Source organism: Oncorhynchus mykiss, chromosome 25 (genome assembly GCF_057628025.1).
Source record: "Oncorhynchus mykiss isolate SJ-2025 chromosome 25, ASM5762802v1, whole genome shotgun sequence".
In the NCBI taxonomy this organism is placed as follows: Eukaryota; Metazoa; Chordata; class Actinopteri; order Salmoniformes; family Salmonidae; genus Oncorhynchus; species Oncorhynchus mykiss.
In genome coordinates, this window is record NC_143046.1 from 82978324 (window position 1) to 83049664 (window position 71341).

A 71341-nucleotide genomic window follows, 5' to 3' on the forward strand; every position below is an offset into this window, starting at 1 on the left:
AAAAATAAAAAAAACATTATTTTGCAAACAATGTATAAAATAACTATGTAAAAACAAATATATAACAATCGTTGAGCCCTGAATGACGGGTTGCCACTAAGAACATAAAAAATGTAATAAAAACTTTTGTAATTTCAGGGGTCTTGTAGAGAATTTCACATACTTTTCAGCAGTGGTTATGTTGGAAGTAGCCTGCCTTTTGAAAGTAAACAAAGGGTTTATTTATCCTATGAACAGCCAAAGACACTCCCACCCAGTACATAGTAGGAATGTTGTCATTGCTCCTGCTATGTGGATTAATGGCAATATTGTTGGAAATAGGAGAGTACAATAAAAATATATATAAACTATGATCTGTAAACAAAAAAAAGTAAGCACAAATATAATCCACACACAAAAACATATCGCTTTGTATTCGTAAACCATAATTTTAATAAATGTAAACGTTTTTGTAAACATGAATAAAGATTTGTGAATTAATGCCCTGACATTTAGAAATCATTAAGTATAAATCATAGTGTGTGAATAAAAACAGAAGCATTGACAAATATCCTTTCAGTATCCTTCCAAAGTTGTAAATAAAAGCATTACATTTTGTAGTTAACATTTTTCTCCATATATATTTTTTTTTTTAAATGAAAAATAAATTGAAGTATACAAGGTTTGGCCTCTGGTTCATAAGCATCTTAATAGCACAGTTTTTTTTCACTTTACTTTACTGTGTTACAAGGACCCATTCACTGTGTGAAGCAAGCGGGGGTGGGTGGCCAATACAAGGGCTCTTGTCTCATCATGCTGTCTTTGACGATTGAATTGCTCTTTCTTATATTAGTTGGTTGGCACGGAGCCCAAATTACTAGCTGGTAATTGGATGGCCTCACATGGAGATAAATGGTCTCTATGGCCTCACATTTGTTCGTTGCTTAATTGATAAAGCCAGTGTGTTCGGGTCTGTGGTGTGCTATTGTATAGTTCAGTTCTATTTGACAGTTAATGAGGTCTTACCTACAATATGTTTCAGTGGTGCAGTTTTAATTTGTTGGTTGATAAAGGAAGCCTAAAGTGGGTTTCAGTTTCTGGTGCTGCTGTTTGTTTTGTTTTCCAGTTGGTTTCTTTGGTTTAGTCTTCCAGTTGGTCTATTTAGTTTAGTTGGCTAGTTGTCTGCAATGATGTCTTATACACACTTATAGATCCTATGACTTACAGTAATGCCATCACACAGCACCATGACGATAGAGGAGCTGCTCAAGTCCCTGCAGAAGAAATGTTGAGTGGAATGTAAAGAGGCTCACAGACAAATTGGTGTACGCCCTCAACGGTCTGGCAGGCGTCCACATCATCAGAGGTAGACAATGAAACACCACCTCGCCTTCTCTCCTCACCTCTCCAGTTGTTCTGTCTTTCCCATGGGAAACCGACCTGACAGACTGTGACATCATTGATCTGCGATTGTCCCTATAATGAGGATCCTTAATCCTTGTGCTGTGTGCAGGGGCAGACTGGCCATCTGTAATTTCGGGCAATGCCAGATGTGCTGGTCCATTTTTAGCTTAATGGGCCTGTCTAACTTCCTTTTTTTTGTGCAAGTTGATAATGATCAGGCTAATAATTGGAGCCTCAAGGGAAAAAATGGTCTGGTGAGGGGGCCTCGAGGAAAAAAAGGGCCAATGTGGGGGCCTCAAAGAAAATGGGCCTGTGTGTTAGAAATGCCATGGCCAAATTCTGGTCCCAATCTGCCCCTGGCATGACGATTGAAACTGCTAAAAAACTAATTGAGTAGTGTGGCTTTAATGAGGAGTGTTTTTGTTGTCATGCCCACCTGTAGATTAGTTTGTGGAGGCAGTGGAGGTGTACAAAGAAACCCTGACGTCTTCCGAGGAACACAAAGGACGACTGAAGATCGATTCACTGCAGGTATATGCTACAATCCGCAGCCATCATCTTAAAGATGCGTTATAAAGGTTTTGTATAATTTCATCCAGTAGTTTTGAAAGTAGTGGTCATGAGTCCCGGAAAATTGTGCACAATTGTGTACTGTGTCATCCATTTCGTATGATATGTTACGTCCTGCAAAAAAATAGAAAAAAATAGAAAAAAGCCTGCAATTAGTATGATATGTTACGAATTTGTAAGTGCTTAAGATCCTGTTCAATCTCTTTAAGGCCCTTGTTAGACTATCAAAACCTATTCAACATTTGCAACTTTTCCATTTTGATTAACTCTCTCTTTCTATTGAATCTTTCTGTCTATTTGAACAATGACCTCATGCCAGGGCCATCAGTTGGGTATGGAAGTTGCCATACCATACCTAGCTCAAGACGAACAATTTTAAGTAGGCTAAAATCTTTCCAATCCTGAATAAAATGCAACGGCTGTTTAGGGTAATGCTGTCTGGCTTTAGGACCAGCAGCTGCCAGCCTGCAACCCTTTACTTTCCCTTTCAGAAAGCAGACAGTGCCAGTTTGCTCTGCCGATTGCTTTGAATTTGATATCGGCATTTGAACCCGGCCTTGTAAACCTTGTTGTAATCTGATAGGCAGGGGTTAATTTAATTGGGAACTGGGAGGTGGGGGAGCCCTCCTTTTTTGGTGAACATTCAACACCAAAACTATTGTATTGCTATTAAAATACAGTCCATGTTGTAATAGCTGTAGCCTACTTGATATTTAAATTAATTCACCCAGTAGTGCAATTTTGATTTCATGTATTGGAATGAAAAACGGAACCACTTGCTATTTAGAGCAGGTGTTCCCAAACTGGGGTACACGTAGCCCCAGGGGTACACGTAGCCCCAGGGGTACACGTAGCCCCAGGGGTACACGTAGCCCCAGGGGTACGCAAAACGCCTTTGGGTGTGCGCCAAAGAAAAAGGTGATTCACGTAAAAAAAATATATATATATTATATATATATATATATTTAGTTTCCTTTTTTTCCAAACAGTCCATTTATATTTTTCAACGGGGCTATTCATTTGGGTGAGGTTTTTTTCCTCACCTGAGTAGCCTCGTTTCACTGCCCAATGTCACAATTGTTGTTTGAAGGATGGTCGGACCAAGGCGCAACGTGCATAGAGTTCCACATGTTCATTTGATGAAACTCACAGAAAACAATAAGGCAGAAAAATTAACCGTGAAGCCAATGTAGCACTCGCAGGCAACTGTACATAGATAAGATCCCACAAAAAAACTGTGGGAAAAGGCTCCACCATCAGGGGCTACAGATGTCCACCATGAGGGGCTACAGATGTCCACCATGCTTCCCCAGTAGGGGCTACAGATGTCCACCATGCTTCCCCAGCAGGGGCTACAGATGTCCACCATGCTTCCCCAGTAGGGGCTACAGATGTCCACCATGCTTCCCCAGCAGGGGCTACAGATGTCCACCATGCTTGCCCATCAGGGCTACAGATGTCCACCATGCTTCCCCAGCAGGGGCTACAGATGTCCACCATGAGGGGCTACAGATGTCCACCATGCTTCCCCATCAGGGGCTACAGATGTCCACCATGAGGGGCTACAGATGTCCACCATGCTTCCCCATCAGGGGCTACAGATGTCCACCATGAGGGGCTACAGATGTCCACCATGCTTCCCCATCAGGGGCTACAGATGTCCACCATGCTTCCCCATCAGGGGCTACAGATGTCCACCATGAGGGGCTACAGATGTCCACCATGCTGCCCCATCAGGGGCTACAGATGTCCACCATGCTTCCCCATCAGGGGCTACAGATGTCCACCATGCTTCCCCATCAGGGCTACAGATGTCGTCCATGCTTCCCCATCAGGGCTACAAATGTCCACCATGCTGCCCCATCAGGGCTACAGATGTCCACCATGCTGCCCCATCAGGGGCTACAGATGTTCACCATGCTGCCCCATCAGGGCTACAGATGTCCACCATGCTTCCCCATCAGGGCTACAGATGTCGCCCATGCTTCCCCATCAGGGCTACAGATGTCCACCATGCTGCCCCATCAGGGCTACAGATGTCCACCATGCTGCCCCATCAGGGCTACAGATGTCCACCATGCTGCCCCATCAGGTGCTACAGATGTCCACCATGCTTCCCCAGTAGGTGCTACAGATTTCCACCATGCTTCCCCAGTAGGGGCTACAGATGTCCACCATGCTTCCCCAGTAGGGGCTACAGATGTCCACCATGCTGCCCCAGTAGGGGCTACAGATGTCCACCATGCTTCCCCAGTAGGGGCTACCACCACAGTGGATGGACACCACCACAGACGAGGCTGTTGTGCCGATAAGCATGCTCAAAGCTCAGTTCACAGTGCATCCAGCTCGTAGACCAAGTTCTTCATTGATAGTAAACATTCCCCTTTTTATGTAGCTATTCCAATTAAAAATAACAAAAATAGAAATAGCAAAGCAAGCAAAGTATCACTTTGTAAGTAAAGTATCACTTTGTAAGCAAAGTATCACTTTGTAAGTAAAGTATCACTTTGTGTCTTTTAAACTACTTGAAGCAAAATTGTATTCGGTCCCGTTAGATCTGTCTGTCTGGTACAGAATAGGGGAGGTTTTTAAATGGGTTTATATGCTGTGTGTTGCTCTTCCTTCGACACTCAGCTTCCATCTCATTCCGGTGAGGAACTGCTTGTATGATTCCATTTAATAAATTGCATTGAACTATTGTGATGTTTTACCTCTCTGTATTCCCCACTGCTCAAAATACACCTTACAGTAGATCATGTAATATCAATTTGATTTCAGAAAATGCCTACAGAACAAGCATCATTATCAGCATCATGGATCTGAATCAACTCCAACCGAAGAAAAAAACATAAACCAGAAAAAAAAGACTGCTCATGACCTATCCAGATATGAGATAACATGACATCATGACCTATCCAGATATGAGATAACATGACATCATGACCTATCCAGATATGAGATAACATGACATCATGACCTATCCAGATATGAGATAACATGACATCATGACCTATCCAGATATGAGATAACATGACATCATGACCTATCCAGATATGAGATAACATGACATCATGACCTATCCAGATATGAGATAACATGACATCATGACCTATCCAGATATGAGATAACATGACATCATGACCTATCCAGATATGAGATAACATGACATCATGACCTATCCAGATATGAGATAACATGACATCATGACCTATCCAGATATGAGATAACATGACATCATGACCTATCCAGATATGACATAACATGACATCATGACCTATCCAGATATGAGATGACATGACATCATGACCTATCCAGATATGAGATAACATGACATCATGACCAATCCAGATATGAGATAACATGACATCATGACCTATCCAGATATGAGATAACATGACATCATGACCTATCCAGATATGAGATAACATGACATCATGACCTATCCAGATATGAGATAACATGACATCATGACCTATCCAGATATGAGATAACATGACATCATGACCTATCCAGATATGAGATAACATGACATCATGACCAATCCAGATATGACATAACATGACATCATGACCTATCCAGATATGAGATAACATGACATCATGACATCCTTCATCAAATGTTGATATTCTGATGAGGGAAAACATTCCAGAGGATGTAATCACTGTGTTGATTGGTTGAGGTATTCCATCCCTTTTTAAAGAATAAAAGGCTGTCATAGGAGAGTTGTTTGTTAATCTGTTTTGAACCTGCTACTTTTGTATTATTACATGACATTCACGTCAAACTCAGTTGTTAATGGCCTCGTTGAGGGCGTTGTAAAAGTTTGCAGGAAGGAAGCTGTTGTCCTTTACATCACACAGTAAGTGGATTTTGTGAGTTTTGGGGGAATCTCATCCGTTGAGAGGATCCATTGAAGCTGGTTGTCTGGTGGTATAATGACAGACAATCACAGTCTAACTGTTCAGCTAGTCTTATTTGCAAAAAAACAACAACATGTTTCTATGTCCGTAAAATGTAGGCTGAAAAATCAACTCGTAAAAAGTTAAATTCCCAACGAAAAAAAATGGTACAATTGTCTTAAAATGTTCCTCATGTTCTAGCTTGCTTTCCAGTGCTCCTTGTCTGTTACAGCCAGCACACACACGCACGCACGCACGCACACACACACACACACACACACACACACACACACACACACACACACACACACACACACACACACACACACACACACACACACACACACACACAGTTAGAGCATTGGCAGTGTCAGTGAACTGCCCTTGACTCGTTGGCAGGCCTTCTTTTCATCTCACTTCGTGTGTCCCAAATGGCACCTTATTCCCTATATAGTGGATTACGTATTACTGGAGCCCTATGTGTGCCCTGGTCGAAAGTAGTGCACTATATAGGGAATAAGGTGCCCTTTGGGTCGTAGCCATTGACTGGGGTTCCCGCACCAGTAAAGATTTCACAATGGCCTTTAAAAGTGTATGTAGAAAAGACGGCAGACAAAAGAGCAGTACCACCCATGCACTATTGCCCCTGTTCACATGTTAATGAGTCTGCTTGTTGATGTGTGTAGTAAGACGACGTAGTTACGTAGTTGTAAGATGTTTACTAAGAGTGCAACTCCGGCAATGGCCTAGTTGTATGGGTGCAGCCCAAGTGGCACATTTTTTCCTACGTAGTAGTGTGCTACTTTTGACAAATAGTAGTGCACTATATTGGGGTGAGGGTGCCATTTGCGATGCAGACTTATGTGTGTTACCTCGGACTACTACCTACAGCCTCGGTTTCCCCCTATGTATATGTGTAACCTCGTTGTTGGTGGGGACATCGTTCAGGCTGGGTTTTTAAAAAGATCCATTGCAGCTGTTTTTAATCTCAATATCAGACAATTAAGTATCCTACTCTGATTGTTTTTCAATTCAAATTGGCAAAAAGAAACAAAAATGATCTGTTATTGGCAGAGAGGTTTAGAACTCTTTCTTATTGGTCTATTAAATATTACCACGTGGTGATGTCACCGTGGAAGGCCAAAACTCCCTCCCACCAAAAGTGGCTGAAATTTCAGGCAGCCTTTTCAAACAGCTCTTACACTAAATGTGCATTATCATAATTTTCAAAATGTCACAGCGTTATTCCAATCGCAAAGTGTGGAAATATATATAAAATACAGGGAAATCTTGTTTTTGACTGCACTAGGCCTTTAAGGTCTGAAGAGAGGGAAGAAAGGAGGGAGGCTGGGTCCCAGTCCTTGTTCATTAGAGCTGTGTTTGGAGGGCTGCACTGAGAGGGCGGACTTACATCTGAACCTGACAGCTACACTGTGGTGAATAGCTCAAAAGATTCAAAAATCTGGGAGAAAGTGCCAAGAAGACAGGAGTCTAAGGTTGCGAGTGTCTGACAGTAGATAAGCCAAAGAGCGAGAGAGAGAGAAACTTTGAAGATGACACCTGCCAGTTTGGTGTTAGGCTGGTTCCTGCTCGCTGTGAGGACAGTCAACTCTGCTGTGTATCTGGACCCTGAGGAAGAGGGTGAGTTCAGTTCACTTCAACACCACTGGGATCCAACTACTTCAGGGTTGCTATAATCCCGTTCTTTCCCCCAGAAAATTCAGTTGCAGGATTTCTGGAATAAGCAGGGAATACGCCGAGAGAATCCTCCAAGTTGGAATTCTCTTCAACCAAGCTTTTTGATAAACAAATTAATTTTGGGGACGTTTTCAGGAATTTTGCAACCCTATTCGTGAACAAATGTCAAGTTGAACATCTGTTTTTGGAACTGTTTGTTGATGTGGGCTTAATGTTTGATGGGTCTTTTTCAACAATAAGAACCTGTTAAAATCTAGAGATCACATGTATTACAGAAGTATACCAGAAGCAGCATGTTGTCACAGGGGAAACTGTTTGGAGTTTGTGATGGAACATGTAGGAGAATGGAATCTATAGATTTAACCTTGCTGTAACAATACTGATATTGTCACATACTGTGTAGCATAGAACATTCTTATAATAATGGTATAGGTGCACATACTGATGTACAATGTAATACCTTTAAAACTCCATTTACCAGATTTAATGCCATCTCATTTTAAGTTATGATATTTCACATGTGATTTCAGGTTCTGTGATTTCATGTGATGTGATTTAATTTGATCTAATTTCTTGTTCTGTGATTTCGTGTTATCTGATTTTCATGTCAGGGTCAGGGGGACAGGATGTATTTGTAGTACCTCTGACTCCTTCCTCTCGCCTCGAGCTGAATGAAACTGTCCTCTGCACCAATGACCTGATGAAGGTGGTCATTCCCAGTGCCTTCTTCCTCAACAAAGAGCCACCTGTTTATGTAAGTTCTGTTTCACCTAGAATTAATATTTCTTTATAATACCATTTACTTACCATTAATCTACTGTTAAATGTGGTATTATAGATTACTGCCTGTGTGCTGTGATGTGCTGTGTCATATTGTGCAACATCTTGCTCTAGTAATCTCAGCACCCAAAACCAAATCACCTTTTTAATATTAGGCTGTCACGTGGGTCTACTGCAACTCTCTAGTAATCCCCTCTCTTAGGTCTGGGATTTGCACCTAAATGACCCGGAATGCCGTGGTGTTGAGGTTGGAGATGACTATGTCTTCAGCATCAAGACTAATCTATCTGACTGTGGGACGATCATGGTGAGACTGTGTTTTTCCCTTTGGACATGCCCTTTCATTCCAGGGGCATTGCAATTCTGTAACGATTGCTTTGGAAGATTTACTTGTGCACGCCAACTATTAAGGATTTAAATCCGTAAAGTAAACAAAGTAGTAACCTTTGTCATTCAGAGCTACCCAGATAAAGTAGAAAGACATTAGTGCCAGGAACATAGAGATAAACTACAGTTGGGATTCCTTTCACCAATCACATAAAATCCCCATCACAGTAAATTACCTAATTTTACGATGCACTTCTGTTTTACTGCGCTCTGGCCTCCTGTCTGGTGTAGTTTTGTAGATCCTCCCAGCACTAGTTCGTGTGAGCTAAATAGGAGTTTGGATAGACGCAATGCTCAAAATGACTAGCATTAATAACACCTCTTGTTTTCCTTTATAAGTTACATATACACTCACTGGCCAGTTCATTAGGTACACCCATCTAGTACCAGATCAGTTCCCCCTTTGTCTCCAGAACAGCCTGAATTTTTCAAGGCATGGATTCTACAAGGTCTCGGAAATATTACACAGGGATGATGGTCCATGCTGACGTGATGGCATCATGCAGTTGCTGCAGATTGGACTGAGGTACATTCATGCTGCAAACAGCCCGTTCCATCTCATCCCGAAGGTGCTCTATTGGGTTCGGTTAGCAACAATGTTCAGATAACAACAATGTTCAGATATGCTGTGGTGTTCAATCGTTGCTCAATTGGTATCAAGGGACCTAACGTGTTCCAGGAAACATTCCCCACACCAGTACACCACTGCCACCAGCCTCTTCTGTTGTCACCAGGCAGGATGAGTCCATGGTCTCATGCTGCTTATGCCAAATCCTGACTCTGCCATCAGCATGACGCAACAGGAACTGGGATCCAGTGTTGGAGATTGCTTGCCCACTGGAGCGGCGTCTTCCTGTTTCAGCTGTTTGAGGGAAACTGGCCGTCTGCTACAATAGCCCTTCCTTTATAAGGACCGACGAGTTGTGCGTTCCAAGATGCCGTTCTGCACACCACTGTTGTACTACACCATTATTTGTCTGTTTGTGGCCAGCCTGTTAGCTTGCATAATTCTTGCCATTTTCCTTCGACCTCTCGTCAACGAGTTGCTGCTGACTGGATGTTTTGTGTTTGTCTCACCATTTTCTGTAAACCATAGACACTGTCGTGCGTGAAAAGCCCAGAAGGCCGGCCGTTTCTGAGATACTGGATCCTGCACGCCTGTCACCAACGATCATATCACGCTCAAAGTCGTTTAGGTCACTCGTTTTGCCCTCTCTAATGTTCAGTTGAACAATAGCTTAATGACTCGATGCCTTTCTGGCTGCTTTATATAACAAGTCGCCTGACTCACTGTCTGTAAGAGCAGACCATTTTTGTAAATGGGCTGGTGTACCTAATAAACAGGCCGGTGAGTGTAGACCTCAGCTTCCTGCACTGTAATAATCTTGTAATCTGTAGAACGAGAGAGGGAGAGACACAGAGAGAGAGAGAGAGAGAGAGAGAGTAAGAGAGTGAGACAGAGAAAGGAAAGAAAGAGATAAGTAGCCTATATGAAAATAGGGAGTGTTGTTCCTCCCAAGAGCTTCTAGACTTTATTCAAAGCAGCAAGGAGGGGTGGGAGCTTAAAGCTCTAAATTATCAGGGTTGACACAGAAATGAGGAGTGTGTTTTCAGACCTGCTGAATAGCCAGACAATAAATCTTTTTTTTTTTTTGTGTAAGATTTTATTTAGGTTTTTAGACAATAGACAAGGACAATAGACAATTTAACAATTCACAGACACGGATCCACTAAACTAGACATGACGTTGGCTGGGATTTAACGCCTTCAACCTTCAACAGGAAGAAAAAAAGACAAATACATTTCAACAAACATTAATGACATCATCTTTGCTCAGACCTGTTCCCACAGTGTCGACAGCTATGTTGTTTGTTCTCATAATAACACACTGTTTTCCCTTTTCACCCGTTGGTTATTTCTAGTGCTTTAATTGCATGGCACACCTCTTCAAATTGTTCTATTTAGTTTATTTCTGTAGCCCGCATTTTTTTTCCAATAATACTGCATTTGATTCATCCAATGGCTTAACGATGGAGGATCTGATCATTCCATTTACATCTGATCATTCCATTTACATCTGATCATTCCATTTACATCTGATCATTCCATTTACATCTGATCATTCCATTTACATCTGATCATTCCATTTACATCTGATCATTCCATTTACATCTGATCATTCCATTTACATCTGATCAATCCATTTGAAAATGTCACTCCAAATTGCTTTTTAAATAAAATAATTTTATATCACCCAAGAAGTAATTTATGGTTTCTATACCTTTAGTTTTCCATGTGGGCCAATTTATTGGTGAATTCTGAAAAGCTATCCAAGGATTTTTCCATAGGGGTGTGTTTTTAGGGAGTGATATTGGTTCTTGTAGAATTCATTGAATTCTTAACTATGTTATTAGCTCCATCCTTTCAAAATAGACACATTAAAAGATTCTGGGGATGAAAATGAGCATCTTCAATATGTAGGCTCCCCATTGTTCCTCTTTTGTGCATTTAACAATATGTCGCAAGTACTGTATACAATTCCAAAGTTAAAATCACCCTCCGAGATTTCCTTTTCCATTGGCCCACTTTGTATTCCCGCCACTTATAATCCCTCCCAGCCCGGTCTCATACAGTGGCAGCAGTACCACAGCTCTTTTAACTTTGGTGTGCTTTAAATCTGTACTTAAGACCATGAGTGTCAATGTGATGCTTGCTTAGAATGCACAGAGGCATTTCTTGTAAAGCGAACGGAATGTCAACACAGTTTTGTAGGGGGGGGGGCTCGCCCTCTCTCCCTCTCGCTACCCTCGCAGTTGTTTTACAAGGCTCCAGCCCTAGTGAAATTAGTAAGCCTGCTTTGCATTTGGGATTAGAAGTTGTTTGGGAAACGAAGGGATGACCCTGAGGTACAGACAGAATGGGAGAGGTACAGACAGGATGGGAGAGGTACAGACAGGACCGGAGAGGTACAGACAGGACCAGAGAGGTACAGACAGGACGGAAGAGATACAGACAGGACGGGAGAGGTACAGAAAGGACCAGAGAGGTACAGACAGGACCAGAGAGGTACAGACAGGACCAGAGAGGTACAGACAGGAGGGGAGAGGTACAGATAGGAGGGGAGAGGTACAGACAGGACCGGAGAGGTACAGACAGGACCAGAGAGGTACAGACAGGAGAGGAGAGGTACAGACAGGAGGGGAGAGGTACAGACAGGACCGGAGAGGTACAGACAGGAGGGGAGAGGTACAGACAGGAGGGGAGAGGTACAGACAGGACCAGAGAGGTACAGACAGGACCGGAGAGGTACAGACAGGAGGGGAGAGGTACAGACAGGAGGGGAGAGGTACAGACAGGACCGGAGAGGTACAGACAGGAGGGGAGTGGTACAGACAGGAGGGGAGAGGTACAGACAGGATGGAGTGGTACAGACAGGAGGGGAGAGGTACAGACAGGAGGGGAGAGGTACAGACAGGAGGGGAGAGGTACAGACAGGAGGGGAGAGGTACAGACAGGAGGGGAGTGGTACAGACAGGAGGGGAGAGGTACAGACAGGAGGGGAGCGGTACAGACAGGATGGGAGTGGTACAGACAGGAGGGGAGAGGTACAGACAGGACCGGAGAGGTACAGACAGGAGGGGAGAGGTACAGACAGGCCCAGAGAGGTACAGACAGGAGGGGAGAGGTACAGACAGGACCGGAGAGGTACAGACAGGAGGGGAGAGGTACAGACAGGACCGGAGAGGTACAGACAGGAGGGGAGAGGTACAGACAGGAGGGGAGAGGTACAGACAGGAGGGGAGAGGTACAGACAGGAGGGGAGAGGTACAGACAGGAGGGGAGAGGTACAGTGGGGGCTATATTAATACCCTGGTGTTGTTAAGTCTGGACAGTAAGGCCAAGGGTCAATTCATCCTTCCCAATGGCCGTGGGACCAGTACTCCTTTTGCCCACAACACGGATCTGAGCACAACCCTGTCACACCTTATCATCCAACCCCTCTTTATAGTTTCAGTAGCCGGCTACTAAACATTTCCACTGTAATAATCACACATTCTTCAGTCACAGAAAACCACAGGGTTGCTGCCTACTGGACATAGTTAGAGACTCTGTTTGGGGAAAATGTCATCTTGGAACCCAGAACCAAATCTCTGTTTGGGGAAAGTGTCATCTTGGAACCCAGAACCAAATCTTACGTTGACTGGCCAGCTACTCAATTTGACATTTATGTTAACAGTCTTGTCACACAAGACGAAGGAAAGAGTTTGCTAAAGAAGAATGGCTTTTAATAATGTAATAATATATACCATTTAGCAGATGCTTTTATCCTAAGTGACTTACAGCATACGTGCATACAGGCATTTGGTGAATGTAGCAGGGTTTGTGATGAGAATGATGTTCATTGGCTACAGCTCAGTGTTCAACACCATAGTCCACTCCAAGCTCATCACCCTGCTTGGGACCCTGGGACTGACACCCTCCTTCTGCAACTGGATCCTGAACTTCCTGACGGACAGACCCCAGGTGGTTAGGGTAGGCAACAACACCTCCGCCACGCTGACCCTCAGGGGTGTGTGCGTAGTCCCCTCCTGTACTCCCTGTTCACCAACAACTGAGTGGCCGCGCACGACACCAACACTGATGACACGATGTTGGTAGACCTGATCACTGACGGCAATAAGAAGGCCTACAGGGAGGTCAGAGACATCGTGTGGTTCTAGGACAACGACCTCTCCCTCAATGTCAGTAAGACCAAGGAGTTGATCATGGACTACAGGTGAAAGAGGGGAGAGCACGCCCTCATCCACATCGACAGGGTTGTAGTGGAGCGGGTTGAGAGCTTCAAGTTCCTTGGCGTCAACATCACTAAGAACTTAACATGGTCCACACACACCCACACAGTCGTGAAGAGGGCATGGCAGCACCACTTCCCCCTCAGGAGGCAGAAAAGAATGGGCATGGGCCTCATATCCTCAAAAGCATCTTGACTGGCTGCATCACAGCTTGGTATGGCAAATGCACCGCACTTGACTGCAAAGCACTACAGAGGATGGTGCGGACAACCCAGTACATCACATGGGCCGAGCTTCCTGCCATCCAGGACCTCTATATCAGGCGGTGTCAGAGGAAGGCCCTAAAAACTCTGCTACCGTCTGGAAAATGGTACCGGAGCATCGGCTCTTGGATCAACAGGCTCCATGACAGCTTCTACCCCCAAGCCATAAGACTGCTAAATAACCAGACTGTTAGATAGTCAATTAATGGTACCCAAACAATCTGCACTGACTCTATCTTGCACTGACCTTACACACACTCACTAGACTATACACTGAGTGTACACATTGACCTGGTACTCCCTGTATATAGATCCACATTGATCTGGTACTGGTACTCTCTGTATATAGCTCCACGTTGATGTGGTACTGATACTCTCTGTATATAGCTCCACATTGATCTGGTACTGGTACTCCCTGTATATAGCTCCACATTGATGTGGTACTGGTACTCCCTATATATAGCTCCACATTGATCTGGTACTGGTGCTCCCTGTATATAACTCCACATTGATCTGGTACTCTCTGTATATAGCTCCACATTGATCTGGTACTGGTACTCCCTGTATATAGCTCCACATTGATGTGGTACTGGTACTCCCTGTATATAGCTCCACATTGATGTGGTACTGGTACTCCCTGTATATAGCTCCACATTGATGTGGTACTGGTACTCCCTATATATAGCTCCACATTGATCTGGTACTGGTTCTCCCTGTATATAACTCCACATTGATCTGGTACTCTCTGTATATAGCTCCACATTGATCTGGTACTGGTACTCCCTGTATATAGCTCCACATTGATCTGGTACTGGTACTCCCTGTATATAGCTCCACATTGATGTGGTACTGATACTCTCTGTATATAGCTCCACATTGATCTGGTACTGGTACTCCCTGTATATAACTCCACATTGATCTGGTACTCTCTGTATATAGCTCCACATTGATCTGGTACTGGTACTCCCTGTATATAGCTCCACATTGATCTGGTACTGGTACTCCCTGTATATAGCTCCACATTGATGTGGTACTGGTACTCCCTGTATATAGATCCACATTGATCTGGTACTGGTACTCCCTGTATATAGCTCCACATTGATCTGGTACTGGTACTCTCTGTATATAGCTCCACGTTGATGTGGTACTGATACTCTCTGTATATAGCTCCACATTGATCTGGTACTGGTACTCCCTGTATATAGCTCCACATTGATCTGGTACTGGTACTCCCTGTATATAGCTCCACATTGATCTGGTACTGGTACTCCCTGTATATAGCTCCACATTGATCTGGTACTGGTACTCCCTGTTTATAGCTCCACATTGATGTGGTACTGGTACTCCCTGTATATAGCTCCACATTGATCTGGTACTGGTACTCCCTGTATATAACTCCACATTGATCTGGTACTCCCTGTATATAGCTCCACATTGATCTGGTACTGGTACTCCCTGTATATAGCTCCACATTGATCTGGTACTGGTACTCCCTGTATATAACTCCACATTGATGTGGTACTGGTACTCCCTGTATATAACTCCACATTGATCTGGTACTGGTACTCCCTGTATATAGCTCCACATTGATGTGGTACTGGTACTCCCTGTATATAACTCCACATTGATCTAGTACTGGTACTCCCTGTATATAGCTCCACATTGATCTAGTACTGGTACTCCCTGTATATAGCTCCACATTGATCTGGTACTGGTACTCCCTGTATATAACTCCACATTGATCTGGTACTGGTACTCCCTGTATATAACTCCACATTGATCTGGTACTGGTACTCCCTGTATATAACTCCACATTGATCTGGTACTGGTACTCCCTGTATATAACTCCACATTGATCTGGTACTGGTACTCCCTGTATATAACTCCACATTGATCTGGTACTCCCTTTATATAGCTCCATTCATGTGTGTTGTATTTTATTACTATTTGTAGCCCTTTCCTGTAGTCAAATGACCTCGTGGACTCATGGGTGGAATGTATAGTTTTCATAATTTCATAAATAGTAAACATTATTTGAAAAAAAAACTCAGAAAATCTGGTGTTTCTATGTCAAACCGTTTTGCTATATTTCAGTCTTGTGTGATGTATATAAAGTGTAATATTGGGATGCAAACTAAAAAAATGAATATATTTCAACTCTATATCTGACATGGTATAGGTGCCTTCTTTTTTTAAAGCCCATAACCATGTGTGTGAGGTGTATACTCTTGTTTCAAAGTAGATTTGTTAAAAACTACCAAGAAACACTCTGTGTGACCCTGATTTAGCCCACTGCAGTAAAAAGTTAAACTGTGCGTCTTTGGGAAGGTCTTGTAAGCAAGCATTGATGGTAAGGTCTACTACACCTGTTGTATTCAAATTGTATTTTATTTGTGTTGTGTGCGTCATGGTCATCAATCTCCAGTCACTTCCTAAGTGACTCATTTAGCTGTGGAATAATGTACCAAGCCAGCCAGTACATCACGTTTGTCTGACTGATAGACTTATAGGTCTGCCCTCATAATCTTCATGTTTCCTTGACGCTGTTGTTTTTCTGACGTCCTTCTAGGCATCAGATGATACACATATTATGTTCATAAACACCATACGCAACAACGATTTGGATGTCGTCACAAGGAACTACATCAACATCACGTTCGTCTGCCGTTACCCGATAAACTATATGGTACAGCAGCCCAATGGGGAAAACGTGATCAGAGTGGATGTCAAGTAAGATATCTAGCTAAGGTTGAGGGAAAAAAAATCACATTTGGTAATAGATTTACATTACGAGTTCACTAACACATAATTTACGATTGTTCACACAGTCTCAATTGACCAAAGCATCTTATCTAAAAGAGGACGTTTAGTAAACATTATTTGAAGAAACCAGTACCACATCAACCATATATATATGGTGCTCCATATATATATGGTGCTCCAACCACCTTTAAGATCTCTGTTGGACGAGTCTAACGTCCACTTAAGTCGAATTTTTCACTTTAGTCATTCGTGTCAAAAATTTGACTTTAGTGGGAATTAGGATTCTCCCTCTAACTGTAACTCGAGCACTGCACCTATACATCTATACTATTCTCTCCAGGACCATCACTCTGAACACAGAAGATGGGAACTTCTCTGTGTCCATGCTGCTTTATAAAGACGAAGACTTTGAGGACAAGTGGACCACTGTGCCCTCCCTGACCCTGGACGACAACATCTATGTTAAAGTGTTGATGGTAAAGATCACCATGTCATTATCTTTCTGTTTGATTCAGTGTCATGTACTGTATCTGTCATCTGTTGTATGTTGCAACCACACTCTGCACCGTCACACGGCCTTCTTAGGCATGGTGTTGTTGAAATATGAAATCAGAGCTGATCTTGTAAAGATAACTAGCCTAACTAAATATCTGCTGGTTACTGGAAGTACCAACAAATATGGTACCGAATTTGATTGATTCATAACAGACCCTATAATCTGTAGAAGCTTACTGTGTCTGAGCCGTTGTGCTTCTTGCTGGATAATGATAAGCACCTTTAGTGAATGTTGAGCTGAATGACCAGTCTTTGGCCCTGACCATAGACAGAGCATGCGTTCCAAATGGCATCCTATTCCCTATATAGTGCATGACTTTTGACCAGGGCACATCGGGCACTACATAGGGAATAGGGTACCATTTGGGATATAACCCCAGTCTTTGGCCCTGACCATACACATGCAGTACTTGTCAAGTAGGGAGTCGCCGGCAGGTAGCTTAGTGGTTACGAGACTTTGGGCTAGTAACCGAATGGTCGCTGGTTCGAATCCCCGAGCAGCCTAGGTGAAAATTTGTTGTTGTGCCTTTGAGCAAGGAACTTAACCCTAATTGCTCCTGTAAGTCACTCTGGATAAGAGCGTCTCATAATTACTCAAATGTAAAATGAAAATTATATTGACACTAGACCTTGTGGGCAGCTAATCAACTAAACAGTAATGTGAGTGCTGCTCCTCTTGATCCTCTCTACTCTCTGTTGTTATCACTGTTCTGACCCCCTGCCTCTCTGTTGTTATCACAGGCTGTTATCACTGCTCTGACCCCCTGCCTCTCTGTTGTTATCACTGCTCTGACCCCCTGCCTCTCTGTTGTTATTACAGGCTGTTATCACTGTTCTGACCCCCTGCCTCTATCACTTCTCTGACCCCCTGCCTCTATCACTGTTCTGACCCCTTGCCTCTATCGCTGCTCTGACCCCTGCCTCTATCACTGCTCTGACCCTTTGCCTCTATCGCTACTCTGACCTCCTGCCTCTGTTGTTATTACAGGCTGTTATCACTGTTCTGACCCCCTGCCTCTATCACTGCTCTGACCTCCTGCCTCTATCGCTGCTCTGACCTCCTGCCTCTATCACTGCTCTGACCCCCTGCCTCTCTGTTGTTATTACAGGCTGTTATCACTGTTCTGACCCCCTGCCTCTATCACTGCTCTGACCCCCTGCCTCTATCACTTCTCTGACCCCTTTCCTCTATCACTGCTCTGACCCCCTGCCTCTCTGTTGTTATTACAGGCTGTTATCACTGCTCTGACCCCCTGCCTCTCTGTTATTATCACTGTTCTGACCCCTGCCTCTCTGTTGTTATTACAGGCTGTTATCACTGCTCTGACCCCCTGCCTCTATCACTGCTCTGACCACCTGCCTCTCTGTTGTTATGACTGTTCTGACCCCTGCCTCTCTGTTATTATTACAGGCTGTTATCACTGCTCTGACCCCCTGTCTCTATCACAGCTCTGACCCCCTGCCTCTCTGTTGTTATTACAGGCTGTTATCACTGCTCTGACCCACTGTCTCTATCACTGTTCTGACCACCTGCCTCTCTGCTGTTATCACAGTCTGCTATCACTTCTCTGACCCCCTGTCTCTATCACTGCTCTGACCCCCTGCCTCTATCACTGCTCTGACCCCCTGCCTCTATCACTGTTCTGACCCCCTGCCTCTATCACTGCTCTGACCACTGCCTCTCTGTTGTTATCACAGTCTGCTATCACTTCTCTGACCCCCTGCCTCTATCACTGCTCTGCATACTAACTACAACTTGGACTCTAGTTCTCTCGCTCTCTATTTCTCCCCACAGTATCTCTATCCTCACTCAATTCAATTCAATGCAAGGGCTTTATTGGCATGGGAAACATGTTTATATTGCCAAAGGAAGTGAATTAGATAATAAACTGATGAAATTATCAGAAATGAACAGTAAACCTTACACCCACAAAATGTTCAAAAGAATAGAGACATTTCAAATGCTACGGCCATGTACAGTGTTTTAACAGTGTGCAAATAGTTGAAGTATAAAAGGGGACAGACGTTTTGATCAAGAGAGACCTTAAGAAAATATGTACATTTTCTCTAACACTAAGCATACAAATATGTATTTTACACTTATAAGGAAGGTGAAATCTTACACTTTGTTATTTTATCATTTGATTGTGCTGTATTTAGAAAGCATATCAGTCATTTCCAACTTATTCATACAGTTTTGTTGAATAAGAAATCCATCATGTTTTCATATTTGTAGCATATTGGTACTGTGCACTTGAGCTTGTGTCCTTAAAAGTGACAACACCTCAGCAATGTATAACTATTTTTTACCAGAAAGATTTGAACCTTTCTTTGAGTATGCCGCATTACTAGTTATTGTTTATGGCCCTCTCATGATGAAGAATTACTTTTGGGGATTACGTAGATGACATTTAACTGGTATCCACCCATCTACACTGGATTTAACAAGTGACATCAATGAGGGATCATAGCCTTCACCTGGATTCGCCTGGTCAGTCTATGTCATGGAAAGAGTAGGTGTTCTTAATAAACCAATTACTCTAGTGGGCACATTTGGGCAGTCTTGACACAACATTTTGAACAGATATGCAATGGTTCATTGGATCAGTCTAAAACTTTGCACATACACTGCTGCCATCTAGTGCCTGGGCTGGAATAATACAATGGGGCCTTTCTCTTGCGTTTCAAAGATGATGGTACAAAAAAATATGGATGTTTTTTTATTTGTATTATCTTTTACCAGATCTAATGTGTTATATTCTCCTACATTCATTTCACATTGCCACAAACTTCAAAGTGTTTCCTTTCAAATGGTATCAAGAATGTGCATATCCTTGCCTCAGGTCCTGAGCTCCAGGCAGTGAGATTTGAGTATTTCATTTTAGGTGAAAATTGGAAAAAAAAGGTTGGATCCTTTTGAATACTCAGTGTAGTTTGTATTTACAATGGTGTTTGTTCTTCACTGGTTGTATTTACAATGGTGTTTGTTCTTCACTGGTTGTATTTACAATGGTGTTTGTTCTTCACTGGTTGTATTTACAATGGTGTTTGTACTTCACTGGTTGTATTTACAATGGTGTTTGTTCTTCACTGGTTGTATTTACAATGGTGTTTGTTCTTCACTGGTTGTATTTACAATGGTGTTTGTTCTTCACTGGTTGTATTTACAATGGTGTTTGTTCTTCACTGGTTGTATTTACAATGGTGTTTGTTCTTCACTGGTTGTATTTACAATGGTGTTTGTTCTTCACTGGTTGTATTTACAATGGTGTTTGTTCTTCACTGGTTGTATTTACAATGGTGTTTGTACTTCACTGGTTGCCCTTTTCATGCAGCAACAGCTCACACATCTTGCTACTGTGATGGCATCCTATGGTATTTCACCTAATATACAGTCGTGACCAAAAGTTGAGAATTACACAAATATACATTTTCACAAAGTCTGCTGCCTCAGATTGTATGATGGCAATTTGCATATACTCCAGAATGTTATGAAGAGTGATCAGATGAATTGCAATTAATTGCAAAGTCCCTCTTTGCCATGCAAATGAACTGAATCCCCAAAAAAACATTTCCACTGCATTTCAGCCCTGCCACAAAAGGAGCAGCTGACATTATGTCAGTGATTCTCTCGTTAACATAGGTGTGAGTGTTGACGAGGACAAGGCTGGAGATCACTCTGTCATGCTGACTGAGTTCGAATAACAGACTGGAAGCTTCAAAAGGAGGGTGGTGCTTGGAATCATTGTTCTTCCTCTGTCAACCATGGTTACCTGCAAGGAAACACGTGCCATCATCATTACTTTGCACAAAAAGGGCTTCACAGGCAAGGTCATTGCTGCCAGTAAGATTGCACCTAAATTAACCATTTATCGGATCATCAAGAACTTCAAGGAGAGCTGTTCAATTGTTGTGAAGAAAGCTTCAGGGCACCCAAGAAAGTCCAGCAAGCGCCAGGACCGTCTCCTAAAGTTGATTCAACTGCGGGATCGGGGCACCACTAGTACAGAGCTTGCTTAGGAATGGCAGCAGGCAGGTCTGAGTGCATCTGCACGCACAGTGAGGCGAAGACTTTTGGAGGATGGCCTGGTGTCAAAAAGGGCAGCAAAGAAGCCACTTCTCTCCAGGAAAAACATCAGGGACAGACTGATATTCTGAAAAGGTACAGGGATTGGACTGCTGAGGACTGGGGTAAAGTCATTTTCTCTGATGAATCCCCTTTCCGATTGTTTGGGGCATCCATAGAAAAGCTTGTTTAGAGAAGACAAGGTGAGCGCTACCATCAGTCCTGTGTCATGCTAACAGTAAAGCATCCTGAGACCATTCATGTGTGGGGTTGCTTCTCAGCCAAGGGAGTGGGCTCACTCACAATTTTGCCTAAGAACACAGCCATGAATAAAGAATGGTAGCAACATCTCCCAACCATCCAGGAACAGTTTGGTGATGAACAATGCCTTTTCCAGCATGATGGAGCACCTTGCCATAAGGCAAAAGTGATAACTTAGTGGCTCGGGGAACAAACATTGATATGTCGGGTCCATGGTCAGGAAACTCCCCAGAACTTAATCCCATTGAGAACTTGTGGTCAAGCCTCAAGAGGCAGGTGGACAAACAAAAACCCACAAATTCTGACAAACTCCAAGCATTGATTATGCAAGAATGGGCTGCCATCAGTGACCCAGAAGTTAATTGACAGCATGCCAGGGCAGATTGCAGAGGCCTTGAAAAAGAAGGGTCAACACTGCAAATATTGACTCTTTGCATCAACTTCATGTAATTGTCAATAAAAGCCTTTGACACTTATAAAATACTTGTAATTATACTTCACTATTCCATAGTAACATCTGACAAAAATATCTAAAGACACTGAAGCAGCTAACTTTGTGGAAATTAATATTTCTGTCATTCTCAATACTTTTGGCCACGACTGTACATTTTATTTTTCAAATTGTTTGTGGGCCTGTGTAATCTGAGGGAAATATGTCTCTCTAATATGGTAATACATTTGGCTAGGAGTGGACACATAGCCTATGTCGGCCTCTCTCAATAAGGCTCACTGAGTCTGTACATAGTCAAATCTTTCCTTAATTTTGGGTCAGTCACGGTAGTCAGGTATTTTTCCACTGTGTATTCTCTGTTTAGGGACAAATAGCATTCCAGTTTGCTTTGTTTTTTGGTTAGTCCTTTCCAATGTGTCAAGTAATTATCTTTAAGTTTTCTCATGATTTGGTTGAGTCTAATTGTGTTGCTGTTCTAGGGCTCCGTGGGGTCTGTTTGTGTTTGTAAACAGAGCCCTAGGACCAGCTTGCTGATGGGAATCTTCTCCAGGTTCATCTCTCTGTAGGTGATGGCTTTGTTATGGAAGGTTTGGGAATACTTATTTTTAGGTGGTTGTAGAATTTAACGGCTATTTTCTGGATTTTGATAATTAGCGGGTTTTGTCCTAATTCTGCTCTGCATGCATTTGTGGTGTTTTACTCTCTATCTGTTGTCCTGGTCAAAATATTGAATGACTGAGTCACCTCTTTGTGTGTGTGTGTGTCACTGACTGCAGTCCTGGTTTGTCTCGCTCTCACTTAGATACCGGCTCATCTTTTGCTGCGTGTGGAGAGATGCTGGGCTACCCCAACCAACGACCCGTACAGCAACATCCAGTACACCTTCATCAAGGACAGGTCTGTTCAAAGGGAAGTTAAACATTATATCACTTTCTATTATAAGCCCCTCTCACCACATCTCGCTTTACATTTCATTCTGTTTGATAGAATTCATAAATATGTTATGGAGGCCTATCTAAATGTATATTTTTGTAGTGTCACATTTTCAACCACACTTGACACCAGCACACAGTCCTCTGGGAATGGTGTTGTTGAAATATGAAATAAGAGCTGCTGAATTGCTTAGACAAGAGACCTGGGGATGACAACGTCAGACCCCCGTCACATGACCCTGTCTGAGGCCATATAGATTTCAGACCCCTGTCACGTGGACCAGGCCCTGTCTGATGCCGCGTTCATGTCATGTCGGAAACCCCAACATTTCCGACTTGCTTGGTAGAAAGATGATATCAGAGTTTCCCACTTGGGAAGTATCAGACTCAACCAATAGGAAGTTCTATGCAAATAACTTACGTTCATTTTAAATCTGAGGTCCCGAGTTTTTGACATGACGTGAACACTGCATCAGCCATATGCATTTCAGCTCAGCAACTGTGCATGTCGTTGACAACCAGGAGGTATGTTGTACTGTTAGCAACAGCAAGGCAATGACTTGCACAAGGACTTTTGTTCACCACTTCTGAGGAGAAAACACTTTGGAGGATCTGTCTTGTCATTCCAAGAATACTAATGTTAATGTGTTTGCATTCCCATTATGAAAGACGGATATGTCACAATAGCAAAGTGCTCTACTCTTACATTGGCATGTGTTCAATCAAAACAAGCGACTGTAGATTATACACCAGTTTTTTTGTACCAGATGTTGGAATAGTTTACTAGGAATTATAGGGAAATCCATTAAAATCCTGAGTTTTATTAACCAACACATTCTAAAATGTATGATATCTTATTCAACGGTTGCACATGCTGCCTCTGATACTGATACGATCCATTGCCTGCTCTCTCTCTGTCTCTCTCGCTTTCTCTGTCTCTCTCTCTCTTTCTCTGTCTCTCTCTCTCTTTCTCTGGCTTTCTTTCTCTGGCTCTCTCTCTTTCTCTGGCTCTCTCTTTCTCTGGCTCTCTCTCTTTTTCTGGCCTCTCTCTGACTCCCTCTCTCTCTGACTCCCTGTCTTTCTCTGGCTCTCTCTCTTTCTCTGGCTCTCTCTTTCTCTGGCTCTCTCTCTTTTTCTGGCCTCTCTCTGACTCCCTCTCTCTCTGACTCCCTGTCTTTCTCTGGCTCTCTCTCTTTCTCTGGCTCCTTCTCTTTCTCTGGCTCTCTCTCTTTCTCTGGCTCTCTCTCGGTCTGTCTCAGCTGCCCAGTTTTGTCAAACGAACCGTTGACAGTGCTGAAGAATGGACAGGGGCCAGAGGCTATGTTCAGGATACAAATGTTCAAGTTCGTGGGCAGCTCTTACAAGGATGTGTTTCTCCACTGCAATGTTCAGATCTGTCACAACACACTTGGGGTCTGTCAGCCTGTGAGTGATCCCTCCCCCTTTCTTCATAAAGATGATGCTCACTGGCTCGTTTAAACCCTAGTTTATAGCAAGGGCCTACTGCTGTCATAAAATAGACAACAAAACACACTTATTTTATGTCTATTATTGCAATGAACTTTCATTTTGGAAAATTGAAAACAAAAAGTAAATATGGTAATTAGACTGGGTAATAATATTATAATTAAACTATATAGATTTGCTTGCTGTACCTTAATATGTCTCCCTAATTTCTATCGTTGATTACTACCCTTAATTTAACAGAACTGTTCTGGTGAGGATAACAATGGGCGGATGAGAAGAGATGTCACTACGGCCCATACAGTATCTTATGGACCAATCAGGCGACGTCTGCCTGAGAGTGACCAACCCAGCCTGAGTAAGTCTCCCAATAAAGGCTCTTTATTTTCCATAAACAACGTACTGTACAGAGATAAAAATGTTGTATTAGAGTGAGGTACACTACCGTTCAAAAGTTTAGGAGGACAAGTACATTAGAGTGTCTAGTTTGAGAAGCAGACGCCTCACAGGGTCTCAACTGGCTGTGTCATTAAAGGGTACCCGCAAAACACCCGTCTCAACATCAACAGTGAAGAGGCGACTCCGGTATGCTGGCCTTCTAGGCAGAGTTGCAAAGAAAAAGCCATATCTCAGAATGGCCAATAAAAATGAAAGATTAAGATGGGCAAAAGAACACAGAGGAACTCTGCCTAGAAGTCCAGCATCCCGGAGTCGCCTCTTCACTGTTGATGTTGAGACTGGTGTTTTGCGGGTACTATTTAATGAAACTGCCAGTTGAGGACTTGTGAGGCGTCTGTTTCTCAAACTAGACACGAATGTACTTGTCCCCTTGCTCAGTTGTGCACCGGGACCTCCCACTCCTCTTTCTATTCTGGTTAGAGACAGTTTGTGCTATTCTGTGAAGGGAGTCATACAAAGCATTGTACGGGATGTACAGTTTCTTGGCAATTTCTCACATGGAATAGCATTAATTTGTCAGAACAAGAATAAACTGACGAGTTTCAGAAGAAAGGTCTTTGTTTCTGGCCATTTTGAGCCTGTAATCGAACCCACAAATGTTGGTGCTCCAGATACTCAACTAGTCTAAAGAAGGCCAGTTTTATCTGGTTCTTTAAAATCAGGACATTTTTCAGCTGTGCAAACATAATTGAAAAAGTGTTTTCTAATGATCAATTAGCCTTTTAAAATGATAAACATGGATTAGCTAACACAGCGTGCCATTGGAAAACAGGAGTGATGGTTTCTGATAACGGGCCTCTGTAGATTTTCTATGTAGGTTTTCCATAAAAAATCTGCTGTTTACAGCTACAATAATCATTTGCAACATTAACAATGTCGACACTGTATTTCTGATCAATTTTATGTTATTTTAATGGACAAAAATGTTTTGCTTTTCTTTCAAAAACAAGGACATTTCTAAGTGACCCCAAACTTTTGAACGGTAGTGTATGTTGCAGATAGAAATGCCATGATAGAGTCAACGTGATTTCTTATTCTACACGCCAGAGAGGCTTGTTTGTCCTTCATAACATATTTCTATCTGAACGTTCCAAAATGTTGTGTCCTGCTCAACACACCCCAGCTCATTTATGTTTTCCGTTTTAAAATGTTTTGCTAAGCGGTGCCCTACTGAATACGTCCCTGCATGTGCCTGACTGATCTCTTGCCCTGCAGACTCTGGAGGTGTGCCCTCGGTGGAGACCTTTGTCCTGGGAGGCCTACTTGTGTTCATGCTGCTGTTCACTGGAGTGTTTGGGAGGCTGTGGCTGCGAACCAGGCGCTCCTACCCAACACAGGAGGCTCAGCTCACCTTGTCCAACATACACCACAACTCAGAGGTGGCCCGCTGATCTAACCCAGCAGTTCAAGCAATGAGAACTGATATGAACTGGTGCACGCAGACACATGCACACATGAACACACATTACATTTCTGCATAAGGAAAGAGGAAAGTATGAATTGATTGTAGGTTGGGGTGTAAATAAAATCTCACTGTAGAAATTAGAGGGATTTTGAAGATGTAAATGAGAACATGTCTCTGCAAGGAGTGTTCTGTGTTGTTTTGTAGAGAAAAATAAAGGTATTTCAAAGAGCTGTTTATGGCGTTTAATTGTAATATTTCGGACCTTTTCAAGACAACCTATTACAAGTGAGATGTAATACCGTGAGGTTATTCCCCATCTATTTCAGGCGCACGTCTCCAGCCAAACTTCTCTACATGATGACGTAATCAACTAGCGCCACTTGTAGCAGCTATCCAAAGATGAGCTAGTTTGCTTTTTACAACACAGCGACTGGAGTCGAAAGACACGATGTGATTATTTGTAACTGTCTAACAGCTACAACATTGCCGAACTAGTTAATTGTGTGTGGCTGGTGTTGTTGCCGAATATAAAGACAAGACTCATTTGCTGTGTCGTTTTTTTTTTCTTCTTACGGGTAAGCCGACTTTGCCAAGTAACAGTAACCAGCTAATTTAGCGATCTAGCTATAGTACTCGTTTAGCTAGTTAACGTTAGTTAATTTTCAAACTCCTTACTACCTGTAATTAAATCACATGGGTGTTTGTTAGCCGCTAGCTAGCAATGCTAATTTACGGCTAAAGTAGACTTACAGATGGGAGCTGGCGGGTGTTGCTAGTCTAGACATCGTTATTTTCTATTTGAAGCCGCTAAGCCAGACATATCACTTGCCATGCAGTGGCATGCTTGGCTGGCTATCATTTTAACTGCACCATTGTGATCATCTAGCCAATTAGCTTGCTACCATGTTTAATTACATATTTGTTAGCAATAGAACCACAGTAGCTCTCAAACTCTAGGCAGCATTCTGCGTTCTCCTACAGTTCTCAGCGATTAGCTTCGCCCACGAATGGCTAATAATGTGAAGTACAGTCTCGATGCTGTGTTTTAACGTTTAGAAACGTCAATAGTCATGGCTTTCATCACCGATAAAGAATCCTTCAAATAAAGCAGATACAGTAGCAGTTGTGCACAGATCCATACAGCTGTAGGGTGGACTTCCTGAGTTACATTTACACACAGGTGTTCAGAGTAGGCTAATTAGCACCGGTGGTCACCTGATGTCTTCTGTCTGTTTTCTGTATATAAGGTCTGTAACATGGATATATGGCCTTGTGGGAACTCTAACCCTATCAAGGTGTGTATCAATTAAACGTCTTTCTTTTTTTTCATGATTTCTCGCTGATATGAAAGATAAGGTCCTTTAAATGCTTCCAATACCGTAGCGCAAGCGACGTGCGTTAATGTTCAGATTGAGCGTCGGGACTCTTTAAACTCCAGTAAAATACTACTTGAGTTAAAAGTATTTGGTTTTAAGTATACTTAAGTATCAAAAGTAAACATCCTTAAACATTCCTTGTAGTAAGTAAACCAGACAGCACCATTATTTTTAAAATAATTTGTTTATTTAAGGATAGCCAGTGGCACATTCCAAAACTCGGACATAATTGACAAACGAAGAAGCATGTGTTTAGTGAGTCCGCCAGATCAGAGGCAGTAGGGATGACCAGGGATGTTCTCTTGATAAGTGTGTCAATTAGACCTGCTAAGCATTCAAAATGTAACTAGTACTTTTGGTTGTCAGGGAAAATGTATGTTATTTTCTTTAGGAATGTAGTGAAGTAAAATATAAATAGTACAGTACCCCCAAAAAACTACTTAAAACGTATCTATGCAATAGTCCAGACGGGAGAGGACAAGTGCCTGGATTAGGACCTGCGCCACTTCTTGTGTGAGGTAGGGTCATACTCTACAGATGTCGTAGAGCATGAACCTGCAGGAGGGAGTCACTGCTTTGATGCTTGCAGAGAACGACATGGTGTTGTCCAAGGTCACGCCAAGGTTCTTTGCACTCTGGGAGGGCAACACTGTGGAGTTGTCAACTGTGATGGATAGGTCTTTGAGCGGGCAGGCATTCCCTGGGAGGAAGAGCAGCTCTGTCTTGTTGAGCTTGAGGTGGTGGGCTGACATCCAGGTTAAGATATATAGCAGGCATGCAGAAGACGCGTGTTGCACCTGGGTGTCAGAAAGGGGGGGAAGGAGAAAAGTAGTCAACCCAATTGAACATTTATGGGAGATTCTGAAGCAGTATCTCATCTCTCAAACAAAGTTCTGGACACTTGTAGAATCAATGCCAAGGTGCATTGAAGCTGTTCTGCGGGCAACACCCTATTAAGACACTATGCTGGTGTTTCTTTTATTTTGGCAGTTACCTGTATATGTCCAATAATAATTGCAAACACATCTCTAGTATTTTATATTTTCATCACACGCCACTTTCATGGATGACCAGATATTCCAAAATGGAATCCTATCCTGCTGTTGTATTTATAGTCATTCAAGGCCTGTCAAGCCATCCAAGCCCAGCAGTGCAACGTTTCTCCTTAGACTATCATGGTTGGCCCGACAGTTGCTTATAATAATCTTCAAACTTTGTCATTATCAAGCTATGAGCAGGCTAGTGAGGCCAAAGATGGTGAATAAATTAAGATGTCCCACTCTGAATCTTTTACAGTCGGAAAGAAAATGTTGCAGTTCCTGTCTGCTTAAGTGGCTCTCCCATATGCACCAATGCAATAACAGCTGGTTCTGATCTGCTTAGTTCATTGACTGTATATGAACCAGAAAAGAGAGCAAGTGAGATGTCTCGCTTCCTCTTCTGTCTCTGGTGAGACCACTGAACTGGCCTCTGCTTCGTACAGCCTCACCTTGGGGTCAAAGGTCATGAACCCCGTGGTACTTTAGGTTATATTCTAGAACTGGTGTGACCGTGTACTGCAACCCAAGATGGGTGTCGTGAAATGTCATGCAGCAGCGGAAGAGATTTAGTAAACAGAAACCGTCTGAGACGGGAGCAGGCGCTATGCAAGCCTTTTAAAGGCACGAGACTCCATTGCCACATGTTCCGTGGCTAGAGAGCCGGTCAGTGGGATAATGTAACAGGACAGGATGTTTCTAGCAACTGGGACATGACCTGGTTGGTTTTTCTATTCATAAACTGACTGTTTGAACTTGATTTTGTCTATTTTAATTAGACCTAAATTGTCCAATTTAATAAATGTTTTTAATAATGTTTTTTTTCTCCCCTCATTATTGCAGGCCACATCACCCCTAACCCCCCACGCCCTTTTAAATCCAGAATATCAACACAACAAAGATGGAGGAGCTCCATACCCACTGCCTGAACTGTGTGAACCGGAGGTGTATGATTCGCACAGAGACTGGTATGTCCTGTGATCTCATTGGCTGTCCTCTTGTCTGTGGGGCAGTCTTCCACTCCTGTAAAGAGGAGGAGCATCATTTACTATGCCCGTTTGAAAGAGTGCCTTGCCTCAACACTGGATTTGGGTGCCCTTTCACTATCCCCCGGATTAAGATGGCTAAACACCTTGAGACGTGCCCGGCCAGTGTGGTGTGTTGCACCATGGAGTGGAACCGTTGGCCTGTGAGCTATTCAGACAGGAAGTCCTATGAGCATTTGAGCAATGTTGAAGTGGTGGAGCAGCTAGACATGGCCCTGGCTCTGCAAGATCAGAGGATGCTACTGGAGTCTCTTAGAGTCACCACCAACACGTCAAAGAACAGATCTAGTAAATCGGCTGAGGAAACGTGTTACAAGATCGCTGATGTAATGTCAAGTGTACCAGAGACTGACATTAGTAATGGAACGGTTGAAATGGATGAGGCTGCTGCTTTGACTAATGGAGTGGTTGAAATGGAAGATGATGATGAGTCTTATAGTGAGGTACACAAAATAAAGTTAGCAGCTACCTTGGCTGACTTGATCAGTGTAAATGTTGAAAACGGTGAGAGAGAAGGGGTTCTCCATAGGGGAGAGGACAGTGATAATGATAATCATAATGATTTGAAGAATGTAGAGATGAAGGCAAGTGACACAGAGTCGGGCTGTGAGCTCGGAGCAGTGGGCGGAGTCGGAGTGGACTGTGGACTTGGAACAGACGGGCAGGGAGACGAGAGCTATTGGATAGAGTCTTCAGAGGAAGTGGAGAAGGACCATGTGATGGGTCTTGCTGAGGTGGGTTGTCCTCCTCTCAGTAATGGTTTCAACCATGCAGGAGACAACCAAAATCACTTGAGACAGCGTGAGTGGATGGATCTGAGCAGATCTCTACCCAGACGCTCTGAAGTCAACAGGTTTTCAGACTTCAGGCTGGTGATGCCTTATCTCTCCATGCCTAATATAGTAGCACCCCTGGAGACCTCTGGGCCCCACCCTCCACCACTACCCATCCACCTGCCTCTTCCCATGCCTCTCCCTAATCTGGAGCCCTACAACATGCTCCAGCATCTGCCCTTGGAGATAGAAGACAGGTGGCTGGAGAGGAAACTTCAGAACCTCCAGGTGCTCAGAGGGATGAGTGTGTTTACATTTAACGGGCGCAGGGCTCTGATGTCTGACCCCTATCTGTTCAGAGCCAAAATGGAGGACAAGTCAGTGGACACCTCAGACCTGGAGGTAACTGACGATCCATTGGGGCTCCATGGAATCGACCTGATCACGGCAGCACTGCTCTTCTGTCTGGGGGACTCCCCTGGGGGCCGCAGCATCTCAGACAGCAGGTTTGTAGACGGCTACCACGTCGACTTTGGTACCCAGACCTTCTCCTTCCCCTCGGCTATACTGGCCACTAACACCATGGTGGGGGATATCGCCTCAGCGTCGGCCTGTGATCACGCCAGCCCTCAGCTTTCCAACCCCAGCCCCTTCCACTCTCTCCGGCTGGACCTGGTTCTGGAGTGCGTGGCCCGTTACCAGACCAAGCAGCGCACCATGTTCACCTTCGTGTGTGGACAGCTGTTCCGCAGGGACGAGTTCTCTTCGCATTTCAAAAATGTTCACGGGGACATCCACGCCGGCCTGAACGGCTGGCTGGAGCACCGCTGTCCCCTGGCCTACTATGGCTGCACCTACTCCCAGAGACGCTTCTGTCCCTCTGTTCAGGGCTCCAGGATCATCCATGACAGACACCTGGGCTCGTTTGGGGTGCGGCCCGACATGCCTCCCCAGTACGGCGATAAAACCCTCCCCAGGAATGCCTGTCGGTTCGGGTCCACCTGCGACCACCTGAGCTCCTTGCCCTTCGAGCTGCAACAGTATGTGGCCAGTTTCCTGGATGGCTTCAGCCTGTGCCAGTTTTCCAGGGTCTCTCGGACAATGAGGGATGTGTGTGGCAGTTTACTGCAGTCCAGAGGCATGGTGGTGCTGCTCTGGGAGAACACACGAAGGCCTGATGGGTCATCCTCATGGCAGATCCAAAACAAGGTTAGTCACTTACTGTGTATGCATGTGCATTAACATCTGTATCCAGGCTGTATCACAAACAGCTAGCAACACAATTAGGCCAGCGTCATCAGGTGTAGGCCTAGTTAAATAAATGCTCAATTGAATTTTATCTAGTGTAATTTTCCCATAAATCTATGATCCATGGAATAGTACAATGGTCTGAGATGTGTGGGGATCTCAAGTTGGAATTCACACCTATTTGCTGACCATTGAATGCAGGTTGTCCTGTCTCAACAAAATTGTCAATTAGATTAAAGGCTTGGCATTGCAAAAGGACAAACACAAGCAGGAATACAGTATGACATATAGTATATATCAACGGCTTTATCGTTATTGGATGAGAATAATATATATAATATTCTGTTTGTGAACCAGGTGTGGCGATTTAGCACAGCCTTCGGTACAGTGAAGGAGTGGAAGTTTGCCAACATCACCAGTATGGCCGACCATCTGAAGAAGTGCAAGTTTAACACCATCACCTGTCGGGACGAGGCCATCCCTCTGCCCTGCATGTGCTTATCCAGAGAGCTCACCAAAGAGGGACGCTCACTGCGCTCAGTCCTCAAGCCAGTATTATGAGTAACTCTATAAAAGGGTTAGAGTCCATGGGTTATGTCTAAAATGGTACCCTATTAAAAGTAGTGCACTATGTAAGCGTTAGGGTACTATTATGGACGTAGCTCATTTCAATCAATTCAGTTCTTACAGAAGTACTCCCAGAATGCACTGATTTGAAATGCACTCCAACCCTGCTCTATGATAAGCAAATACAAAATGCTGCTATCGTTCTCTTCCGGTCTTGACAGGAAAAAAAACGGAATTGTTTTCAACCTATTTGATATGCATACACGCGGAGTCGACAAAACCTGCTCTTTCCATGACAGACTGACCAGGTGAATCCAGGTAAAAGCTATGATCCCTTATTGATGTCACTTGTTAAATCCACTTCAATCAGTGTAGATGAAGGGGAGGAGACAGGTGAAATAAGGATTTTTAAGCCTTGAGACATGGATTGTGCATGTGTGTCATTCAGAGGGTGAAAGGGGCCAGACAAAATATTTAAGTGCCTTTGAACGTGGGTATGGTAGTAGGTGCCAGACGCACCGGTATGATTGTGTCAAGAACTGCAGCGCTGCTGGGTTTTTCACACTCAACAGTTTCCTGTGTGTATCAAGAATGGTCCTCTACCCAAAGGACATCCAGCCGACTTGACACAACTGTGGGGAGCATTGGAGTCAACATGGGCCAGCATCCCTGTGGAACACTTTTTACACGTTGTAGAGTCCATGTCCCAAAGAATTGACTGTTCTTGGGGGCGGCGCAACGCAACTCAATATTATGAAGGTGTTCTTAATGTTTTGTGCACTGTATATATTCTTGTTACCAATGTACTGAATAGATTATTTAACTTTTACATACTCTGTCAATGTGTGAATAAAACATATTTTTTACATTACATTTTCTATTTTTATAAGATAACGAAGTTCGTACTGTGCCGCATTAACAACAAAAGAAAATGGAGCCTTAACTTATGATAAAGACTTGATTTCTGGTCATGGGAGGGATCTGATGGGGATCTTTTAATGAGTAGATTTCTCATTGTCCCCCGGCTAGAGCGATTTACAACATCTTGCACGGTTTTATATACTTAGGGTGATCATGATTTTTGTTGAGTTTGAGTCAGGGGATCATGCCCTTTACTTTTGAGTCAGGGGATCATGCCATTTACTTTTGAGTCAGCGGACCATGTTAAGATAGTGTCAGTGTAGCTATTTAATGCCGGGATTCAATCCGATCACGCTGGTAGACAACGCAAATTTTAAAGGTAAACTTTGCAGATGTCAGCTCAATTATTTGAAATTACCTTTTTAAATATAGGTCAGAATGAATCCCGGCCTAACTGAACCTCCATCAGTATCAGGCAATGTTGACTGTTTGAGTTAAGGGTGATTGGTTGTCTTTCTGTATCCAATCTCCTGTTCCTCATTTGAGAACAATGTTACTTCTGTGAAAACCATTTGTGTGAATACTTGTTATAGATCAGTGACTCCTGCAGGTCCGGGAACGTTGGCATAACGTTCTGTTCATTTAGAGTTGATCAGTATGGAAACTGATCATCATTCAATCATGGGCATGTCTGTAAGTTATCATATTAGTGTTTTTATCTTTGTATTTTCCTCTTGGCTCTACGTAGTCACTGTGTTCAGAAGTTGCCTGCTGTGTCTCGGGATTTGTAAAACATGGTTGCCTTCCAAATGGCACCCTATGAACTATATAGTGTTCTAATTTTGACGCTCCGGGGTCAACAGTAGTGCACTGTATAGAGATTAGGGTGCCATTTGGGTAGTTGCCATGAAACTGCATCAATAGTGCTGGCCATTACTTGTATTGTATTGCCTGATTGACACTATAGGGCCGAGCCAAACCGGACTCTGTAGTGTGAATCTGGTTTATGTGTAAAAGATGCACTAATCTATCTACCAGTCTTCACGTGGAACAGTCACTTTGTTGTCATGGTTATAGAGTGTGGTTAGTTCTAGGACTGATACACCGTTCAGTATTACTGATGTGTTTTATTATAGTGTTGGTACTGACACATTCAATTCCATGTCCTCAAAAGATCGATAACCTATCCATCATTTGACATGATTTTCTCCGGTTTGAATATTAGTTGAAATTCTGTTTTGGTTTGGAAGTGGAGTGCAATATTTAATTAATCAGTCTTAAAGATGGTGTTAATGAAATTAAGGCCTGGATTCAATCCGATCACAGTTTGAAGAAAATTTGGCTTTAAAAGACAATCTTCCAGTGTTTACGGAGATCGCATTCACAGTAAACGCTGTATAATTCGGTTCAATTGGAAATTACCTTTAAATGACTCTTTGTCGGCGAAGCACAATCGAATTGAATCCCGCCTTAATTCATGGGTTTAAGATTGGGTTGTAACGGCTTTGGATCTTAAGGGCACAGTTTGCGTCTCTTCTTTCTAAAAGGATGTACATATTTATTTTACTTCAAGTTCTTCTCTGAATCCCTGTTTGTTCTTCCCTGAGTGTTTTATTACATTTTTGGGGGAAAGACCAGTGCAAACGTTGCATTATTGCAAATCCTGATGAACACCCCGGGTGAATAGTTTGAAACATTTTGATATGGTGAAATAATCCACGCTGGTTTGGTTTGATACACATTTTGTACGTGTTTACTATTCTTCCATTCAACACTTTTTAATTAAGTTTTTTACTATTTGGTGTAGTTCAGGATGTTATTAACATGCCACCAATATTACATAGACCACTCAAAGGTAAAGGTCTTTGTGGGTCCACCCGAATACCCGGGACCTGAACTGGTCTAAAAATTCAAACTTTTCCTTGGGGTCTGGGTCGGGTCCTGTTCGATTGTCATTGGGTCTCGGGTCAATTTAACTACAGCTGATAAATCCGAATGGACACAACCACGGCTCTGCATAGAAAAAAAATATTTCTTAAAAACATATTCTAAAACATATTTATTATATGCTAATACGGTGAATTTATTGATTTATAGAAGGCCTAGACAACATACAGTATAAAGACCTATTCGTTAACCAGAAGTGCAACTTGGCTGATCACTTGGGTCCAATCAGGTCTGTTCTAGTATTGGTCTAGGTCTGGTTGTTCTCAGGTCTGATTTTAACCTATTGATCATCCCCACATTATATCTTGGGCCCAGATCTGTTTGATGCTTAGACAAGTCCGATGGTCGTTGATGACCAATGACTAGGAGTTGGCAAAACAGCACAAACAGATCTGGGACCAGGTTAGACATGTTTCTGCTCAGTCAGATTTATTTCCCCTTTTTTTCTGCATGTGAGTGAAGAGATTAACCGTCATTCTTAAAAACATGATTTATCCATAAAATGCAAGGTTATTTTTCACACTACAATAACCTTTCTAACGGTTGTGTGTGTGCCTCTATACAATGGAATTATCTGTTTTTGACTACATTTGATGGTAGTATTTGCAACAATGAAATGACAGCTTTAAACAAGAGGCTACATTTCTGTAGTGTTAAATGAACATTTTACAATAAACCGCATTGTAATCTGGCAGTGTAATTTAGTTTTAAACTTTTCTTCAACAATTTATGTTATAAAGAAGTGATTATTTATGTGTTGCCCAGTTTACTAAACTCTAGTTAAATAACACATTATTGAAAAAAGGTTTGAGATTAAATCATACTGCCAGATTACAATGAATTTTCTGGTACATTTTGCACCTAAAGCTAGAATCCTTACTTGTAACAATAACAAAGGGTCAAAAGTTGAGGGGACAAATGTAACCGCTCAAATTCATAGACAGAGCTATCTATGGATGCAAGGACTGCCCATCCATGGTATCAAAATGATAGTTTTAACCATGTTTTGAGGCTATACAGTGTTTGTTTACATTTATATTGTTTACAAACACGAGTAAAACAAGCTTATATTTGGGGTTTTAATGGGGAATGACAGCTGAACTATGTTCATGAGGCATTTATAAATTGTATTATTCAAGAATCAATGGATATCATTAAAAATTGATGTAGCATCTAAGGATTCTAGTTTTAACGCGTTACTTTTGCTATACGAAAACGTTTTCCCGCGGTGTCTTACTGTTTTACATGTTTTGTTCAGTTTGTTTTAGCGGCCCTGGTGTAAAAAGCTACTTCACATTACTGTGTATCATCAACAGCATTTTCATCACCAATAAAAGTTGTTCTTTACTTGCTACAACATGGTTTAAATATCTTCTACGAGAACAGCATCATGTTGACTGATGGTCGAGTCTCAGCTGCTAAAGGTGTGCGGGAGACTGGAGGAGGTTGGGCCTCTATCGGTGAGGTCTGGTAGCAGGGTCTCCATCGGTGAGGTCTGGTAGCAGGGTCTTCATCGGTGAGGTCTGGTAGCAGGGTCTTCATCGGTGAGGTCTGGTAGCAGGGTCTCCATCGGTGAGGTCTGGTAGCAGGGTCTCCATCGGTGAGGTCTGGTAGCAGGGTCTTCATTGGTGAGGTCTGGTAGCAGGGTCTCCATCGGTGAGGTCTGGTAGCAGAGTCTCCATCGGTGAGGTCTGGTAGCAGGGTCTCCATCGGTGAGGTCTGGTAGCAGGGTCTCCATCGGTGAGGTCTGGTAGCAGGGTCTTCATCGGTGAGGTCTGGTAGCAGGGTCTCCATCGGTGAGGTCTGGTAGCAGAGTCTCCATCGGTGAGGTCTGGTAGCAGGGTCTCCATCGGTGAGGTCTGGTAGCAGGGTCTCCATCGGTGAGGTCTGGTAGCAGGGTCTCCATCGGTGAGGTCTGGTAGCAGGGTCTCCATCGGTGAGGTCTGGTAGCAGAGTCTCCATCGGTGAGGTCTGGTAGCAGGGTCTCCATCGGTGAGGTCTGGTAGCAGAGTCTCCATCGGTGAGGTCTGGTAGCAGAGTCTCCATCGGTGAGGTCTGGTAGCATGGTCTTCATCGGTGAGGTCTGGTAGCAGGGTCTCCATCGGTGAGGTCTGGTAGCAGGGTCTCCATCGGTGAGGTCTGGTAGCAGGGTCTTCATCGGTGAGGTCTGGTAGCAGGGTCTTCATCGGTGAGGTCTGGTAGCAGGGTCTTCATCGGTGAGGTCTGGTAGCAGGGTCTTCATCGGTGAGGTCTGGTAGCAGAGTCTCCATCGGTGAGGTCTGGTAGCAGAGTCTCCATCGGTGAGGTCTGGTAGCAGAGTCTCCATCGGTGAGGTCTGGTAGCAGGGTCTTCATCGGTGAGGTCTGGTAGCAGGGTCTTCATCGGTGAGGTCTGGTAGCAGGGTCTCCATCGGTGAGGTCTGGTAGCAGGGTCTTCATCGGTGAGGTCTGGTAGCAGGGTCTTCATCTGTGAGGTCTGGTAGCAGGGTCTTCATCGGTGAGGTCTGGTAGCAGGGTCTTCATCGGTGAGGTCTGGTAGCAGGGTCTTCATCGGTGAGGTCTGGTAGCAGGGTCTCCATCGGTGAGGTCTGGTAGCAGGGTCTTCATCAGTGAGGTCTGGTAGCAGGGTCTTCATCGGTGAGGTCTGGTAGCAGGGTCTCTATCGGTGAGGTCTGGTAGCAGGGTCTCCATCGGTGAGGTCTGGTAGCAGGGTCTTCATCGGTGAGGTCTGGTAGCAGGGTCTCCATCGGTGAGGTCTGGTAGCAGAGTCTCCATCGGTGAGGTCTGGTAGCAGGGTCTCCATCGGTGAGGTCTGGTAGCAGGGTCTCCATCGGTGAGGTCTGGTAGCAGGGTCTCCATCGGTGAGGTCTGGTAGCAGGGTCTCCTTTCCTGCGGAAGTAGGAACATCTTTAGAAACCGGAACTGAGCTATAAAAAGGTCCAACAATAATGGAATAGAACAAAATAAAATAAAAATGACCAAAAAAAGACTAGAAACAGACAATATGACAATCACTGACTGGCATTTAAACCGTGGCCAACTATGTTTTGCTCACAGACCTCCCCCATATCCATCTGTATGTATAAGACTGGGAGGGTGTTACGATCTCTGTACAGAGAACTGAGAAGACAACTCTGGTTCCATTAGCTTTACCTTAGCAGCAGAGGAAACTTTGGAAACCACCTTGGACATGACAGGATGTCCTGAAGACTCTATGAGTAACAAATGCAAAACAATAAAGTGAATTATGAAGAGATGTCTCACTGCCTCAATCAATGGGCGTATCTCTAGTGCTGTAATCCAACCAAAACATCTCTGGGGAGAGATATTGTAGTGTATAGTAGTTACATTTCTCAATAAATCTTACAAAACAGAAATAAACTAATTTAAGTGAATCATTGGCTCCTGAAAGCAACTTCAAACTGGTTCCTCTTCCAAGCTTGTTGTTCAGAGTATCCATGAAGAGTCTGATTTGCTTGCGAAGGGAACCTATACATACCTTTGACCTCTCGAGGGCACTATAACTCCAATAACACTGTGATCCAACTGGATTGTTATGCAAATCAGAATTTTCTGATAGACAATCGCCATATGCCCCCCCCCATCAATCAATTAGTGGTAATATTTGTATGTTCTTTCATTGGTGAATACACTTCATTATCTTTGAATGACTTCAAGGGAACGTCAAGGGAGATAAATGCACTATGCTCTTGTAAAATATTGTAATTGATAATATACACCGAGTGTACAAAACATCAGGAACCCTCCCCTGTCTTTTGTCCTCAGAACAGCCTCAATAGTCAGGACATGGACTCTATGAGGTGGTGAAAGCATTCCACAGGGATGCTGGCCCATGTTGACTCCAATGCTTTCCACAGTTGTGTCAAGTTGGCTGGATGTCCTTTGGGTGGTGGACCATTCTTGATACACACAGGAAACTGTTGAGTGTGAAAAACCCAGCAGCGTTGAAGTTCTTGACACAAACCGGTGCGCCTGGCACCTACTACCATATCCCGTTCAAAGGCACTTACATCTTTTGTCTTGCCCATTCACCCTCTGAATGGCACACATACACAATCCATGTCTCAATTGTCTCAAGGCTTAAAAATCCTTCTTTAACCTGTCTCCTCCCCTTCATCTTTAACCTGTCTCCTCCCCTTCATCTTTAACCTGTCTCATCCCCTTCATCTTTAACCTGTCTCCTCCCCTTCATCTTTAACCTGTCTCCTCCCCTCCATCTACACTGATTGGAGAAGATTTAACAGGTGGCATCAATAAGGAATCATAGCTTTCACCTGGTCAGTAGGTTATGGAAAGAGCAGTGTTCCTAATGTTTTGTATACTCAGTGTATTTAGCAGATCTTATCTTTAAAAAGTTATAATTACAAGTATAAACTTCCGCCGTACAAATCCAAAACCATTATCAGTGATGCCAGGTGCATCGTGATCTCTCACCTGTAGATATTTACCCTGCTGTACCTTTCAAATATTGAATTATTATATCAACTACCCTAGCTGGATTGAAATAGCTCAACATGTTCACTTCTCTTGGATACAGGGAAACTGATTGGCTCCAACAAAGGATGGGCACATCCAATAAGAAATGGTCACAAGGTGCACTTCCACCAATAAGTGCACAAGGACAAGGGATTGTTCTAATTCCTTTGTCACAAGGAGAGGAGAAGGCTGTGATCGCCTGGACTGAACTGCACAATGAATCAATGACTGTGGATAGATGATTAACAATAATGAAATATGGTTTGTTGTTGAATTTATGAATCAAGTTGGTCTCCACACAGCATTGTATTCCTATCCCAACAAAACAGAACTATAGAAATGCACAGAATCTGGATGCAACCCCCCCCCCCCCATTTTATAGCAGCATGTCTCCTTAGCAACCATTTCCTATAGCAGGATGTCTGAGGACAAATGACATATAGGAAATCTAATAACGATCTAGTGAAAGACTTCCCTTTGTCTCAGAACAGAGCCCTTCAGAGTAAACATTTTTAAATACACATTGAGATTGATATAAATATTCAATACAATAGAAGAATAACATCAATTTAAGACAATTATAGTGCTTCACAAAGCTTTTATTGACATGCACCATTTCTCAGACATACATAACATAATGCAAAGTGGAAAAATACATGAGGAAAAGCCAACCGAAATCAAATATGGTTGTGGTCAATCAATCAAATGTATTTATAAATGTATTTTACATCCGCAGATGTCACAACTCAAACAGCAAGCAATGTAGAAGCAATTGATGGAGGACCGGTGAGGTAAATAAGAACAGGTAGGCAGGGTGTTGATCTACAGTACGTGTAGTAGTGTTAATTACTTTAAAGACGCAATCTGCAGTTTGAACAACAACAAAGAGGACACCTCCACCACTGATTTGGTTTCAACCATGTTGAGGCTATATAGTGTTTGTTTACATGTTGGGTTTAATGGGTTACGACAGTTGAGGTAAGCATCTCTTGTTACGTTCAAGAATCAAGGGGTATGCATCATTCATTTAAAAGTCTATAAACAGACATAGCAAGATGCTCCTTCAATCTGCAGATTGCTCCTTTAATGATACAAACAACTTGTTTCAGCATAAAAACAGCCTGTCAAATGGTTAACCATCCCAAAACCAATCACTGTATTCTAAATATGTTGTATTAGGAGTTTAAATCCGTCAAAATTAATTACCAAGACCTCCTTTGGTGTTACTATGAAGTTAGTTAACATCGCGTCACGTAATCCTACTCCATGTGGGAAATCTACTCAAAATATTGACTTATATATTTTTTGGGCAATAATTCAGAACATTGAGTTTATTGCTTCTGATTCTACATGTAATGTTATTTTCCATATTCATATTTTAGACCTAGCCTATATGTCAATATTTAGCATGAGTAAATGTTTATTCAATGTAAATGTTCAGAAGAAATTGATTTTTGTAAGCTGTAAAAAAGTGTCAGATTTGGAGTGCTGATCTAGGATCAGGTCCCCCCCCTTTACAAGCAGAAACTTGTCATCCTTCTGAGGGTTTATCACAGGAGTATTGAATACTAAAATCACTGAAGAAAATTAAACACAAGTTACATACAGTACAATCAACACAATGTGGATTACCTTGGACTTGATATTACTCATTATTATATAGGTGTATGGAATTGTGCACTGATGCAAGGCTTTTTAAAAACAATTGTTTATTTTGTCCTCTTTTCTGCTGAGAACACATCAGTAAAAGCACAAAAAGCTGAATCGAGTATCTACAACAAAAAAAGGTCACATTCGCTGGAGCTTGTTAGATGTAAACAGGCAGTCAACCACTGGACTGACAAATGGTTTGGTAAAAATAGCGTTGGTTCATGGTTGGTTAAGAAATATGACATGGGAAAGCAGGGTAAAAAGTGTTTACAATCCACCACATAAGGACAAATCCCTGAGACTTAAAAGCAGTGTCTTTCACATTTACATCTAAAATCCCACTGATAACACTGGTGTTAAAAAAAGGTTGTTTTTTATAAAAAAAAATAAAAACTAATTGTCACTGTCCCAACTTCCAACAGATTAGACACAGCTCTACAGTCCAGGGCCTGTATTCACAAAGCACGAGTGCTAATCTAATATCCGTTTTTGCCTTTCAGATCATTATGAATAAGAGTGGTCCTGGTCCTAGACCATCCCTTCTACTGGCAGACGGTTTGTGAATACATGCCCTGAAATCAGACTCAAGCTTCCTTGTTTTTGGAACATGGTTTAGGGTACAAAGAAGCTCCTCTCCATCTTGTCTTCCAGACACTTGCAGTTCTAGATATGGAATGCCTGATAATAAAAACAAGAAAATCATTGAATACTTGACACTTAGCCCTGCTATACAATCAAGTTGCACAATATGCATGAGTTATGAAAGCTCACCTGCAATGATCACTCTATACTGATCAGGGTTGGGTTCAATTCCATGTCAATTCAGCAAGTACACAAATTCCATTGAATTTCCTTAACTGAAATTCAAACTGTCCCCAAGCCTGACACTGTTCTGAAACCGGGCACTGGGTAGGACAGTACCTCAGCTAGCTTGGAACCCAGCTTGGGGAAGAAGAGGTTTGTTTGGAGCTGGAGAATCCCCCTCCTGTACTTAAGTTATTAGTGGTCTGAGTACCAGAGCGCAGGGGAGAGCGGTCAAAACATAAGCCAAGGCAGTCAGCGTCCATCAGCTCATTACGTATGTCACAGTCCAGCCTGCCGTTGAACACCTCCAGATCAGGGTCTGAAGGTATTGGGAAGTGGTCCTGAGCATTCAACTGCAAAAGGCTTCCAGATCTGCCGTTGGTACCAGAGCCACCAAGCTGCATACAATAATTTCTACTGGGAGATGGGAGGTGCTGGAGAATCTGGTTGGCCTGCTGGGCCAATTCATTGCTTGAGCACAAGATTTCATTGTCAGGTGTTGACAAGCCAGCCTGAGCCCACCAACCGGGCACTGGGGGAGTCTGTGAATTTGGACCTGCAGCACAGTCCCGGATTGATGATGACATAGGGTCCTTGCGGAGTAGCATAGCATTCCGCTGGTAATTCAGGGGCAAAGTCACAGAGGCGCTGGCTTGTGACATCATCGGGTCAGAGTGTGTGAGCATGACGTCACTGACATGGCTGCCATGGGTCTCCAGGTTCATTTGGTCTTGCAGAGTGTGGTGGTTGTTGAAACGAGAGGACAGGCAGGAGAAGGAAGCTTGGTGGTTCTCCTGGATGGTCTGCATGGGGGACTGACGTAGGGAGGCCACTGAGGAGGGTGGAGGGCTGAGCAGGAAGATGGTGCCGGGAGGGCCGAAGCTGCCGGAGGACGGGACGACCAGACTACTGCTGCTTCCTGGACACGTGTAGGTAAACACTGAGCTCCCCGTCTGATTGGTTCTGCTCTCCACTTCCTGCCCCTGGGGCTGCTGGGACGCCGTCAGGCTGATGTTGTCAAGAAAGTCGCCCATCAGGTGGTCAGGGAGCCCGTCGTTGAGGTTCATAGTAAGGGCCATGTCGCCCAGACCGAGGGTGGCGGTGGAGGGGGACAATCTGCTGGGACTGGAGTAGAGGGGCGCGATCGAGTCGTCATCCAGAGGCTCGTCCAGTTCCGGGTTGGCCAGGATAGGGGAGAGGCGGCCACTGACCGTGCTGGCGTTGGAGTTGGTACGTGACCTGAAGTCTGTCCAGGTGTCCAGTTCGTCGCTGCTGCGAGACGTCGGACTTCCTGTCCACTTGGACAGGCTAGAGGACAAAGATAAACTCTCGGAGCTGCCATCTTGGAAGGTCTGTAGGCCTAGAGATGCCTTCTTCGCGGCTCGGCCTCGAGCACCTTTGATCAGCTTGTTGCCGTTGTCCATGGATACGGCCCGTCGTCGTGGAGCTTTGCCACTTTTCCCAACCTCTGGGTTGACCATCCACCAGGAACTCTTCCCCGTTCCTTCATTATGCACCCGCATAAATCGACTGTGGAGAGAGAGGTTGTGTCGGATGGAGTTCTGGAGACAGAGGAAAGGGTTGGTTAGAATTAGGTCACTTCAGTTGTGTAATTAGTGTTACTACACAGGTTTAAGAGCAACACTATAACGTGATAATTTTTTTAATGGTGTGAGCCCAATACACTTGGATTTAGCAGTTTTGATTTAATTGCTGATGCAAATTTGTGAATTATCTTTGATGTTAAAGATTATTGGCGGTAAGTGGTAACTTCGCTCCAAAAAGTTGTTATTCATATGGAGACTTATGATATTCTCCACAACCTCTGTACTCAATTAAACAAACTGGGCACTAAGCAGAAAAGCTAAATAAAAGGAGGAAACACTAATATACACTGGTTATTACAGTATTACAATATATGGATACAGTATTCCACTGCAGTTAGTTACACAATGTGTTTGTCTTCTGGGAGATACAGTATTCCACTGCAGTTAGTTACACAATGTGTTTGTCTTCTGGGAGATACAGTATTCTACTGCAGCTGTGACCTATTTTCTGTCTTCTGGAAAAGGTCTAATGGCGTTCCCTGGAGATATTCTCAACCATGTAGCGTTTAAATGAAAGTCTGTATTCAGGCTACACTAACAGAGTGCTGCAGAGGAACCAGCGCAGTAAGTCATCTCCGGCACTGCAGCACCAGGGCTCAGAGGGCTGGGCTAATGAGATGTATGGATGGGAGTGGTTCTAGTCTCCCATTTAGGGTAGCGTTAGCTGACCGCTTGATTGGTGGTATACAAATTAGATATGTCCCATATGGTTTTAGGTTTAATTTTTTCTGCATAATAGCCTTCGGTAAGCATTCCGCTAGAATCACCTAATAGTCTACAAAGCTGGGAAGTTCTGTGATGTGAGAGATATGACTGACCAAGCCTGTCCACGATGTACTGTGTGTCATTGGGCCTGACCAAGCCGGTCTAGATTTTACTTTGGGTCAATGGGCTGGTCTTGTGAAATCAAACTGTTAGCAAAGCCCTCGCTTACTCCAAGCCAATTAATTACAGGGTTACACCAACCCGTTAACCTTTTCATCACCCAGTCAGTAAGGAGTTAAACATGCTTCTCTTCTCCTTAACTCTTAATAACTCAGCCAGTCTTTCTTTTATGGACTAGCCTGGAAAGGTGGTCATGACTAAGGTTAGCGGATCAGGGTAACACAAACCTACCTCATTAAGATCCAAAATGTATTCTTTGTTACATCATTTCGATTATACATTAAGGAAAATACAATCAAACTACAAAGGCTCATTCTTGAGGACCCATGTAGCCCAATCCAGAACTTTTCCTTGTAGGCCAAGTCATAGAATATAAACATTTGATTGTTGTGATGCCTCAAAAAAAAAAAACTATACAAAGCCTCTAGGTGTTTTTTTGTTTTAGCTCAGCCGGGACTGATGTCAAAAGGAAGGTAATTATTTGTGGCCGAGACGGTCAAAAGCCTAAGCCCCTTTCCACTCCCACATTCTAGGCTTTTCCAAGATCTTGGAACTTCACGTTGACTATTCAGTTAAATGAATGGCTTTGTTGCCAAGCTATGTAGTTGGAACTCAAGCCCGCTATGGAAGAGTAGGAATAACATTTCCCACAACCCTCAGGCAGCGACAAGTCCCAGCCCATGTATATGAAAACCTCCTCAAAAAAGTATTGTGCAGCGTGCAGACTTCGCATTTCTCTCCCAAGTGCTCTTCCGCGTGGAGAAAGAAACAGGGGTACGCATGTTGGCTTTCTCTTCAAACCTGTCACACCAGTAGGCTAGCTGGCTGGCCAACGTGGCCACATCTATAAAATTTTAAAAAAGATGTCCATCCCCATGTCAGTCGACGTGTGCAACACTACCACGAGGCCTGTGAACTGAATACCTTGTAATTAATTCTGCTTTCGTCACTGATATGACATTAAACAAACACATGGTAAACAACCCTCTTCCAGTTGTGGAAAATCTATCAAAATCAAGTCAACTAAGCAACATCCTATGGATCCTCTGATGGAATTGCAGAGTGAAAAGATATGACATCTAAAATGTGATCTCTATACTGTACGTGCTTCCTGTAGAAAGACTGTGCCAAAAGCACCCAGTGTAGTTAGTGCTCCCTTCCCCCACCCTGTCAGCGCACAGCAGCAGCCGGCAGCAGCCTTTAAGCAAAGCCTTGTGAACAGACCGGGCCTCTCCCTCACACTTCTCGCTCTTCCTCCATCCCACATATCTGTCACCCTCTACACCCCCCCCCCCACCCCTACTTCTCTCAGGCTCTCCTGCTATCTCACTGCTGACCAACAGTTTCCAGTCAGCTGATTGATTGTGCTCAGGCCACCAGCCAATGAAAAAAAGGAGGTATGGAGCACAACTGCCAATGGCAAGCCTTCCATTGATTTAAAGCTAATCGTAGTAGGTAGGCCCATAACACTGCATCAGAGCATTAGCTAGGGCTGGCACAATTAGCTAGGGCTGGCACAATTAGCTAGGGCTGGCACAATTAGCTAGGGCTGGCACAATTATGGTATTATCGTGTAAGTAACCAACAATTACAGACAATAAGGTGAACAAAAACGCATAACGGTCTTAAGTAGACAGTTACCCTAATAGCAGTTTATACTTTCTACATGGAGGGTAAAGTTGTTCATTTTTGGACGAGCGCAGTACAATGGTACAGTCGGGAGTAAAAATCTTTGTTTCCAAAAGTTTCAAGTGGTCAAAACCATTTGTTTTTGAGAAGTGGGTTTCACCAAAAATGTGTTGTATTAATTAAGGATTTCATAGCTCATTGTCAAAGACGCATTATGATGGATTACAAGCTCAACATCTCTCAAACCAAAATGATTACGGTCAATTGCAAGACAATTCATCGTTACCCAAAACTCCAGAACCGTCACATGCCTACAATAGCTACAGCAAAAGGGTTGGTGATCCATCTAGCAAGCTTCACAATGCATAGAATCAATACTCTAAAAATAAGGTTAGTTACATGTTGAACGAGTTGGGTTGACTGCAAGGTTAAATAAAAACTACATTCAAGGTTGAATACAAGAACTGGTGTATGACAAAACAGCGATATCACAGTGTGAGCTGGATTAACTACTGTACATCAGAGATAATATGTACATGTATTTTTACATGAATTTCACCCCTTATTTGTTACTAAGTCTCTATACAGCACATTCGGAAAGTATTCATCTCCCTTCACTTTCTCAACATTGTTATGTTACAGCCTTATTCTAAAATTGATTTACATTTTCTTTTTTCAAACATAATACCTCATAATAACGAAGTGAATAGGTTACATTTTTGCAAATGTATTCAAAAAATAAAACAGAAATACCTTATTTACATAAGTATTCAGACCCTTTGCTATGAATTTTGAAATATAGCTCAGATGCTTCCTGTTTCCATTTATCATCCTTGATATGTTCCTACAACTTGATTTGAGTCCACCTGTGGTAAATTCAATTGATTGGACATGATATGGAAAGGCAGACACCGGCCTATAAAGGATGATAAATGTCCCACAGTTGAGTCTTAAATGAAGAAGTTTGTAACCACCAAAACTCTTCCTAGAGCAGGCCGCCCGGCCAAACTGAGCAATTGGGGGAGAAGGGCCTTGGTCAGGGAGGTGCCAAGAACATGATGGTCACTGACAGAGCTCCAGAGTTCCTTTGTGGAGAAGGGAGAACCTTCCAGAAGGACAACCATCTCTGCAGCACTCCACCAATCAGGCCTTTACAGTAGTGGCCAGGCTCCACCTGACAGCCTCCTTGGAGTTTGCCAAAAGGCACCTAAAGACTCTCAGACCATGAGAAACAAGAGTCTCTGGCCTGAATGCCATGCGTCACGTCTAGAGGAAACCAGGCAGCACTTAGCACCTAGCCAATACCATCCCTATGGTGAAGCATGGTGGTAGCGTCATGCTGTGGGGAAGTTTTTCAGCAGCAGGGAGACCAGCCAGGATCGAGGGAAAAATGAACGGAGCAAAGTAGAGAGATCCTTGATGAAAACCTGCTCCAGGGCGCTCAGGACCTCAGACTGGGGTGAAGATTTACCTTCCAACAGGACTACGACCCTAAGCACACAGCCAAGACAGTAGGAGTGGCTTCGGGACAAGTCTCTGAATGTCCTTGAGTGGTCCAGCCAGAGCCCGGACTTGAACCCGGTCGAACATCTCTGTAGAGACCTGAAAATAGCTGTGCAGTTATGCTCCCCAGCCAACCTGACAGAATTTGAGGGGAACTACAGAAGAATGGGAGAAACTTCCCAGATGCCATGATTCTGAAACAGGTCTTTGAAAACCTCTTTAGGAATGGGTTTTTATTGAGGGAAGGGTCTGAATACTTGTGTAAATGTGATATTTTTGCAAATGTATATAAAAACAAATACATTTGTCATTGTTGGGTGTTGTGTGAAGATTGATGAGAAAAAAATAATAATTTAATATACATTTGAAAAAGGCTGTAACGTGACAAAATGTGGAAAAAGTGAAGGGGTCTGAATACCTTCATTAACCAAACGGTACCGTACGGTACGGGACCTTAAGACAGATGTTGTGAAGCCTGTGTATAACCACCATATATGTGTTGGTGAGAGTCTCACCTTTACACAGAGGGGTTATATTATTGTGTAACCCAAACTGTTCAGACGATCGTGAGAAGACCGATGTCTCATGGTCTGACTCACACCGCTCTAGCTCGGTCATTTCAACGCAGATGCGGAAGTGTTATATAGGCAGATGTGGTGGATTGGGACACAACCAAAAAAAACACAGATCTCTAGCTTAAAGTGATGGATTTATAATGGTGATTTTTGTATTATGCTAATTAGATTTCCACATGGGTGCAGACATGGGCCTTATTAAAATGTTCCCCAAATAAGCTTTGTTGTACAATAAAAAAAAAAGTTAAAAAAGGTCAAATACACTATTTCAAACAGTCAGCAATAAACGAATTCAGGGCTTATACCTGGGCTAAAAATAAACCTTCGACAATGATAATTTCATCCAAACAGTTTACCCTTTTTTGCAATAATTACGGATGTGGCTTTGAAGTCTTAAGAAAATGCCCTTTCATTCCTCTTGTAAGATTGTTTTATTTTAAACTGCATCGTTGGGAATGGCTCGTAAGCATGCATGTCACGGTAAAGGTTACATCAATTGTATTCGGCGCATGTGACAAATACAATTTGATTTTACTAACGTGTAGCAGGGCATTACAGAAAATGAACAAACGTCTCGTAAACGATCACTCAAGCACACATGCTAGTGAGTAGCCAGCTAATCTTCATATTTAAAGTTGAGCCAAATTGGATCCATTTGCTATCTAACAGGGTTATGAACACACCCTTCTGTCCATCTCAACTTATTGAACAGCATGCTAACCTGTCCACCTTGTTCAGATGTTGAAATCAATTGGCCTACCTTATTTCTCAGATTGAGAACGAGTTGCCAATTCCTTATATAAATTGTGTTTATGCTTATTGCACAGACTAGACTGCTAGTATAACAGTCTTCGGCTAAAATGCTGTTAGTGGTGTGTGGTACCGCAATAAACACGACACACTGAGCAAACGTTTTCTAGAATGAATAAAGGTTCATAGATACTCCTATTTGAGTAGTGTCTGCGCCGCATGTAATTTGAGGCATAAGGGTGTCATTAAAAAGTCATCTATTACAGTCAAATCATGTCTTCGTGTGTTTAAGCCCAAATGATTGATCTGGTCGGACCAAATCTCAAATGGCGAGTTCAAACCGCTCGTCAGAGAAGAAGAAGTGATCTCTCATCTTTGTTGTAGTGTGTGGCAGGGGGAGAGGATTGGTGTGTGTAAACAGGAAGAGGTGAAGCGAGAGGTTTCACTCTCGCCAAAATAAGCCCAATGTGTTTCTATGGGCTTATTTTGGACCTAAACTTGTCACCTGCCTTCAGCACAACTCCTATTGTTAGGACGGAGACATGAGCATCTCCTCATTATATCCAGATCTCTGGTGTAAATGGGAAGGTACACACAGCACAGGAGTTAAATAGAGGAGACCAAAAAGACAACATGAACGAACCAGCAGACAAATGCTCATTAAAAAAATACAAATAATAAAAAATACACGCATTAGGAATATCCTGCAAAACAAATACAAATTAATTTAATGAGTTTGATATATGACCCAGCCCTATGTTATTACTATGATCATTATTCCTTTCCAATGTCTTCTGGAAAACAAGCGTTTCACTACACCCGCAATAACATCTGCTAAATATGTGTATGTGACCAATAACATCTGCTAAATATGTGTATGTGACCAATAACATCTGCTAAACGTGTATGTGACCAATAACATCTGCTAAATATGTGTATGTGACCAATAACATCTGTTAAATATGTGTATGTAACCAATAACATCTGTTAAATATGTGTATGTGACCAATAACATCTGTTAAATATGTGTATGTAACCAATAACATCTGTTAAATATGTGTATGTGACCAATAACATCTGTTAAATATGTGTATGTGACCAATAACATCTGCTAAATATGTGTATGTGACCAATAACATCTGCTAAATATGTGTATGTAACCAATAACATCTGCTAAATATGTGTATGTAACCAATAACATCTGGTAAATATGGACCAATAACATCTGTTAAATATGTGTATGTAACCAATAACATCTGGTAAATATGTGTATGTAACCAATAACATCTGGTAAATATGTGTATGTAACCAATAACATCTGCTAAATATGTGTATGTAACCAATAACATCTGCTAAATATGTGTTTGTAACCAATAAAATGTGATTTAAATGGAGACAAACCTCTATTCCGCATCCAACAGTTGTAACGGATTACAAACCTAGGTTATTTCTATTTCCAGACCCACCCCCCATTTCAATCCAGCAAAGCTGAAGCTTTCATTAGACTTGATTCCATGACGGATGGATTGGTTTTCCAGGCCAAACTAATCCCTGGAATGAAACCGAGGCAGGAGACGAGAGAGAGCAGAGAGCCTTGCAGACCAACATATACTGACTAGACTGCGTTTAACCACATAAGGGCACTAGGAGAGGCCTGGGGTGTACTCACTTCGAACCAAGCGGAAGCAAACGGGCCAAAACAGAGACCTACTACCTGAACTCGGGGAAAAAACAAAACAAAGCATTTATGGGACATTGCAAAACATTTTGCTACGGTGTGCACTAATGAATAGCCTAATCAAACCTGGGAAGGGAGTCCCACTAGTCCTCAGCAGCCTAATCATACCTGGGAAGGGAGTCCCACTAGTCCTCAGCAGCCTAATCATACCTGGGAAGGGAGTCCCACTAGTCCTCAGTATCCTAATCATACCTGGGAAGGGAGTCCCACTAGTCCTCAGTAGCCTAATCATACCTGGGAAGGGAGTCCCACTAGTCCTCAGTAGCCTAATCATACCTGGGAAGGGAGTCCCACTAGTCCTCAGTAGCCTAATCAAACCTGGGAAGGGAGTCCCACTAGTCCTCAGCAGCCTAATCATACAGTGCCTTGCGAAAGTATTCGGCCCCCTTGAACTTTGCGACCTTTTGCCATATTTCAGGCTTCAAACAAATATATAAAACTGTATTTTTTTGTGAAGAATCAACAACAAGTGGGACACAATCATGAAGTGGAACGACATTTATTGGATATTTCAAACTTTAACAAATCAAAAACTGAAAAATTGGGCGTGCAAAATTATTCAGCCCCTTTACTTTCAGTGCAGCAAACTCTCTCCAGATGTTCAGTGAGGATCTCTGAATGATCCAATGTTGACCTAAATGACTGATGATAAATACAATCCACCTGTGTGTAATCAAGTCTCCGTATAAATGCACCTGCACTGTGATAGTCTCAGAGGTCCGTTAAAAGCGCAGAGAGCATCATGAAGAACAAGGAACACACCAGGCAGGTCCGAGATACTGTTGTGAAGAAGTTTAAAGCCGGATTTGGATACAAAAAGACTTCCCAAGCTTTAAACATCTCAAGGAGCACTGTGCAAGCGATAATATTGAAATGGAAGGAGTATCAGACCACTGCAAATCTACCAAGACCTGGCCGTCCCTCTAAACTTTCAGCTCATACAAGGAGAAGACTGATCAGAGATGCAGCCAAGAGGCCCATGATCACTCTGGATGAACTGCAGAGATCTACAGCTGAGGTGGGAGACTCTGTCCATAGGACAACAATCAGTCGTATATTGCACAAATCTGGCCTTTATGGAAGAGTGGCAAGAAGAAAGCCATTTCTTAAAGATATCCATAAAAAGTGTCGTTTAAAGTTTGCCACAAGCCACCTGGGAGACACACCAAACATGTGGAAGAAGGTGCTCTGGTCAGAAGAAACCAAAATTGAACTTTTTGGCAACAATGCAAAACGTTATGTTTGGTGTAAAAGCAACACAGCTCATCACCCTGAACACACCATACCCACTGTCAAACATGGTGGTGGCAGCATCATGGTTTGGGCCTGCTTTTCTTCAGCAGGGACAGGGAAGATGGTTAAAATTGATGGGAAGATGGATGGAGCCAAATACAGGACCATTGTGGAAGAAAACCTGATGGAGTCTGCAAAAGACCTGAGACTGGGACAGAGATTTGTCTTCCAACAAGCCAATGATCCAAAACATAAAGCAAAATCTACAATGGAATAGTTCAAAAATAAACATATCCAGGTGTTAGAATGGCCAAGTCAAAGTCCAGACCTGAATCCAATCGAGAATCTGTGGAAAGAACTGAAAACTGCTGTTCACAAATGCTCTCCATCCAACCTCACTGAGCTCGAGCTGTTTTGCAAGGAGGAATGGGAAAAAATTTCAGTCTCTCGATGTGCAAAACTGATAGAGACATACCCCAAGCGACTTACAGCTGTAATCACAGCAAAAGGTGGCGCTACAAAGTATTAACTTAAGGGGGCTGAATAATTTTGCACGCCCAATTTTTCAGTTTTTGATTTGTTAAAAAAGTTTGAAATATCCAATAAATGTCGTTCCACTTCATGATTGTGTCCCACTTGTTGATTCTTCACAAAAAAATACAGTTTTATATCTTTATGTTTGAAGCCTGAAATGTGGCAAAAGGTAGCAAAGTTCAAGGGGGCCGAATACTTTCGCAAGGCACTGTACCTGGGAAGGGAGTCCCACTAGTCCTCAGCAGTCTAATCAAACCTGGGAAGGGGGTCCCACTAGTCTAATCATACCTGGGAAGGGAGTCCCACTAGTCTAATCATACCTGGGAAGGGAGTCCCACTAGTCTAATCAAACCTGGGAAGGGAGTCCCACTAGTCTAATCAAACCTGGGAAGGGAGTCCCACTAGTCTAATCAAACCTGGGAAGGGAGTCCCACTAGTCTAATCAAACCTGGGAAGGGAGTCCCACTAGTCTAATCAAACCTGGGAAGGGAGTCCCACTAGTCTAATCAAACCTGGGAAGGGAGTCCCACTAGTCTAATCAAACCTGGGAAGGGAGTCCCACTAGTCTAATCAAACCTGGGAAGGGAGTCCCACTAGTCTAATCAAACCTGGGAAGGGAGTCCCACTAGTCTAATCATACCTGGGAAGGGAGTCCCACTAGTCTAATCAAACCTGGGAAGGGAGTCCCACTAGTCCTCAGCAGCCTAATCAAACCTGGGAAGGGAGTCCCACTAGTCTAATCATACCTGGGAAGGGAGTCCCACTAGTCCTCAGCAGCCTAATCATACCTGGGAAGGGGGTCCCACTAGTCCTCAGTAGCCTAATCAAACTAATCAAGATCACTATAAAAAGGGACTCATTTGGAACACACTTGTGTTTAACTGCCCCTTGGTTATGATTTTGTAACTGTCAACTGTTCTAATAAATCCACTTAAATCACTAGCAGTTTTGTATTTATTTAAAAAAAAAATATATATATATATATATATATAAATAAAAAAAGCAAGTCAGTTAAGGACAAATTCTTATTTACAATGACGGTCTACCCCGACCAAACCCTAACCTAGACGACGCTGGGCCAATTGTACTCCACCCTAATGGACTCCCAAATATGGCCGGTTGTGATACAGCCTGAAATTGAACCAGGGTCTGTAATGACGCCTCTAGCGCTGTAATGCAGTGCCTTAGACCGCTTCTCCTCTTGGGAGCCCAAAACAATTGGTTAGCCTAAAGTGTTTTAAAAGTTGCAACTAGTGACAAAGATTCCGTTACAAGAAGAGTTTGTTGTGATTATTGATTTGCATGGAGGCCTGCAGGCCTGAAGTCCTTTACTACACGGTTTCCCCGGACTCAGTCCTCGGCACGCCAAGGGGAGCAAGTTTGGGTTTTTGCCCTAGCACTACACAGTGGATTCAAAATAATCAACAAGCTTTGGAACCAGCCGTGTAGTACTACGGCCAAAAACGTGTACCCCTTGGGGTCCTGAGGACCGAGTTGGTTTTTTCCCCTCTCTCTCTCTCTCAACACTGCTCTACTGCATGCAAATACCCTTAGTCTCAGGTTGACACTAGTTACCACAGCCACAACGGCTAGATCGTTTTCAGTTCATTTTTACAATGTTATGAATTTAAGGTTAGGCTACCCCATTCATAGACGCAAACTGTTTTAGCGCCTATTGACAAAAGTATCTTCTGACTGGGAGAGTTTTGTTAAGCACCCTGATACTTGATGTAAACATTAACACGTCACTTGCAGCACTGTTTTGGAAATAAAGAACATATATTTGGGATATCAGCAGGAAATACGTTTTTTAAAAAAGAGGTTCAATTACTACACAACTCTTTATAGGGTTAGCGTTCCCACACGGCCAAATCTCCATGTTACAGACCTTATATACAGATTATTGATGTTTCTAAACGTTCAACACACAGCGTCGGGATTGTAGTTCACAAAACAGACGTGGGCGAAGCTAATGGCTGAAAACTTAGAAGGCAGAATGCCGCCGAAAGTTTAAGAGCTAGGGTTAGACATAAGGTTAGCAGTGTGGTTAGGGTGAAGGTTAAAAATCAAATTAAACGATATCAGGGGTCGTTACCTCAACCAAAACTTCATAAACCCTGCCTATAACTGTGTCAGTCAGAGGAACTCCAGAATCCTAGTAGCCTAGCCTGGATCTAAAATTAAGTAGATCTATTAAGTGGATCTAACAATTAACCCAACTCAACCAAACCAGAGAAATAATGTAAAGTATTCAGAACCCTTGACATTTTATTACAGCCTTAATCTAAAACTGATTTTTTTTAAATTCCTCAATCTACACACAATACCTCATAATGAAAACGCAAAAACAGGTTTAAAAATGTTTACAAATGTATTAAGATTTTTTTTTAACCTTATTTACATTAGAATTCAGACCCTTTGCTATGAACCTCGAAATTGAGTTCAGGTGCATCCTGTTTCCATTGATCATCCTTGAGATGTTTCCACAACTTGATTGGAGTCCGCCTGTGGTAAATTCAATTGATTAGACATGATTTGGAAAGGCACACACCTGTCTATATAAGGTCCCACAGTTGACAGTGCATGTCAGAGCAAAAACCAAGCCAAGGAAAAGGAATTGTCCATAGAGCTCCGAGACAGGATTGTATCGAGGCAAAGATCTGGGGAAGGGTAGCAAAACAATTCAGCAGCATTGAAGTTTCCCCCAAGAACACAGTGGCCTGAATCATTCTTAAAATGGCAGTTTGGAACCATCAAGACTGTTCCTAGAGCTGGCTGCCCGGCCAATCGGGGAGAAGAGCCTTGGTCAGGGACCAAGAACCTGATGGTCACTCTGACAGAGCTCTAGAGGTCCTCTGTGGAGATGGGAGAACCTTCCAGAAGGACAACCATCTACGCAGCACATTTGGCGTTTGTCAAAACGCACCTAAAGACTCTCAGACCATGAGAAACTATTTTCTCTGGTCTGATGAAACCAAGATACACAGTTGAAGTCAGAAGTTTACATAAACTAGTATTAATGACTCCAACCCAAGTGTTACAACCACTCCACAAATTTATTGTTAACAAACTATAGTTTTGGCAAGTCGGTTCAGACATCTACTTTGTGCAAGACACGTATTTTTTCCAACAATTGTTTACAAACGGATGATTTCACTTATAATTCACTGTACCACAATTCCAGTGGGTCAGAAGTTTACATACACTAAGGTGACTGTGCCTTTAAACAGCTTGGAAAATTCCAGAAAATTCTATGGCTATAGAAATTTCTGATAAATTATGTCAATTAGCCTGAGTCAATTGGAGGTGTTCCTGTGGATATATTTCAAGGTCTACTTTCAAACTCTTTGCTTGACATCAAGGGAAAATCAAAAGAAATCAGCCAAGACCACAGAAAAAAAATTGTAGACCTCCAGAAGACTGGTTCATCCTTGGGACCAATTTCCAAATGCCTGAAGGTACCACGTTCATCTGTACAAACAATAGTAAGCTAGTATAAACAATATGGGACCATGCAGCCGTCATACCGCTCAGGAAGGAGACGCGTTCTGTCTCCTAGAGATTAACTTACTTTGGTGCGAAAAGTGCAAATCAATCCCAGAACAGCAAAGGACCTTGTGAAGATGCTGGACAAAACAGGTACAAAAGTATAAATATGCACAGTAAAACGAGTCCTATATCGACAACCTGAAAGACCGCTCATCAAGGAAGAAGCCACTGCTCCAAAACCTACAAAACTACAGTTTACAACTGCACATGGAGACAAAGATCACTTCTTAGATAAATGGTCTGGTCTGATGAAACAAAAACAGAACTGTTTGGCCATAATGACCATTGTTATGTTTGGAGGAAAAAGGGGAAGGCTTGCAAGCCAAAGAACACCATCACAACTGTGAAGCACGGGGTGGCAGCATCATGTTATGGGGTTGCTTTGCTGCAGGAGGGACTGGTGCACTTCACAAAATAGATGGCTTCATGAGGATGGAAAATTGTGTGGATATATTGAAGCAACATCTCAAGGCATCAGTTAAAGCTTGGTCACAAATGGGTCTTCCAAATGGACAATGACCCCAAGCATACTTCCAAAGTTGTGGCAAAATGGCTTAAGGACAACAAAGTCAAGGTATTGGAGTTGCCATCACAAAGCCCTGACCTCAAGCCTGTGGCGTGTGTGAGCAAGGAGGCCTACAAACCTGACTCAGTTACTTCAGCTCTGTCAGGAGGAATGGGCCAAAATTTACCCAACTTACTATGGGAAGCATGTGGAAGGCTACCCGAAATGTTTTACCCAAGTTAAACAATTTAAAGACAACGCTACCAAATACTAATTGAGTGTATGTAAACTTCTGACCCACTGGGAACGTGATGAAAGAAATAAAAGCTGGGGGGAGGCAGAGGTGGCTTCTGTGCAAGTCTTGATGTCCTTGTGTGGCACAGCCAGAGCCCGGACTTGAACCCGGTCAAACATCTCTGGAGATACCTGAAAATAGCTGTGCAGCGACACTCCCCATCAAACCCGACAGAGCGTAAAAGCCCCATATACTACCCACTACTGCGACCTGTATGCTCTCGTTGGCGACGAATATGTAGTGAGGGCCAGCCAAACCCACTGGCAAAGGTAAAGCCCCACCTTGTCTCAGCTCACCGGTCACCATAGCAGCACCCACCCGTAGCACGCGCTCCAGCAGGTATATTTCACTGGTCATCTCCAAAGCCAACACCTCCTTTGGCCAGCTTTCCTTCCAGTTCTCTGGTGCCAATGACTAGAATGAATTGCAAAAATCACTGAAGTTGGAGACATATCTCCCTCACTAAATTTAAGCATCAGCTGTCAGAGCAGCTTACTGTCCATTACACCTGTACACAAATAAATAAATATGGGGATTAGGTAGTTGGGTGTTTTATTTATTTGCTCCTTTGCACCCCAGTATCTCTACATCTATCACTCCAGTGTTGCTAATTGCTAAATTGTAATTATTTTGCCACTATGGCCTATTTATTGCCTTCCCTCCCTAAACGTACTTAATTTTCTCACACTGTATATAGATTTTTCTCACACTGTATATAGATTTTTCTATTGTGTTATTGACTGTACGTTTGTTTATCCCATGTGTAACTGTGTCGCACTGCTTTTCTTTATCTTGGCCAGGTCGCAGTTGTAAATGAGAACTTGTTCTCAACTGGCCTACCTGGTTAAATAGAAGGTGAAATAAAACAATTTAAAATAATCTATTTTCTATTTAACAAACTAGCAAAAATTTCCAAAACCTGTTTTTTCTTTGTTATTATGGGGTATTGTGCAGATTGATGAGGAATTTGTTTTTAAATCCATTTTAGAATAAGGCTGTAACGTCACAAACCATGGAAAAAGTCCAGGGGTCTGAAAACTTTCCCAATGCACTGTACATGTCTCTGTCCTAAACGCGAGACAACACCTGATTGTCCTCAATTTCTCCAAATGGTCTTCATCAAGAGGGCTGAATGACAATTGGTGCATCTTTTTCCTGCGGGGGGACCGGGCAGTCCCTGATGATTGGGTACATTCTGGGATCCCCCCGTTCTTAAATCAGGCAGCCATACACTGTCCAATCTTAGTTGGTTGTCATTAAAAAGAACAGCATCACCTCATGCCATTTAGGGCCTAACCATCTCGTCTAATACACGCCGAGAGACATGGTCTAACATACCATACTGTGGTCCGCATGTGATTGAATGCGTCGCATGCACCTTTAAAATGTTGGAATACTTCTTGATGTAATGTGATTCAAATGAAGTATTTAACGTGCGTGTGTGTGTGTGTGTGTGTGTGTGTGTGTGTGTGTGTGTACACCTGTCCACTACAATATGTACATTATGTACCTAAAAGGTGGATTTTCTCCAAGTGAAAGCAATGTATTTCTTTATCAATTCAGACGCCACCTTCAGATGACAGTGTACCTTAAAAACACATGGGCTCAGTCACACAGCGCTCCGTTAGTGTTCTGACTGAACGCATAATTCCCATATCAGTGATGTCACCCCACTACCACTGCTTACCTTCCAGCCTGCAGAGCTGTTGCTGTCCCCTTTGTCCTTGAAGTAAGTGACAGATCTCACCATCCAATCATAGATCTGGGCTAATGTCAGCCTCTGGTCCGGGGAGCTCTCTATGGCCTGGGCGATGAGGTCCGCATAGGAGTAGTTCCCCCAGGCATTCCTTCGAGTTGAGGACTTCCTAGGTTGGGAGGCCAGGCCATTGAGAGCTGTGATAGCATGCCTCTGTGAAGACCCGGCCTCCTCTTTTGAAGTTGGGGTTAGTACTTCTTTCTTAGTGGTGATGGGGAGGGTTTGGTGTTCAGATAAGTTATTTGTGTTCTGAGGTATAGTTATGCCACCATTCAAATTGTTGACAGGAGTGGAGCTTGAGATGCTGGGCGCTGTGACATAATCCTCCTCGTCCTCCGGGATGATGTCATCGTTCGATTCGGGCTTCCCTGTGTTGGACTCCGGTCGAGGCAGAGGCCAGGTACAAGACCTCGGTCGTTTCTGGGGCTCGAAGTCCGGATCTATGTCAATATCATTGTGCGGTACTTCAGCCATATTCCTCTCCTTGGTTTGTCGCTTGTATTCGGTATACACTGATTAACAAAATTGCATTCCATTAATAAAATGTTATTTGTTTGGTTATCATGCATAATATCAGCATGCCATTACCAGACTCATTAAAACAATGAGTACAATAACTAGTACCCACATTCCACACCTCCAGCTGATGGAACCCCACGTGCGTCCAGTCGACTGTCTTCTCTCTGCTGATCGCAGCAAAATTGATGGCGCGACTTAAAAGCCCCTTTTTTACGTGCATTGAGCTAGTACTGCAGCGTCTGTTTGTACTTTGTAAAAAGAAAAAAATATATCAAATGTGTTAATACATACGTTAGGTGGTGGAATTATATTGAATCCCTTATCTTGGGAATGGCGTGTAGCGCGTCCTCAATGAATAGATAACGTTAGCTACTCAATCAACAGCGTTCCGTTTGCCCGTGTTTCTTAACCATTTCCAATATGCGGGTTACATCAAAATGTAAAACTAGCACCTTCACATTCCGAATGCAGCTGCCATCTTGACCATTTCCTTTCGAAGTCCTTTATTATTCGTTTAGCTAGGAGCAGAGCACCACCGAGAGCTTTCTTTCCCTGCCTCCAGTGAGCTAGCTACTGGTTACCATCGAGACATTTTCAGCATTTGCACCGAGTCCAATTGTAGAGTTAAGCTACTTACAAAATGTTGCATGTCGAAATTCGAATAAATAAAACATTCGCTCCGTCTGTGACTCTGTGCTTCCTCTCCTCATCTCGAGTAGTCGTGCACACCACACACTCCACCTCTAACTGGCTACTAGCACTGTAGTACAATACAATTAGCCTAGCAACTAGTAGTCCCAGAGGACAGAACAGACCTGCGCTAAAGGAATCGGCTTTTAAAGAGACACGCTGCATCACATCACATTGACAGGTTGGAACATTTCAAGTGACGTTAAGTGAACGCGTTCATGTGCTAGTCGGAACTCGACAATTTCCGACTTGGTACTGCTGGTAGTTAATCAAGTACTGCGTTCAATGAATTAGCTAATTTGAAATTTCCGAGTTTCCTAGTTCAGACTAGCACCTGAATGCAGCACAATAGTATCATTTAAAGGCGCAATATGCAGGACTCTAATTTCCGTTTATGTGACAAAACAAGCACTCAGAATGTAGAGAATCATTGTACCATCTAAACCACTGTGAAATATATTTTTAATAACCAAAAATGTTGTATTTTCAAAAATAGCTAGAAGCTAGTGTACAAAACTTTAAGTACAAAAACCAAAAACGAAATGTAAGAACTGAAAGCATAGAAATAGCACACATAGAACATATCTACCGCTTCGTAGACTTGCTTTCAATGGGAATTACAGATCTATAACTCAATTTCTATGCGAATTGGGTCAGGTCACCCAAAAAGTTATTGCAGCTTTAATACAGCGACGTGTCATCATAATTCTACAGAATTACAGAGGTATTTACTTGGAATTTAAAATAATAATTATAATACTATTATGATCATGAAATCGCTTCGGAGGGCAAAATTACACAAGGTACTGCACAGTCAAGATATGTCATCTTGTCTAAAATTACAAGGCTATGCCCAGTAATCTATGTTTCCTAGCCTGCTCCCAGATCTGTTGTCTCCTTCTATAGCCTTGGCCCAGATCTGTTGTCTCCATCTGTACCCTGGGCCCAGATCTGTTGTCTCCTTCTATAGCCTGGTCCCAGATCTGTTTGTGTGCTTGCCAACTGCATTGCTTATTGTCAAGCCAATTGTTTGGCATGACAATTAGTGACAAAGCGGTGACATGAAAGCACATCACAGACTGGTACTCAGGCTACAGTAATCTCTGTTTCCTAAATAAAATGTAAGACTATGAAGAAGGTAGGTGGCAGGATGTTGCCTTCAACATTAAACAAGCAGCCTTAAATACATGATATTATTCACCCTACTGTAGTAGTTCTCTCTTAGTGATCGTTTTCATTAAATAATACAGTACATCACTTATTAAAATAAACAATACTTTTCATCACCAGATTTCAATCAAATAGAATAGCAATGCACCTCGAACCAGGAGTTCCATTTGTACAAGTGGATTCCCTTGAAGACTTCTTTGCAAAAGCCATTCACACTATTCCCCCGCTAGATACTGTACATGTACTGCATAGTAAATGTAAATTAATCAAATATAGAAAAAAAATCAACGGATACCAGAGGTTTAATGTAAAAATATTCTACACAATATAGTCAGTTTGTATTATTCTTTTTATTTTATTTTTTAAAGTTTTTACTATTTGACCCCTTTTTCTCCTCAATTGGTAGTTACTGTCCTGTCCCATCGCTGCAACTCCCGAACTGACTCGGGAGAGACGAAGGTCGAGAGCCGTGCGTCCCCCGAAACAACCCAGCCAAGCCGCACAACTTCTTGACACAATGCCTGCTTAACCCGGAAGCGTGTCGGAGGAAGCACCGTACACCTGGCGACCATGTCAGCGTGCCCGGACCACCACAGGAGTTGCAATGGGACAGGAATATCCCTGCCAGCCAAACCTTCCACTAACCCGGACGATGCTGGGCCAATTGTGCGCCGCCCCATGGGTCTCCCGGTCACAGCCAGCTGCGACAGAGCCTGGACTAGAACCAAGTCCTCTAGTGGCACAGCTAGCACTGCCTTAGACCACTGCACCACTCAGGAGGCCCATATGGTCAGTTGGTAAAGTACAATGGCAAAGTAAAATCAAAGGCTTGAATTCATACGGTCTTACCTTCTGATCAAACCAGCTCAGAGCTTGCATCTGCGTGCGCCATCGTGCGCATGTTGATTTTTTCTATCCCCACTCGACACGTTCATGACACGCAAGTTAATACCAAAAACCACTGTGAACCAACTATATTAATTTGGGGACAGGTCGAAACACACATGAAACATTCATGGACATTTAGCTAGCTTGCTGTTGATAGCTAATTTGTCCTGGGAGATAAACTTTTGGTTGTTATTTTATCTCTTTTCTTTGTAGAATTTTGGGCCATTCTTTACTCTGGCAATTAATCCACATAGAAAAAGGGGAAACCTAGTCAGTTTTTAGTACATTTTCTTTGATTAATCTCTCCTCATTCATCTTTTTTTCTTCTGTGGATTTTATATGGTGGTTTGCAACCAACTTTAAGGTGCATTACTGCCACCAACTGGACTGGAATGTAGACCTCATTCATTGTTCTATCACTAATTTGGGTATATACTCATAAAAAAACAATGAGAAGATAGGAGAGGCGGGACTTGCAGCGAATCAAGCATCTAAAATAGAACCAATTTCTATTTTAGCGCCTGGCTATGTAGACGCCCATGAGCAGTTGGGAAGAAATGATTGAATGGCAGATATGTGTAAATGTAAACTCAATGTCCCTTTTTCAGGACCATGTCTTTTAAAGATAATTCATTAAAAATCCAAATAACTTCATAGATCTTCATTGTAAAGGGTTTAAACACTGTTTCTCGTGCTTGTTCAATGAACCATAAACAATTAATGAACATGCACCTGTGAAACGGTCTTTAAGACACTAACAGCTTACAGACTGTAGGCAATTAATGTCACAGTTAGGAAAACGTAGGACACTAAAGAGGCCTTTCTACTGACTCTGAAAACACCAAAAGAAAGATGCCCAGGGTCCCTGCTCATCTGCGTGAACGTGCCTTAGGCATGCTGCAAGGAGGCATGAGGACTGCCGATGTGGCCAGGGCAATAAATTGCAATGTCCGTACTGTGAGAAGCCTAAGACAGCACTACAGGTAGACAGGATGGACAGCTGATCATCCTCGCAGTGGCAGACCAAGTGCAACAACACCTGCACAGGATCGGTACATCCGAACATCACACCTGCGGGACAGGTACAGGATGACAACAACAACTGCCAGAGTTACACCAGGAACGCATAATCCCTCCATCAGTGCACAGACTGTCCGCAATAGACTGAGAGAGGCTGGACTGAGAGCTTGTAGGCCTGTTGTAAAGGCAGGTCCTCATCAGACATCACCGGCAACAACGTCGACCATGGGCACAAACCCACCGTCGCTGGACCAGACAGGAGTGGCAAAAATTACTGTTCACTGACGAGTCGCGGTTTTGTCTCACCAGGGGTGATGGCCGGATTCGTATTTATCGTTGAAGGAATGAGCGTTACACCGAGCCCTGTACTCTGGTGCGGGATCGATTTGGATGTGGAGGGTCCGTCATGGTCTGGGGCAGTGTGTCACAGCATCATCGGACTGAGCTTGTCGTCATTGCAGGCAATCTCAACGCTGTGCGTTACAGGGAAGACATCCTCCTCCCTCATGTGGTACCCTTCCTGCAGGCTCATCCTGACATGACCCTCCAGCATGACAATGCCACCAGCCATACTGCTAGTTCTGTGTGTGATTTCCTGCAAGACAGGAATGTCAGTGTTCTTCCATGGCCAGCGAAGAGCCCGGATCTCAATCCCAATGAGCACGTCGGAGACCTGTTGGATCGGAGGGTGAGGGCTAGGACCATTCCCCCCAGAAATGTCCGGGAACTTGCAGGTGCCTTGGTGGAAGAGTGGGGTAACATCTCACAGCAAGAACTGGCAAATCTGGTGCAGTTCATGAGGAGGAGACCCACTGAGGTACTTAATGCAGCTGGTGGCCACACCAGATACTGACTGTTACTTTTGATTTTGACTCCCCCCCCCCCCCCCTTTGTTCAGGGACACATTTCTGTTAGTCAAATGTCTGTGGAACTTGTTCAGTTAATGTCTCAGTTGTTGAATCTTGTTATGTTCATACAAATATTTACACATGTAGAAAGAGGAGGAAGGGAAGCGCTACTAAGGTACACAATAGTACATTTTGGTAGATAGAAGGTGCTCTTTGGTCATCAAAAAGAAAGGAGGACCAAGGCACTTTTCACATAATTGATTAAAATGCCTTTATTAGTATGGCATGTTCAATAGAAACAACGTTTTTTTTAAACCTAAGCGTTTATTATTATTATTTTATAACACTCCTTCCGTGGCCTCCAACTGCTCTTAATTGCTAGTAAAACTAAATGCATGCTCTTCAACCGATTGCTGCCCGCACTCGCCCGCCCGCCCGACTAGCATCACTACTCTGGACGGTTCTGACTTAGAATATGTGGACAACTATAAATACCTAGGTGTCTGGCTAGACTGTAAACTCTCCTTCCAGACTCATATTAAGCATCTGCAATCCAAAATTAAATCTAGAATCGGCTTCCTATTTTGCAACAAAGCCTCCTTCACTCATGCTGCCAAACTTACCCTTGTAAAACTGACTATCCTACCGATCCTTGACTTCAGCGATGTCATTTACAAAATAGCCTCCAACACTCTACTCAGCAATCTGGATGTAGTCTATCACAGTGCCATCTGTTTTGTCACCAAAGCCCCATATATTACCCACCACTGCGACCTGTATGCTCTCATTGGCTGTCCCTCACTACATATTCGTCACCAAACCCACTGGCTCCAGGTCATCTATAAGTCTTTGCTAGGTAAAGCCCTGCCCTTATCTTATCTCACTGGTCACCATAGCAACACCCACCCGTAGCACTCGCTCCAGCAGGTATATTTCACTGGTCATCCCCAAAGCCAACACTTCCTTTGGCCACGTTTCCTTCCAGTTCTCCGTTGCCAATGACTGGAACGAATTGCAAAAATCACTGAAGCTGGAGTTTTATATCTCCCTCTCTAACTTTAAGCATCAGCTGTCAGAGCGGCTTACCAATCACTGTACCTGTACACAGTCAATCTCTAAATAGCACACCCAACTACCTCATCCCCATTTTGTTATTTATCCTCTTCCTCTTTTGCACCCCAGTATCTCTACTTGCACATCATCATCTGCACATCTATCACTCCAGTGTTAATGCTAAATTGTCATTATTTTGCCTCTATGGCCTATTTATTGCCTTACCTCCCTACTCTTATACATTTGCATACACTGTATATATAATTTTCTATTGTGTTATTGACTGGAAGTTTGTTTATATGTAACTCTGTGTTGTTGTTTTTGTCGCACTGCTTTACTTTATCTTGGCCAGGTCACAGTTGTAAATGAGAACTTGGGCTCAACTGGCCTACCTGGTTAAATAAAGGTGAAATAAATAAAATACAAAAAATCTGTGTACGCAACCAATAAACTTTGATTTGGGAAGAAGTGCTCAACCAACACGAGTCGAGGTGCCACCAGAAAATGTGACAATTTAAAAGGCGAAACACTCGCTCATCATTAAAAACTCATTGTTTTATTTAAGCAAAAATTAAAAGATTTAGATTGAACTTTGCTTAAAGAAAACACTGAGTTTGTAATGGTAAGCGAAAATTGCGCCTTTTCCTTTTCAATGGTTTAGTTAAATGACAAATAATAAAACTCTACATGATGATCACGATGAGTCTCATGGTATTTTTAAGTAAACCATCAATACAGAATTTTATGTTCATAAATCAATAATGTATGGATATCTCAAACCAACCCCTCTTCATCTACACTCAAGGACAAAATTAGCCTCTTACTGTCGTTCCGTTTGAAGGTCAGTTTGTCAAAAATCTTGTCCAATGTCGCCTTCACACCAGGTTCACTTGATGTGGCAAAAAAGGGTCACGTCACAAAATATGATTAACCATATTATTTGAAACAACACAAAACTATACTGATTAAACACAATAGGCTTGAAAGAAAGATGTCCATGTTAAAATAAATACTACCTTACTAAACCCCAATACAGTGAGTGGGGCATTGAAATGCTTCATGATTGTATCCATGGTTTGCACCATGCAGTCATTACAGGAAGTACAGTTATCCATCCGACCATCTGTTTCTCCTGCGGTAGATTAAAACATTCCCAAACCAGAAACCGTGGATTGATGGCAGCATTCATGTGAAACTGAAAGAGCAACCACTGCTTTTAATCAGGGCAAGGTGACCGGAAACATGACCGAATACAAACAGTGTAGCTATTCCCTCCGCAAGGCAATCAAACAAGCTAAGTGTCAGTATAGAGACAAAGTAGAATCTAAATTCAACGGCTCAGACACAAGAGGCATGTGGCAGGGTCTACAGTCAATCACGGATTACAAAAAGAAAACCAGCCCCGTCACGGACCAGGATGTCTTGCTCCCAGGCAGACTAAATAACTGTTTTGCCCGCTTTGAGGACAATACAGTGCCACTGACACGCCTGCAAACAAAACATGCGGACTCTCCTTCACTGCAGCCGACATGAGGAAAACATTTAAACGTGTTAACCCTCGCAAGGCTGCAGGCCCAGACAGAATCCCCAGCCACGCCCTCAGAGCATGCGCAGACCAGCTGGCTGGTGTGTTTACAGACCTATCCCAGTCTGTTGTTCCCACATGCTTCAAGAGGGCCACCATTGTTCCTGTTCCCAAGAAAGCTAAGGTAACTGAGCTAAACGACTTCCGCCCCGTAGCACTCACTTCCGTCATCATGAAGTGCTTTGAGAGACTAGTCAAAGGACCATATCACCTCCACCCTACCTGACACCCTAGACCCACTCCAATTTGCTTACCGCCCAAATAGGTCCACAGACGATGCAAACTCATCCACACTGCACACTGCCCTAACCCATTTCGACAAGAGGAATACCTATGTGAGAATGCTGTTCATCGACTACAGCTCGGCATTTAACCCCATAGTGCCCTCCAAGCTCGTCATCAAGCTCGAGACCCTGGGTCTCGACCCTGCCCTGTGCAACTGGGTACTGGACTTCCTGACGGGCCGCCCCCAGGTGGTGAGGGTAGGCAACAACATCTCCACCCCGCTGATCCTCAACACTGGGGCCCCACAAGGGTGCGTTCTGAGCCCTCTCCTGTACTCCCTGTTCACCCACGACTGCGTGGCCACGCACGCCTCCAACTCAATCATCAAGTTTGCGGACGACACAACAGTGGTAGGCTTGATTACCAACAACGACGAGACGGCCTACAGGGAGGAGGTGAGGGACCTTGGAGTGTGGTGTCAGGAAAATAACCTCACACTCAACGTCAACAAAACTAAGGAGATGATTGTGGACTTCAGGAAACAGCAGAGGGAACACCCCCCTATCCACATCAATGGAACAGTAGTGGAGAGGGTAGTAAGTTTTAAGTTCCGCGGCGTACACATCACAGACAAACTGAATTGGTCCACACACACAGACAGCATCGTGAAGAAGGCGCAGCAGCGCCTCTTCAACCTCAGGAGGCTGAAGAAATTTGGCTTGTCACCAAAAGCACTCACAAACTTCTACAGATGCACAATCGAGAGCATCCTGTCGGGCTGTATCACAGCCTGGTACGGCAACTGCTCCGCCCACAACCGTAAGGCTCTCCAGAGGGTAGTGAGGTCTGCACAACGCATCACCGGGGGCAAACTACCTGCCCTCCAGGACACCTACACCACCCGATGTCACAGGAAGGCCATAAAGATCATCAAGGACGACAACAACCACCCGAGCCACTGCCTGTTCACCCCGCTATCATCCAGAAGGCGAGGTCAGTACAGGTGCATCAAAGCTGGTACCGAGAGACTGAAAAACAGCTTCTATCTCAAGGCCATCAGACTGTTAAACAGCCACCACTAACATTGAGTGGCTGCTGCCAACACACTGACTCAACTCCAGCCACTTTAATAATGGGAATTGATGGGAAATTATGTAAAATATATCACTAGCCACTTTAAACAATGCTACCTAATATAATGTTTACATACCCTACATTATTCATCTCATATGTATACGTATATACTGTACTCTATATCATCTACTGCATCTTTATGTAATACATGTATCACTAGCCACTTTAACTATGCCAATTTGTTTACATACTCATCTCATATGTATATACTGTACTCGATACCATCTACTGCATCTTGCCTATGCTGCTCTGTACCATCACTCATTCATATTTCTTTATGTACATACAGTGCCTTGCGAAAGTATTCGGCCCCCTTGAACTTTGCGACCTTTTGCCACATTTCAGGCTTCAAACATAAAGATATAAAACTGTATTTTTTTTGTGAAGAATCAACAACAAGTGGGACACAATCATGAAGTGGAACGACATTTATTGGATATTTCAAACTTTTTTAACAAATCAAAAACTGAAAAATTGGGCGTGCAAAATTATTCAGCCCCTTTACTTTCAGTGCAGCAAACTCTCTCCAGAAGTTCAGTGAGGATCTCGGAATGATCCAATGTTGACCTAAATGACTAATGATGATAAATACAATCCACCTGTGTGTAATCAAGTCTCCGTATAAATGCACCTGCACTGTGATAGTCTCAGAGGTCCGTTAAAAGCGCAGAGAGCATCATGAAGAACAAGGAACACACCAGGCAGGTCCGAGATACTGTTGTGAAGAAGTTTAAAGCCGGATTTGGATACAAAAAGATTTCCCAAGCTTTAAACATCTCAAGGAGCACTGTGCAAGCGATAATATTGAAATGGAAGGAGTATCAGACCACTGCAAATCTACCAAGACCTGGCCGTCCCTCTAAACTTTCAGCTCATACAAGGAGAAGACTGATCAGAGATGCAGCCAAGAGGCCCATGATCACTCTGGATGAACTGCAGAGATCTACAGCTGAGGTGGGAGACTCTGTCCATAGGACAACAATCAGTCGTATATTGCACAAATCTGGCCTTTATGGAAGAGTGGCAAGAAGAAAGCCATTTCTTAAAGATATCCATAAAAAGTGTCGTTTAAAGTTTGCCACAAGCCACCTGGGAGACACACCAAACATGTGGAAGAGGGTGCTCTAGATGAAACCAAAATTGAACTTTTTGGCAACAGTGCAAAACGTTATGTTTGGCGTAAAAGCAACACAGCTCATCACCCTGAATACACCATGCCCACTGTCAAACATGGTGGTGGCAGCATCATGGTTTGGGCCTGCTTTTCTTCAGCAGGGACAGGGAAGATGGTTAAAATTGATGGGAAGATGGATGGAGCCAAATACAGGACCATTCTGTAAGAAAACCTGATGGAGTCTGCAAAAGACCTGAGACTGGGACAGAGATTTGTCTTCCAACAAGACAATGATCCAAAACATAAAGCAAAATCTACAATGGAATGGTTCAAAAATAAACATATCCAGGTGTTAGAATGGCCAAGTCAAAGTCCAGACCTGAATCCAATCGAGAATCTGTGGAAAGAACTGAAAACTGCTGTTCACAAATGCTCTCCATCCAACCTCACTGAGCTCGAGCTGTTTTGCAAGGAGGAATGGGAAAAAATTTCAGTCTCTCGATGTGCAAAACTGATAGAGACATACCCCAAGCGACTTACAGCTGTAATCGCAGCAAAAGGTGGCGCTACAAAGTATTAACTTAAGGGGGCTGAATAATTTTGCACGCCCAATTTTTCAGTTTTTGATTTGTTAAAAAAGTTTGAAATATCCAATAAATGTCGTTCCTCTTCATGATTGTGTCCCACTTGTTGTTGATTCTTCACAAAAAAATACAGTTTCATATCTTTATGTTTGAAGCCTGAAATGTGGCAAAAGGTCGCAAAGTTCAAGGGGGCCGAATACTTTCGCAAGGCACTGTATATGTACTTTATCCCCTTACACTTGTGTGTATAAGGTAGTAGTTTTGGAATTGTTAGCTAGATTAGTTGTTGGTTATTACTGCATTGTCGGAACTAGAAGCACAAGCATTTCGCTACACTCGCATTAACATCTGCTAACCATGTGTATGTGACAAATAACATTTGATTTGATTTGATTTGAGTCTAGCCGAAGCTCATGGCAATAGTTCTGCATGAGAGAAGAGCGGCAGACTACTTACTATAAGACAACCCTTGTCTGCTGTTTGCTTTGTCTAATATACCAAATAAACAAATCAGAAAATTATTGATTTACCTTCAACACAGCAATGAATGGCACAAAGTTGACACTCTGTATTCCATTCTTGTACAAATCTAGAAAATAGGACTAGACCTGTCTAGATCAGTAAAGAGGAATATACCTGTCTAGATCACTAGAGAGGAATATACCTGTCTAGATCACTAGAGAGGAATATACCTGTCTAGATCAGTAGAGAGGAATATACCTGTCTAGATCAGTAAAGAGGAATAGACATGTCTAGATCAGTAGAGAGGAATATACCTGTCTAGATCAGTAAAGAGGAATAGACATGTCTAGATCAGTAGAGAGGAATATACCTGTCTAGGTCACTAGAGAGGAATACACCTGGTTGTATCAGTGTAGATTGTCTTCTATGGATTGTACTGAACCCAGCTCAATAAAGCTATTCTACTTACCCTCTGGGGGCCGGTTGGACGTGTCCACTACAACAACCCCATTCCTAAAGAGGTTTTCAAAGACCTGTTTCAGAATCATGGCATCTGGGATATCCGTCACCTGTGAAGTGAAGTAACAACCAATACACTTAGATATTGCTCTATCCTGTGTAGGGCTGTCAAATTACTTAAATAATATAAATTAATAATAATTCAGTTAATGGCATGAGTTAATAGCGATTAATTACAATTTTAGAATTAGCAAAAATGTGCCCCTAAATAAACAATTCTACATTTAGAAAGCTGTGCTTTGAGTTATATGTATTTTACTTCATATTTTATTTAACCAGGTAGGCCAGTTGAGAACAAGTTCTCATTTACAACTGCGACCTGGCCAAGATAAAGCAAAGCAGTGCGACAAAAACAACAACACAGAGTTACACATGGGATAAACAAACATACAGTCAATAACACAATAGACAAATCTGTATACAGTGTGTGCAAATTAAGTAAGGAGGTAAGACAATAAATTGGCCAATAGTGGCGAAGTAATTACAATTTAGCAATTTACACCAGAGTGATATATGTGCAGATGAGGATGTGCAAGAAGAAATACTGGTGTGCAAAAGAGCAGAACAACAAAAACAAATAGGGGGATGAGGTAGGTAGTTGGTTGGATGGGCTATTTACAGATGGACTGTGTACAGCTGCAGTGATCGGTAAGCTGCTCTGACAGCAGACACTTAAAGTTAGTGAGGGAGATACAAGTCTCCAACTTCAGTGATTTTTGCAATTTGTTCCAGTCATTGGCAGCAGAGAACTGGAAGGAAAGGCGGCCAAAGGAGGTGTTGGCTTTGGGGATGATCAGTGAAATATACCTGCTGGAGCGCGTGCTATGGGTGGGTATTGCTATGGGTGGGTATTGCTATGGTGACCAGTGAGCTGAGATAAGGCGGAGCTTTACCTAGCAAAGACTTATAGATGACCTGGAGTCATTGGGTTTGGCGACGAATATGTAGCGAGGACCAGCCAACGAGAGCATACAGGTCGCAGTGGTGGGTAGTATATGGGGCTTTTCTGACAAAACAGATGGCACTGTGATAGATTG

General features: G+C 43.0%; 3 protein-coding genes across 6 annotated transcripts; 2 read left to right on the forward strand and 1 right to left on the reverse strand.

The window, feature by feature from the left end:
- The first annotated feature begins 7208 nt into the window (after nt 1-7208).
- On the forward strand, nt 7209-26355 carry LOC110505865 (pancreatic secretory granule membrane major glycoprotein GP2). The gene is made up of 9 exons (XM_021585335.3): nt 7209-7493; nt 8162-8304; nt 8533-8637; nt 16343-16503; nt 16877-17012; nt 22672-22766; nt 24061-24226; nt 24509-24623; nt 25940-26355. Exons 1-9 carry the CDS (start codon nt 7406-7408, stop codon nt 26113-26115), a joined length of 1185 nt encoding a protein of 394 aa, XP_021441010.2. The 5' UTR covers nt 7209-7405; the 3' UTR covers nt 26116-26355.
- Nucleotides 26356-26477: 122 nt separating this feature from the next.
- Nucleotides 26478-33047, forward strand: LOC110505864 (F-box only protein 30). Its single transcript, XM_021585334.3, has 3 exons — nt 26478-26704; nt 29386-31570; nt 31967-33047. The coding sequence occupies exons 2-3, from the start codon at nt 29444-29446 to the stop codon at nt 32168-32170; spliced, it is 2331 nt and encodes a 776-aa protein (XP_021441009.3). The 5' UTR covers nt 26478-26704; nt 29386-29443; the 3' UTR covers nt 32171-33047.
- Nucleotides 33048-40061: 7014 nt separating this feature from the next.
- Nucleotides 40062-59788, reverse strand: foxo3a (forkhead box O3A). Of its 4 annotated transcripts, none has more exons than XR_016492061.1 (4): nt 59131-59480; nt 58425-59005; nt 41902-43496; nt 40062-41808 (listed from the first exon to the last, which is right to left on the reverse strand). XR_016492061.1 is itself a non-coding variant. In XM_090221303.1 (3 exons), the coding sequence occupies exons 2-3, from the start codon at nt 58965-58967 to the stop codon at nt 42057-42059; spliced, it is 1983 nt and encodes a 660-aa protein (XP_090077429.1). In that variant the 5' UTR covers nt 58968-59005; nt 59122-59480; the 3' UTR covers nt 40062-42056. The 4 variants fall into 4 exon arrangements, 1 of the variants encoding a protein (XP_090077429.1); XR_016492060.1 differs by having other exon boundaries at nt 59122-59480; XR_016492062.1 differs by lacking the exons at nt 58425-59005; nt 59131-59480 and adding an exon at nt 59650-59788.
- Nucleotides 59789-71341: the final 11553 nt, after the last annotated feature.

Bases quoted from the DNA above. Each gene is read 5' to 3' on its own strand.
- foxo3a (XM_090221303.1), bottom strand. From the start codon at position 58,967: ATGGCTGAAGTACCGCACAATGATATTGACATAGATCCGGACTTCGAG. The intron at 43,497-58,424 runs GTAAGCAGTGGT...CTCTGTCTCCAG, and splicing joins ACAGCTCTGCAGGCTGGAAG to AACTCCATCCGACACAACCT.
- LOC110505865 (XM_021585335.3), top strand. From the start codon at position 7,406: ATGACACCTGCCAGTTTGGTGTTAGGCTGGTTCCTGCTCGCTGTGAGG. The intron at 8,305-8,532 runs GTAAGTTCTGTT...CCCCTCTCTTAG, and splicing joins ACAAAGAGCCACCTGTTTAT to GTCTGGGATTTGCACCTAAA. The intron at 16,504-16,876 runs GTAAGATATCTA...TATTCTCTCCAG, and splicing joins GTGATCAGAGTGGATGTCAA to GACCATCACTCTGAACACAG.
- LOC110505864 (XM_021585334.3), top strand. From the start codon at position 29,444: ATGGAGGAGCTCCATACCCACTGCCTGAACTGTGTGAACCGGAGGTGT. The intron at 31,571-31,966 runs GTTAGTCACTTA...TTTGTGAACCAG, and splicing joins CATGGCAGATCCAAAACAAG to GTGTGGCGATTTAGCACAGC.